This window comes from Neophocaena asiaeorientalis, unplaced genomic scaffold (assembly GCF_003031525.2).
Source record: "Neophocaena asiaeorientalis asiaeorientalis breed wild unplaced genomic scaffold, Neophocaena_asiaeorientalis_V1.1 scaffold148, whole genome shotgun sequence".
In the NCBI taxonomy this organism is placed as follows: domain Eukaryota; kingdom Metazoa; phylum Chordata; class Mammalia; order Artiodactyla; family Phocoenidae; genus Neophocaena; species Neophocaena asiaeorientalis.
Window position 1 is genome coordinate 7349349 of NW_020174050.1, and position 72089 is coordinate 7421437.

General features: G+C 36.1%; 1 non-coding gene across 1 annotated transcript; it reads right to left on the reverse strand.

Annotated features, from left to right (window-relative positions):
- Positions 1-26805: 26805 nt before the first annotated feature.
- Positions 26806-26912, reverse strand: LOC112405697 (U6 spliceosomal RNA). The gene has a single exon (XR_003004413.1). It is a non-coding gene; the product is annotated as a U6 spliceosomal RNA (small nuclear RNA).
- Between the last annotated feature and the right edge of the window lie 45177 nt (positions 26913-72089).

Genomic DNA, 72089 nt, shown 5'->3' on the forward strand with positions numbered 1-72089 from the left:
GCCTGGACTTTAAGCTTGCCATGTTTTCTGGGTCTTCATAAACTAAAGTTTTGTGAGAGCAAGAAGACTTTGTTGACTCCTTTCCTTCCATCAGGCCATTACATTCCCATAGGCGTTTGCAAAGTCTCATCTTCCAGCTTCTATTCATGGTATGACCATCTTCACAGATGCTTTTATCTGCCCCCAAAGCTCAATTCCCATTTCTATTTGAGAGACTTAATATAAATTTCTAGCCCTGACCCACATTTACTATGACCTGCTGGATATTTCTTCATCTAGATATTCTCTTCTCTCTCTCCTCTTCTCTCTCTCATATCAATCATAAAGCCAATAATTCAGTTAAGAATCTTGCAGTTATTATCATTTTGTTCTTCTCTCCCTTTTCCCCAGCCATCCTCCGCTCACACTTAAACCTAGTTCGCCATCACAGAGTTCTGTATCTCCATTCCGCAAACACATGCGCTCCACTTTCTGCGCCCACTGCTTCTTCTTTGGGGCTGGTAATTAGCCACTTTGGACTTTGGTCATATCTTTCTAATCACTTTCCCTAACATTGTATCTCCAAGCCTTTCTTACTACAGTGTATCAAATCTGCTTGTAACAGGGTTAGCTCTCTGAAATACAATCTGCTCAGGTAACCTCTCGTCACCACATTCTATGTCCTGCTGGAAACTTCATAGCTCTAAGTCGTCTGTAAAATAGAGTGTAGACTCCTGAATGTGTCTTTCAAAGCCCTCCCCAGTCTGACTTCTGACTACCCTTTAGCCTCATCTCTTGGTTCACTTTCTTACCCTAAGCTTCAATCATTTCAGAGCTACTTATTCTTCCCAGAGCATTGTCTCTGTGCCTGTGTTCAAGGTATTTCATCCACCTGGAATGACTCTCTTTTTCCTTGTAATCAAATTCATATATACTCTTTAAGATCCAGACACAAAAGTTTCCTTGATCTTGCTTTTAGATTCTAAAAATGACTGTCAGTCAATTGTTCATTCCTTGGAGTTCTCATTTAACTTTGGTTATTCTTCAGTTGAAGTATCTATATCATGCTTTGTATTATTATATGGAAATTTGTATGTGCTTCCCTCTCCCCTCACTGGAATGTAAGCTCTTAGAAAGTGGAGATTATGCATTATTAATCTATGACCTCTGCCCCACCCTTAAATATCTGACACATATATAATAATTACTCATTACATTTTTATTGAATTGAAGTTTTGTAGAAAAAGCACTTTGAAATGTTACTAACACTTAAAATTAATAATATTTGAGGGGGCTTCCCTGGTGGCGCAGTGGTTGAGGGTCCGCCTGCCGATGCAGGGGACACGGGTTCGTGCCCCGGTCTGGGAAGATCCCACATGTCGCGGAGCGGCTGGGCCCGTGAGCCATGGCCACTTAGCCCGCGCGTCTGGAGCCTGTGCTCCGCAACGGGAGAGGCCCGCGTACCGCAAAAAAAAAAAAAAAAAAAAAAAAAAAAAATTTGAGGAAAGTGAGCCTTGATTTGTTTGCTGTGGAGTCAAAATAAATTAGTGGAGAAAAACTATTGGGGCAATGTATAAAGATCTATTAAATTTTGCCTTTCATCTCTATTTCATGTACATCTATATATGTGTAAGAAAATTTATTAACTGTACACATGTTTTAATGCTTTCAGGCTAGTTGATACAGACCAAGTGAAGAAGATAAAATTAGCTAATTCTGAGCAATAGCTAGTTGAGAGAGGAAAGATATTGTTAAATGACAATGATGACTATGCTTAATACCAAACAAGATTTTTGTAAGATTAGTTGTTTTGGATGAAATTCTTATAGACCAATTTCTGTTTTTTTAGGTAATAAAACTATTCATTGTAAGGTCTGAACAATACTTTCAAATTTAAGGTAAAGATAAAAAATAACTTTCTCAAAATTAATTATTATTAAGGAAATTCAATATAAAGAGCAGCAAGTGAATTACATGGTTTTTGCTAAATTGACCTCAGAATTATATAACATTTTACTTATGAAAGTATTTCCCAAATTACTGAGAATCAATGATTGAGAATACTTCTCAGACTCAGTTAAAAATGCGGGTGGCTCCAAGTATAGAAATAGAAAGCTCTCATCCAACAGACATATATGCTTATGTATATAACTATCTGAATGCAATATTAGACATAAAAAATAGAAATTAGTCCAATTATTTAAAGATCAGCAAAGTAACAAAAGGAAACAACCATTTAAAGGAATAGTGAAATACACTTGATCTATAAGTTTATCACATCTTAATCAAAATTGAGAATTGCAAAATTAAGAATTGCAGCTATTTATAAAATTTTACTAATTTTATTTAATATTTATATGTTCTTTAACCCAATAAAGTCTAGAGATACTTTTTATTAACGTTTAAAAAATATTTCTTGATACAACATAAGGATCAGAAACCAATTTTCCAGAAAAGCAATTAAAATAAAATGGAGTGGCTATAATTAGTATAAAAGAGCTAAGAAAATAACTTTGCTATTTAGACATGAAGGTAGAATAAGGTTATTCAAAAATTATATTGTGTTTAGTAAAAATCTATTCTGTAAGGGTGACACTTAGTGGGACACGTTCCCTGTCCCTCTGGCTATAGCTTCCTAAATATTCTAATAACTCAAGTAAACTGCCGGGACAAACAACGCAGCTATGAATATGTCTGGAGAGTCTGCATCTGCCTTCCTTAATCAACTTCCTTTCCTGAATATGAATTGCAATAATGAGTCAATTAACGTCCTCAAATGCCAATGAGATGCAAAAGAGATTGGTAGCGGTGGTCGTGGCAATACATTTCGGGAGCTGTTCCAATGTCTGGAGTTTAACGAGAATCACACACTGAGCTCACAACTGATTATTTATCTCATGCAAACGTGACTGGCTGGCACTTTGCGCTGCAGCCTTCCCTGTGGCTTCCCCAAGAAAGTAGGCAAGACAAATCTAACCTTATTAGCAAGAAAATCTCTTTGGTTTGGAGCCATTACTCCTAAGGCTTAACTTCCAACCTCCTTACTCAGATGAGAAGACAGGCTTTTGATAATGTTTTGCATTGATACTTTACACATATTCAGAAATTATGACCCTTTTTGGTATATGCTAATAAGTGATTAGCAATCTATTTTCAAGTCACAGCCTCTAACTGCTATTCCTTCAAGGTACATTTAAATAGTTTACTGTAATTTATTGTCTTCTGTCTGCCAAGAGCTTTAAATTTATTACTGTTTATCAAAGTACATTTTTTTTGTTTTCTTTCAGTCTTTTTTATTGAGAGATAATTGACATATAACATTGTATTAGTTTTAGGTGCTTAATAATGATTTTGATACATGTATATATTGCAAAATGATTGCCACAATGAATTTAATTAATGTTCATTACTACAGATGGTTACAAGTTTTTTTTGAGTTATGTATTATTGTTTTCTTCCCATTTTACAGGCAGTAGAACTGAGGCTCAGAGAGAAGTTTATACAACTACTGACTAGCAGTGGCAAACTGATATCAGGCTTATCAGCCTTCATGCCCATGTTCTTTGTACCATGAAACAATGATCACAGCTATGTGAGATTTGATTTCCTACTTAACTGTTTACATAAAATTTAAGAGAATGTTTATTAAGACTCCATATTTCAAAACAGCAATTCTCTCTCTTTAATTTTATTAAAAATCCTTCAGATTTAATAAATATTATATGTTTCAGTGCAATTTACCTCTCAGATTTTTCAGTTTCCTCATTTTAAAAGGCTGGACAGCTGGCTGACCACTTGGCAAACACAAGACCCCCAAAGTAAAATGATAACTCTGGCCGCATGGCCACTTTTCCCTGACAGATTGGAACCCCTCACTGGCCATATTTTAATGTAAAAACTGAACTACTGAAATTCAGTCATATGCTTTCTTCCCAGGGAGTCGAGAAGTGTCTTTCTGAAGAGTACATAGGCATCCATAATAAAATCTGCCATGCCAGAGTGACCAATTTAAAGCTGGTTCTTCTGAAAATTCATCTTCTCTAATTGTAGCTCTAGCCAGAATAGTCAGAAAGACATAGTTTAGTGAATTTCCATGAAAGTCAAGTTATCCTCAAGTTAAGTAGATTAAAAAAATATCTAACCAAAGATAGTGGCTTTGTTTGCACAGATTATTAACGCTATTTTAGCCATGCCTTGTGTGGTCTTGTGACTTCAGACATGGTTAATTCCTGTTAATTGTTTATATCTAAGTTATGAAAAAATGCTTACGTTTTGAAATGAGGCTCCTTTTATCCTAAGAACCCTTTTTGAAAATCCTGACACTTTTCTATTTAGCAGAAATTCTAGAATGATTCTCCCTCATTAAGATGCATCCTATAAAATAAAACATACTGCATTTGAAATGCAATAAAATGCTGTGTGTGTCATTATCTATGCTCCCTTTACATGTTTGATTAAGAAAAAGGGTAAAATATAATGACCTTTCATTCATTAAATGTCTTCTCTGCCCAATAAGGACTGATGTGACAGTAAGTTATGGTCTAGCCACCTTTCGTAACCAAACAGAGGGCTGTGTTAATAAATGTGCAGTGATCCTTCCCCCCCTCAGTGTTACAGCTTAGGGGCTGAAGACGTCACTTTATTTTTTAATGTTGGAACCATGTGATGTTGGCTCCTTCAAAAACAAAATACCTAATGGGACTTCAGTTTAAATGTTTTAAGAATTAAAGCCAAAGTTTAACTATGGAAACCCCTGCAGCAGAATTCCCCCCAAAAAATTATATATGAGTAGTTCTTAAGAAAAAAAAGTACTATGCAGAATTCCCCCCCAAAAATTATATATGAGTAGTTCTTAAGAAAAAAAAGTACTATGCAGAATTCCCCCCAAAAAATTATATATGAGCAGTTCTTAAGAAAAAAAAGTACTATGCCTTTGGAATCCAATATAAAACAAAACAGTTTAGCTATTTCTGAGTCTTGTGAAATGATGCACAGAAAAGTAAATCCACAAAGGAATTTCACAGTAAGTCATTGCTGCAAACAAATCACACTTTGACTTGCTTCAGTTATGTTCAAGATTATATTTTAAATTACAGAGAACAAGCAAAGTGAACTGAAAAAAGATCCTCTTGTATTTCAATGACGTGGCCTGGAGGTGGTAGCTAAATAGCCCTTTACACACATTACTGAGTAATCTATACACTCAAATAATTAAAAGCAACAATCCCAGTTTACTCATAAAAAGTTCTTCCAGAGTCCCCTTCAGAGTAGTTACAGATGTTCCTCTGCTTCCAATCTAAATGAGCTTCAATAAAATGATTTTACAGCCCTCCTTGGTACATTTAGATTCCTAATGAATGTCAAAAAAAAATTCCCCTTTCCTTCAACCCCATTTAAACAAATTGGAAACTAAGTTCTTTACCTTTTCCAGAAATAATATAATAGTTGATCTAAGAAAAACTTTCTATAAAAACTCTTATGTTCAGTCGAGTTCCCTACAGCTCTTAACATTTGGCTCTGTAGAATATGGTTTTAAGCAAGGTTCTTATTTTATGAGATCACATAAAAATTGGCACTGAGGGAACCTGAAGGGTAGGGTTGGAGTTGACTGGTATCGTGGATTTAAAGTACTTTGTGATTTTAACCTAACACCTGTGGGAAACTCTTCCTAATCAAATTCTGAATTTCTGATGTCTGAATTTCTTTGGAATTTCTGAATAAGCTCAAATAAACTCTCACTAAACTAAGAAAGAGGTTTACACCATCTCATTGAAATAATGACCAGTGGTTAAACTTGAACCAAACTGCAGCAGTTAATTACCGTAGCCATCTCCGCTATGTGCTCAAAAAATTCAATATGGGACCTTTTGATAATATATTCAGTAGAATCTCACATTCTGCAAACTGGCTTTTTCCCAAATTCTGCCATCTGATCTGTTTTCTGCTGGTGCCTTTCATTCTCTCATAAGGCAGGTGGTCAGAATTGAACAGACAAGTAGTCACCTCATGGTCAAAAAGACGCTTATATTATGATAAAGTGACCCCATGACTGTCAAATGCTTTTTACTGTTCCTGGAGCACAGTGAACATTTTTTTAATGTGTAGTAATTTGGCAATTAAAACAATTTATTTATTAATAAAATGTATGCATATTGATTCTGATAATAAGGAAACCATCTTAAAAAAGTCAGATATTCAACAAATAATTTTGCAAAGTTCCATTCTTTCCAGAATCTTCATTTTTTTTTTTCTCAGTAAGAAAAGGTCCTGGACTTCCCTGGTGGTGCAGTGGTTAAGAATCTGCCTGCCAATGCAGGGGACACAGGTTCAATCCCTGGTCCGGGAAGATCCCACATGCCGCGGAGCTGCTAAGCCCGTGTGCCACAACTACTGAGCCTGTGTGCCACAGCTACCAAAGCCCACACGCCTAGAGCCTGTGCTCCACAACAAGAGAAGCCTGCGCACCACAACAAAGAGTTGCCCCTGCTCACCGCAACTAGAGAAAGCCTGTGCATGGCAACAAAGACCCAACGCAGCCAAAAATAAATAAATAAATTTATGAAAAAAAAAGAAAAGGTCCAATACATAATGTTTTTCAAAGGACTCTGATGCTTGATTTATCAAGAATTGAGACCATGAAAGCAAGAAATATTATCATATCAGTGAGTGTGTAATTTATGAACTTCTTCATTTACAAAAACAAAAACGTCTCCTGTGAATTAGGAAGAAGATAGGGCAGTAATGGGTGGTCATTTGAAGCAATGTTTTACTCAATATTTTACAAGTCATAGGAGGAATTGGCCGTTGGCTGAAATAATCAGTGGAGAGTTGGAGTACATCTCTAAGACTCTACGAATAGACTATGAACTATCTCAAAGATCAGTTTGAGTATACTGTTTAAAGCTTCTCAGTATAAACTTTTTTTCTCGATGACATCGTTTTTCTGCCACATACAATTGAAGCATAAGTTCTCGTTCACAAAATGCATAATCATTCAGGATTATTGTCTAAAATTGTAAAAATATTTAAATTGCAGCCATGTAACTAAAATGAAGCTATAATTACTTGCCAATTAAGTGCCAGATAATGACTTGGGCTGGCCAGCCTTTCATCACTACTTCTGACTCCCTCATGACAGACCCAGCAGTGATGGAGGCGAGGCTTCACAGGAGCAAAGATCACCTGAAATTTTTGGATTTGTTATCTCATTTCATAAGGAGACCAATAGATAATTACATAGTTTAAAGCTGGGTGTCTTAAAAAAGCATACTTTCTAATCCTTCATCTTATACTTTGTTTCAATCACTTTGGCCTTCTTGCTGTGGTTTGGACACACCAAGCACACTACCGTCTCAGGGCCTTTGCACTTGCTTTCCCCTCCATTTTCCATGCTCTTCTCCCTGATTTCAGTATGGTTGCCTCCCTCACTTCTTTTATGTTTCTGTTCAAATGCCTCTTCACCAGAGAGGACTTTCATGTCCACACACTGTAAAATATTAACTACTCCTCTTCCAAAATTAATCACTCTCTAGCCCTTTATACAGCTTTATTTTCCATCTTGGCCCTTAGTACCATGTTGTATGTTATACCTTTATTGAGTTATTGGTTTACTGTTTCTCCCACTGAAATGTAAGTTCCACAAGAGCAGGAACTTTGCCCATTTTGTTTATTAGTGTAAACCAGCACCTATAACTATGCCTGGCATATATTGGTGCTCAATAAACGTTTGTTTGTTAAATGAATGAATAAAGTCAACCTCAGATATTTGGAGAAGGTATTATGACTCTCCTATACGAATCTCACAACAGAGGGAGGTATCCTTAAAAATTTTCAGTGATATATTTTTAAAGTGTTGTATGTATTTGAATATTTTAATTTTTAATTCCAGTTGTTTACTTTGAGGACTTATGTTTTATTTGTAAGGTGAGCTGCTCTTGGTATGGCTGAATAGAGAGATCTGTTCTTCTAAACTGTAACCTCACAATTCCCATAAGACTATTCCTATGACCCTGGATGATTGGGATGATAATCCCATTATCAATGCTCCATCTGTTATCTTTGGGTAATTGGGACCCCATTATCAAAAAATCAAAAGATTTGATATTTTTCTCATTTTTACTTTCTCGATACAGGTCCTAAACCTACAAGAGCTACAAAGGAAAAGCCATGACAGAAGCTTGCCGAAATTTTCAGAGTTGTCTTATACATGTTAGATGACTCTCTATTCAATTTGAGGGAATTAGGCAGTTTCTAAAGACTTTCAATTTGTAGGAGTTTGGAAGAGAGCTGGAATGTTGGAAGAATCTGTATTAGTATTCTGTTGATGGTTTGATCAGAGCATATCTTCCTGGGGTTGCTTCCCCTTACTTGCTCTTTTTTGCTTCACATTCACAAAAGTTCATGGGAAAATACTTAAGATTATTGCCTCTACTCTTTAAGTAATTCAAATTGTACACTCATCAGCAATATTAGGTTCTTTGGTCACATAATAAATATCAGATTATATATTTAGTGTAGAGCTGGATGTATCATAGTTTGGTACAGATTTGTGTTTGGATAACTGTGAGTTACCAGCTGTATGACTTTAAGGAAATTCCATAATTTTTCTATAAAATAAATATAACAGCTGCCTCAGAAGTTGATTGTGAGAATTTAATGAGATAATATTTTTTAAATTTGGCATGATATGCAAGTTACACACAAGCAGTCTTTGAACATATCAATATTTAATTTATTTTACTTTCCTTTGAAGGAAAGTTATTTGAAGAACCTTCAAAAACCCACTCTCTTTTGATAATAATGCCAATATTAAGATTAACATCTTTGATTATTAATTATAATATTGGCTAATATTTACTGGTTACTTATTTTGTACAAAGTGCTCTGCTAAGTAAAAGATATAATTTATCTCCTTTAAACCTCACAACCACAGCACAGTGTAAGTATTATTATTTTCCTCATTTGAAGTTGAGACAACTGAAATTTGTAAAAGTCAAAGAACTTATCCAAGGTCACACAGGTCCAAAATGACAAAGTAGGGATCTGAGTTTAGGTCTTTCTGATAATAAATCACACCCATTTAACCAGAGTGCTAAGCTATCTATTTTATGAGTATCTTTGACAGTATAGTGTTTGAAGGCACAAAGATATATAAGGATTGTATATACGTATACAATATATATTGCATATATGTGTACTATAAGTATTTCATTTCATTCAATTGCAGAGAAAATTTATCGATTACTTAGTATGTATATGACAGTTTTGTTAGATTCTGTCATATATGTAACTATGAATATAACCTTTGACTTCAAGGAGCTCTGTGTGTGTGTGTGTGTGTGTGTGTGTGAATATATTCTTTATGTGCCTATAAATATCAGAATGAATCATTGAACTGAGGTTTAAAAGGTTTTAACAAATATATTCATCATACAAAATTTGTTATTATTCTAGTTACTCCTACAAGTCAAACTGGATGCCATCAAAAAATGGTACTCTTTATGAAGCAGAGGACAGTGTGAAGTAAGCACATCAGATAGACTGTGAGGGAATAAACTTTGAAGGAAGATTAGGAGCAAAATAATACTTTTGACTATAATGATCTCCATATATAGGCACAGATTCCTAGAATGATAGAGTTGAAACAGATCTATGCTGGCTTGTTGTACTTTGATATGGTAGGTCTTTGATAAACAAATCAACGAAATATCTATTCCAATTTTTCAATTAATAGATAAAGAAAAAGAGCACTAAAGTCATGAAGGAATTTGGCCCCATTTCACACATTAAGTTAAATCCCAGCCCACCAGGATTTGTGACAGTGACATATATAAACGTTAATTGTTAAATAAGAAGCACTAAAACATGTGTGCATATAATTCAGTCTACCTTCCATGAGTTTAAAGTTACTCACCTGAGAAAGGGGGGTACATGAGCACCTTCTTCTTCTGTAAGTCCATACACAAAAATTACCACTAATGGAACTGTCATTTTATCAGAATACGCCATGAGTGAAAGGAACATTTAAACTCAACCGCATCAACTAAAGTCTTATTTTTGTAAGAGAAACAAATTGTAGTGGAGGAAAGGCAAGTGGTGACTTGGAATGAATTACTCCATCCTTTTGTTCTTATGGGCAATTAAGTGACACAGCATCATCACTTTGGGTTTTCAATAAAGAACCCTTAGAACTACGTGGGATTGGCCACTTTGAAATTTGGTAATTTATTGTTTATGTTGCAAATCACATACTTTCCTTTACTAGTCTGTTCAATACCTTCCCTTCAGATCATCATTATTATCCTCACTGCTCATGTTCGTGGCAGATATTACTAATTTATTATGGCATCCTTTGCTGTTGAACCTAAAAATGGTCTCAAAATTCTCAATAACATGGCACTCCAAGTAGCCAATACCAGTTGATCAGCAGTTTTACATGCGACAAAAGCTATTTGCCCTTGACGGTTCAACAGGAAAAACTGAGGGTATTGAATTAGAGGGTTCAGTTCCAGTAATTACTCTAATTACTGCATAATTCTGGACAGGACGTTTAACCTCCCAATGTCTCAGTTTCATTGCCTATGTAATGGAGACAATAATTACTTTTATAATAATTACTTTTTCAAAGTTATAGGATGGTTGTAAGGATAAATGAGATTGTGTATGTGAACATCCTTGGAGAAAAATTAAAACCTCAAGAATACCTATACCAATGTAAATTATTGTAATTACCTAAGTATGAAGAAGTCCCTAACTATATCCAAATGCAAAACTTTTTCCCGTTTTTGCTTCTTTTACCTCTAAGGCCTCCATTCCATTACCTATAAAATTTCAATAGTATTATATAGAGAGTTATTATGAGGATTAAATAAAACCATATGCAAAAGGCCTTAATACAGCTTTAGCAGAATTCAAACTCAGTAGTGTCATTATTCTCCTCCTCACTAGCCAGCTGTCTGGCCAGTGCTAGCAAAGTTATGGTTGAGTTGGCCCTGATCCCTCAGCATAAATGAGCATGTTCAGGCCACATCAATATAGAAACCAGGAAGATCCAATGCATGATGACTCTAGTTAACAACACTGTATTATATACTTACAGTTGCTAAGAGAGTAGGTAGATCTTAAATGTTCTCACCACAAAAAAGAAATGGTAATTATGTGACGTGATGGAGGTGTTAACTAACCCTTCTGTGGTAGTCATTTCACAGTGTATAAGTTTATCAGGTCATCATGCTGTATACCTTAAAATTACATAATGTTATATGTCAATTATATACCAATAAAGCTAGGGGGGAAAAAACATAAAAACCAGGAAATAAAATCTGGTGAAAGTTTGGGGTTCTGATAGTGATGTATGGGACTGGTTATATTAGTTTGATGATTCACTCCAGAAAGAGTAGATGGGGTGAGAAAGGGGGTGCATGTCTGCCAAGAAATGAGAGTGAGATGAATTCAGTGGTAATCCAGAGGGCTACAGCTCCATGATAGTGAAAACGTGATGATGACATCATCATCACCAGAGCTAGTGTGTACTGAGGGCTTACTAACTGGCAGACACTACATATGCAATATGTTATATATAATACGAAATTTTACATATATTATCTTATTTAACCTGTTAGCAATCAATTCTACAAAAGCCTATTTTACAGACATGAAAACTGAGACCTGGAAAAGTTAAATAATTTTCCCAATGCCAAAACTTGGAAGGGTTAGAACTGAAATTGAAATCAGATATAACTAACTCTTAATCACATAATTAATATAAAAACCAAGCTGTGGTCCATTAATCCAGTAGATTTCTTAGTAAGAAGAAAAAGTAAGTGGAAGAATGAGGAAAGAATACCTTTAGGAGTAGAGTTGCAAAATAAAATACAGAATGCCTAGTTAGGTTTGAAATTCAGTTAAAATAAATGATATTTTAGAATAAATGTGTGCCAAATATCATTTTTTAGATTTAATACATGTATATATTGTGAAACAATACAGTAAGGTTAGTTAACATATCCTTTAATTCACATGATTACCATTTTGTTCTTGTTAAGGTGACAACTTTAAAGCTCTCTCATAGCAACTTTTAAGAACACATTGTGTTATTGTTAGCTATAGTCACCATGATGTACATTAGATCCCTGGAACTTATTCATCTCATAACTGAAAGTTTGTTCCCTTTGACTAACATCTCCCTATTTCTGCCACCCCTCAGCCCCTGACAACAACCATTCTTCTGCTTCTATGGGTTCAATGTTTTTAGATTCTATATATTAATTGAGATCATGCAGTATTTGTCTTTCCCTACCTGACTTATTATCTGTATCATAATGCCCCCAAGGTCCTTCCATATTGTTGCAAATGGCAGGATTTCCTTCCTCTTAGTGACTGAATAATATTTCATTGTATGTGTGTATGTGTGTGTTTGTGTGTGTGTGTGTGTATATATATAAATATATATATAATCACATTTTCATTATCCACTCACCCATCCACAAACGCTTAAGTTGTTTCCATATCTTGGCTCCTATAAATAATACAGCAACAAATATGGGAGTGCAGATAGCTCTTTGAGATAGTGATTTTATCTCATTCAGATATATACCCAGGTGTGGGGTTGCTGAATTATATGGTAGTACTGTTTTTAGTTTCTTGAAGAACCTTCATATACTGTTTTCTATAGTTGCCACACCAACTTGCATTTCCATCAACAGTGCACCAGAGTTCTCTCTTCTCCACATCCTCACCAGCATTTGTTATTTCTTGTCTTTAGGATAATAGTCATTCTAACAGATGTGAGGTCATATCTCATTGTGGTTTTGATTTGCATTTCCCTGATTTTTAGTGATGCTGAGCACATTTTCACACACCTGTTGGCCATGTGAAAGTCTTTGGGAAAATATCTATTCCAGTCCCCTGCCCATTTTTTAATCAGATTGCTTTTTGTTGTTGTTGCTATTGAGTTGTGTGAGTTCCTTATATATTTTGGATATTAATTCCTTGTCAGATATCTGATTTGTGAATATTTCCTTCCATTCTGTAGGTTACCTTTTCATTTTGTTGATTGGTTTCCTTGCTGTGCAAAAGTTTTTTAGTTTGATATAGTCCCAATTGTTGATTTTTGCTTATGGTGCTTATACTTTTAGCATCATATACAAAAAAAAATCATTGCCAAGAATAATGTTAAGGTATTTTCCCCCTATGTTTTCTCCTACGAGTATTATGGTTGCAGATCTTATGGTTAAGTCCTTAATCCATTTGAGGTTTTTTTTGTTTGTTTTGGGGTTTTTTTTTTTGTGAGTGGTGTAAGATAGGGGTCCCATTTCATTCATTTGCATGTGGATGTTCAGTTTCCCCAGCACAATTTATTGAAGAGTGATGCCTCCAACTCTTTTCTTTCTCAAAATTTCTTTGGCTGCTTGGGGTCTTTTAAGTCCCTAGTAAATTTATAATTATTTTTTCTATCTCCATGTAAAATAATATTGGAATTTTGATAGGGATTATGTAAAATCTATCTTTGGTTAGTACAGTCATTTTAATAGTGTTACTTCTTCTGATTTATGAATACTGAGTATCTTTTCATTTATTTGTGTCTTCTCAATTTCTTTCATCAATATATTACAGCCTTTGGTGTATAGATCTTTCATTTCCTTGGTTAAATTTATTCTTAAGTATTTTACTCTTTTTAGTGCTATAGGAGTCTTTTTTGCTAAATGTAGGGACTTTTTAAAGAGGAAACAGCAAAGAAAGAGTAAAGAAAGTTTTTACAGGGTAAAATATGTACCTAAGGGGCATTAGTATGGGCAAAATTATTAATCATGTCTAATGCAGGCTACTTGATTTTTTTCATTCCAGAGGAAAAGAATATTTGTAGAAGATACAGAATTTTTTCTACAGAAATGGCTTTTTATCAGTTTTTAAAAATTTATTTCAGGCTGTGAAGTTTTGGGGATCTAATAAAAGCTATGGACTACCTCTCCAGAAAAGGCTTATACATAAGCCCATACTTCTCTCCCCAAAAGCCAGTAGACACCATATTAAAAATCTATGCTTTGAGGGTTCAAAATGGCCATGTAGGAAAATCCTGAACTCACCTCCTCCCATGAATACAACAAATCTACAATTATATATGGAATAATCCCCTTGGAAAGGGACCTGAAAACTGGATGAACAAAGTCTCCACCACAAAGGATTAAAGGACAGCATCAAAGCAAGGAGGAGAAACAGAGATACAGTCATGCCAAGGAAAAAAACACAACCCCAGCCATGGTGATACACAATCAGGAAGGATCACAAAGTTATGGTTATTTCTCCTGAGGACTGAAGGTCTGAACTTCACATCAAGCACTCCAGCCCTTAAAGTTTGCACAGGAGAGGTTAGCCGCCAAAACTCCTGGCTTTGCAAACCGATAGGAATATATCCAAGAAAACTATAGAAAAACAGGGAATGGAAAACATTATTGTAAAGCACTCACGAGGGAACTTGACCTGAAAACCAACACAAAAACACCAGACTGTAAAGCACATGGACCACAGGTGAAGGGGACCCACTTACTAATTTTGGAGCTTCTACCAAAGAGTCAGGAGCCAGTGGGGATGCTCCCTGGTGATTGAGACACTGGCAGGATCCATTTTTGTGATCTTGGGCTACCTTGCCAAAAAAGAAAAAAATGGGAAAAAACCCACAAAAATGTGAAGATTAAACAACATGCTACTGAATAATCAATGAGTTATAGAAGAAATCAAAGAAGAAATAAAAAATACCTAGAGACAAATGAGAGAACAGAAATACAACATACCAAATTATAACATTCAGTAAAAGCAGTTCTGAGAGAAAATTTCATAGCAATGCAGGCCTACCTTGAGAAACAAGAAAATAATCCCAAATAAACAATCTAACTTTAGACCTAAAGGAACTAGAAAAAGAATGAATAAGGCTCCAAATTATTAGAAGGAAAGAAATAATAAAGATCAGAACATAAATAAATGAAATAGAGACTAAAAATTATATAAAAGATCAATGAAACTAAGAACTAGTTCTTTGAAAAGGTAAACAAAATCATCAAGCCATTAGTTAGACTAACCAAGAAGACAGAGGGCTCAAATGAATAAAATCAGAAATGAAAGAGGAGAAATTACAACTGATATTACAGAAACACAAAGGATCATAATGGGCTATTATAAACAATTATATGCCAACAAATTGGACGACCTAGAAAAAATGGATAAATTTCTAGAAACATACTAGTCTCCAAGACTGAACCAGGAAGAAACAGAAAATCTGAATAGACTGATTACTAATAAAGAGATTAAAATAGTAATCAAAATGTTCCCAACGAAGAAAAGCCCAGGACCAGGCTGCTTCTCTGGCAAATTTTACAAAACATTCAAAAAAGATTTAATACCTATTCTTCTCAAACTCTTCCACGATAGTGAAGAGGAGGGAAAACCTTCAAACACTTTTTACAAAGCCAGTATTACCCTACTACCAAAACCAAAGAAAGACACAAAGAGAAAAAAAAAAGAAAGAAAAGAAAAATTACAGGTCAATATCCTTGATGAACATAGATGTAAAAATTTTCAACAAAATATTAGCAAACCAAATCCAACAATACACTAAAAGGATCATGCACCACATTCAAGTCAGATTTATTCCAGGGATGGAAAAATGGCTTCACATCTGCAAATTGATCAATGTAATACCTCACATTAACAAAATGAAGACTAAAAATAATATCATCTCAATAGATGCAAAAAAGCAGTTGACAAAATTCAACATCCATTTATGATAAAAACTCTCAACAAAGGGAGCATAGAGGGTACCTCCACATAATAAAGGTCATATATGATAAACCCACAGCTAACATCATACTCAGGAACAGAAGGCTGAAAGTATTTCCTCTAAGATCAAGAACAAGGCAAGGATGCCTATTCTCCCCACTTTTATTCAACATAATACTGGAAGTCCTAGCCACAGCAATTAGGAAAGAAAAAGAAATAAAAAGTAACCAAATTAGAAAGGAAGAAGTAAAGCTGTTACTATTTGCAGATGACATAATATCATATAGAGAAAACCATAAAGACTTCACTAAAAAACTGTTAGAACTAATAAATGATTTCAGTAAAAAACACAAACTCAATATACAGAAATCTGTGGTGTTTCTATACACTAATAAACTATTAAGAAAAGAAATTAAGGAAACAATCCCACTTACAATTGCAATAAAAAGAATAACATATCTAGGAATAAACTTCACCAAGGAGGTAAAAGACCTATACTATGAAAACTGTAAGACATTGATGAAAGAAGTTGAATAAGAAACAAAAAAATTGAAAGATGTACCATGTTCATGGATTAGAACAATTAACATTATTAAAATGTCTGTACTACCAAAGCAATGTATAGATTCATGTAATCCCTATCAAATTTCCAATGGCGTATTGCACAGGACTAGGACAAATAATTCTAAAATTTGTATGGAACCACAAAAGACAGTGACTAGCCAAAACAATCTTGAGAAAGAAAGCTGGAGCTATCATGCTCCCTGATTTCATACTACAAAGCAATAGTAATCAAAACAGTATGGCCCTGGCAAAACAGACACATAAATCAATGGAAGAGAATTGAGAGCTCAGAAATAAACCCACACATATGTAGCAATTAATCTACAACAAAGGAGCAAAGAACATACAATGGAGAAAGGATAATCTCTTCAATAAATGTGTTGAGAAAACTGGACAGCCACTTGAAAAAGAATGAAACTAGACCACTGTCTTATACCACACAGAGACATTAACTCAAAATGGATTAAAGACTTGAATGTAAGACCTGAAACAATAAAATTCCTAGTGAAAACATAGGCAGTAACCTCATTGGCATGGGTCTTAGCAATGCTTTTGTGGCTCTGACTCCAAAGGCAAGGAAAACAAAAAGGATGACTTCAAGCAAAAAAGTTCTGCACATCAAAGGAAACCGTCAACAAAATTAAAAGGGAACCTACTAAATGGGAGAAGACATTTGCAAATTATATATCCAATAAGGGGTTACTATTTAAAATATACAAAGAACCCATATGACTTAACAACAAAAAAGCAAGCAACCTGATTTTAAAATGGGCAGAGGATCTGAATAGACATTTTCCCAAAGAAGACATACAGATGGCCAACTGACGCGTGAAAAGATGTTTAACATCACTAATTATCAGAGAAATGCAAATCAAAACTTCAATGAGATACTGTCTCACACCTGTTAGAATGGCTATTATCAAAAGACAAGGAATAACAAATGTTGGAAAGGATGTGGAGAAAAAGGAACCTTCATACACTGTTAGAGGGACTCTAAATTGTTGGAGCCACTATGGAAAATAGTATAGAGATTGAGATTCCTCAAAAATTAAAAATAGAACTACCACCTGACCCAACTATTTCACTTCTGGGTATTTATCTGAAGAACACAACGTTAATTCAAAAAGATATATGCACAACTATGTTCACTGCAGCATTTCTACAATGGCCAAGATGTGGAAACAACCTAAGTGTCCATTGATGGATGAAATGGATAAAAACGATGTGATATATATATACCTGAGCCATAAAAAAAGAATGTAATCATGCCATTTGCAACAACATGGATGAACCTTGAGGGCATTATGCTAAGTGAAATAAGCAGACAGAGAAAGACAAATGCTATATTATTTCACTCATATGTGGAATCTATTTTTTAAAATGAACAAACAAAAGAAAACAAAAACAAACATAGATACAGAGAACAGATTAGTGGTTACCAGAGGGGAAGGGCATTGGGATGGGTAGATGGGTAAAGGGGGTCAGCTGTATGGTGTTGGATGGTAACTAAACTTGTGATGATGATCACTCAGTTGTGTATACATATGTTGAACTGTAATGCTATACACCTAAAACATATGTATAAAAAATGCTTCAAGCCATTCGAACAATGTACCTTGAAGTCAGAAAGACATGTCTCACATAGTAGTGGACTAGTATTGTTTAACAACAGACTCAGGGTGGGAGAGCCCTGATGTACAGCATTTGCCAATTTCCATGGTATGAATATTCCCACTGTGGCTGACTTCAAGCTACCTATATAGCATAGCATCAATGAACACAGAGTCAGGAAAAAATGCACAGTAGCACAAGTATTCCATACATATGCATGCATGAAGAATACATGTAAAAAACCTCAAGAACAGAGATAATAGTGAAATGCAGTAAAATAATTAAAATGGGATGAGTTTTGAGTTCTTATTACCTTTGTATTTAATATAATTTATGTCATTGTAAGTTTATATAATTTAATTTTTAACAATGGCCATGTTTAACTGTAGCTTGCAAATTCCCTGAAAATTTATTTTATTTCTTTGTTCTCTGTGCTATGCAGTAGAACCTTGTTGTTTATCTATTTCATATATAGTAGTTTGTATCTGCTAATCCCAAACTCCAAATTTATCCCTCCCCCACTTTCCCCTTGGTAACCATAAGTTTGTTTTCTATGTCTGTGAGTCTATTTCTGTTTTGTAAATAAGTCCATTTGTATCATGTTTTAGATTCAACATATAAGTGATATCATATTATATTTGTATTTCTCTTTCTGACTTGCTCCACTTAGTATAATCTCTAGGTCCATCCATGTTGCTGAAAATGGCATTATTTCATCCTTTTTATAGCTGAGTAGTATTCCATTGTCTCTCTGTGTGTGTGTGTGTGTGTGTGTGTGTGTGTGTGTGTGTATATATATATATATATATATATATATATATATATATATCTTTTTATGTGTGTGTGTGTGTGTGTGTGTGTGTATATATATATATATATATATATATATATATCACATTTTCTTTATCCATTCATTTGTTCATGGAAATCAGTCTACTGTAAATAGTCCTACTGTGAACATAGAGATGCATGTACCTTTTTGAATTAGAGTTTTCTCTGGATATATGCCCAGGAGTGGGATTGCTGGATCATATGACAACTCTATTTTAAGGTTTTTAAGGAACCTCCATACTGTTTTCCATAGTGGCTGTACCAATTTACATTCCCATGAACAGTGTAGGAGGGTTCCTTTTTCTCCACACCCTCTCCAGCACTTATTGTTTGTGGACTTTTTAATGATGGCTATTCTGACTGGTGTGAGGTGATACCTCACACTAGGTTTGATTTTCACTTCTCTGATTATTAACAATGTTGAGCATCCTTTCATGTGCCTATTGACCATCTGTATGTCTTCTTTGAAGAAATATCTGTTTAGGTCTTCTGCCCATTTTTTGATTGGGTTGTTTTTTTTTTGTTGTTATTGAGTTGTATGAGTTGTTTGTCTATTTTGGAAATTAAGCCCTTGAGGGTCACATCATTTGAAAATATTTTCTTCCAGTCCATAGCTTGTCTTTTTGTTTTGTTTATCCCTTCCTTTGCTGTGCAAAAGCTTTTAAGTTGGATTAGGTCCCATTTGTTTGTTTTTGCTTTTATTTCTATTGCCTTGGGAGACTGACCTAAGAAAACATTGCCATGATTTATGTCAGAGAATGTTTTGCCTGTGTTCCCTTCTAGGAGTTTTATGGTGTCCTGTCTTATATTTAATTCTTTAAGTCATTCTGAGTTTATTTTTGTGTATGGTGTGAGGGAGTGTTCTAAGTTCACTGACTTACCTGTAGCTGTCCAGCTTTTCCAACACCACTTGCTGAAGAAACTGTCTTTTCTCCATTCTATATTCTTGCCTCCTTTGTCAAAGATTAACTAACCATAGGTGTGTGCTTATTTCTGAGCTCTCTGTTCTGTTCCATTGATCCATATGTCTTTTTTTTGCCAATACCACACTGTTTTGATTACTGTAGCTTTGTAGTGTTGTCTGAAGCCTGGGAGGGTTATGCCTCCAGCTTTGTTCTTTTTCCTCAGGACTGCTTTAGCAATTCTGGGTCTTTTGTGATTCCATATAAATTTTAGGATTATTTGTTCTAGTTCTGTGAAATACCCTGAAAACTTAACAAACATCTCTCGCTGGTTCAGTACATCAGTGACCTGGCTCCTCATGAAATCTCTAAATAAGTCTCATGGTTGTCAAAAAAAATTGAAGATAGGTAATATATGTAAAATACTTAGAATTTTTTGAATAGGACAAGTAATTATAAATGATTATTATTGTTATTAATATTAATGAGCAGCTTTATGCTTTTTATTTTCATCAGTGACATGAGAGGATTAATATTTTTGTGGAATTTTTGTATGTTACTGTTCAATAAATACAGAGTGAGAGATGTGCTTTGTTCCTTTCAGTGCCTAAGGCATGATCTGACAGTAAATTCAATTTTGAAAGGTATACTCACTCACTATTGATAAATTAATCCCAAAATATCACACTATAAATGGAACTTGGCAATTTCAATACAATATACTTTAAAAGTGGTATGTTATGTTAAATTTCCCATAGAATAGTATATAATTTCCTTCAAAGTATTCCAAGGGTTCACCTGGACACTGAAGTTTACTTATTCATTTTCTTTTATCTGTGCTATCTGCCAATTTTAGGTGCTTAGAGAGTAACTGGACCTCAATATTTATATGCTCCCATTAGAACAATAATCCTTGCTGGACTTTTAAAATTCATTAAATAATATATTTTCTTGTCTTGTTCCCTTTACTTTTTTCTTCCTAAATATGACATGGATATTAAAAGTAGTATTGTGCTTTTTCTGTAGACTATCTAACCATTTAGACACAAAGAGGGAACAGCAACATCAGTGAATGTATTATTTTTTGGTTACATAAATTGCTCCTTTGTTTCTCTAATATGTCGATAGACTGCAGACACTGTATGTTTCTCTATATCACTTTCCTACAGCAGGATGAAACTGCCAGGATCCCTTCTAAAAGGTCATCATTTATAGAATAACCACAAATGTGATCAATCAAGTCATTCCAATGGAGCAATAACCAGTGTGACCTCAACAGACTTTGGCTTTTGGAGCCAGATCGTTTTAGTGACAGACATAACCCTGGTGGGTCGGCAGCATCCTTCACTGCTCACTCTGCCATCTGCCACTCTGGAAACTTCATCATTAAAGGCAGAGTTGTTGCTGGACAAATTTGCAAATGGTTTCAAGAGCATTATTATTGCACAGAATGTTACCATCTGTAAGTAGGCAAATCTGAATTACAATGTATGTCTACCCTACCTAACTTTCTTTCTCTATGTATATCTTAATAGAAAATGTGCATGCATAAATCTCAAAACTAGAAACATTTCTTTTTATATTATGGAATTATAGCTTGCAAAGGGCCTCCAGAGCTTAACTTCCTACTTTTAAGTACATCTGCATTTAAACTATCACAGAACAAAGAATATCTATTTTATTTTGCATTTAGTTGTCTCTCTTTATTCACAAAGTATTTTTAATTTTTTGTTTGATTTTACTCACATATTACATTATTATATTATTAGCAAATATTCACATTAACATATATATACATATATATCTTTTAAAAATATTTCAGTTATATCTTTGAGATAGTACTACCTGTCTTCTTGCAACTAGCGTGGAATAAATTATAAAGATTATAAAACAATATAATGAAAACATTAAACCAGAATTTCCAATTCATAAGTCAGGTGCTGTTTTATATATATAATATGTATGAGATATATATGTATGTAATATTTATATATATTCATATTATTTAAGTCCTACTGCATAGGATTAGGATTATTATAATTTTAGCTATATAATTATAATAATATGGTATTTATTATATTGTTATGTTATTCATATTATAGTATTAATATTGCCATTGGACAACAAGGTAACTAAGGCATAGAAAGGTAAACTGATGCTCAGGATCACACAGTTTAGTAAGTGGAGATCAGGGATTCTGAACTCAGCCAATCTAGGTCCAGAATCTGTGTTATTCATTGATTTGAGTCTGTGGATCTGTAGAGTCTGAAAATAGGTTAATGGATGTTCTATGGTGATGATGGGAGTAAAGGAAGATGTTCCATGGACACAAAAAGGGTAAGGAATGGCATTATAGAGTTTTCATTGTCAAGTACTAGTACTCAAATATGCTGCCTAAATATACCTGCTTCTCTTTGCTGAGTTTTAAAGACAGAAGGCAAATGTCAAATGGTGTACAAAATACTGATTCATTATTAATATAAGGTTAAGCTCTTGACACCTGTCCAAGATGTCTGCTTTGGAGAAGGACCTCAGTAAGTCTTCTACCCACCATATAATTCTCCTGGCACTACTACCTGGCCATCTACTCTAACAAACCAGATGCTATATTGACCTAATCTCAGACAGAGAGCAAAGAGGTTCACCTGGCCTGTATGGAGGCCAGAGGGTAGTAAATCAGATGTGAAGGCAGGATCCTATCTTTAAGTCACAGTAAGCCTTCTCATTTGAACACTTGACCCAATGATTGTCTCACTGTCTGACAAATCATATGATCCCCTCTCTCTTCTGTGGAAAGGAGCTAGTAAAGGGACATGGAGAGAGGGCAGAAGCTTAGATTGTTGTTTCCTCATGTAAGGGATAATGGAAAACCAGGAGCAGACACTCAAAACACTACCTCTTCAGTTCTCACTATAGACTCTCTTTGATATTAAGAAAACATCTTAGCGAATTTAGTGTTTGGAGATGTTCTATAGTAAAGTTAGGTTAATAGGGCTAGTGTATGAATAATGGTAAAATTATATGAAAAATGGTAAAATAAGGTCACCTCCAAATTATTTGTATCATTAAAGCCTTTTGTTCATCAATTCCATGCCAAAATATAGCAGCATTTTGACAATGAGAAAAAATAGATGAGTAACACTAATACTTCTTTCATTCAGCTTATAATGGAACCATATAGCTTTGCTTAAAAATTTATGTTCAGTAAATGATGTGATAACATTGACAAAGAACTAGAGTTAAGAGACAATGGAGAAGCCATTTTCTTCCCTAGTTAAAACATAGCAAATCATAGTACTTAGTACTGTCTAATATGTCAATGCCCTATGCCCTAATTTTTTTCTTTATTCTGCACTGAACGAAAAGGCTGAAGTCTAGGAGAGCCACAGCTGTGTGGGAAGGCTAAACAACCCCATGGCAAAAACACTGAGGACAGAGATCATGTCAGTCATCTGACATGCCTGCCCTTGGATGGTTCCAAAGAAGATAGCTCCTTCTCACCTGTTATGAGGTATAAGAGGTACAAGAAAGCTGTTGGAGCTTTGGCTGAAAAAACATACTCATGTAACATAAATACACGTAATTTCTAAGGCCATAGATGGTCTTGTTATTTCTTTTATTTAAATACGTCCATAAATGACTAATGTTGAAGGTTTATCTTAGCTTGAGATGTTATAACAAAATAACATAGACTGGGTGGCTTAAACAACAGATATTTATTTCTCATGGTTCTGGAGGCTAAGAAGTCTAAGATCAAGGTGATTCAGTTCTGGGTGAGATCCCTCACCTGGCTTGTAGATGGCCGCCTTCTTGCTGTGTCCTTATATGGTTGCGAGAGAGAGCACTGGTTTCTTTGCCTCTTCTTATGATGATACTAATCCCATCATGAGGACCCCACCCTTATGATCTTATCTGAACCTAATTATCTCCCAATGCTTTCACCTCCTGATACCATCACATTGGGGGTTAGGACTTCAATATATGAATTTGGGGGGAACACAAACATTCAGTCCATAACAAGGTTGTTAGAGGGATTAGGTGTTCTAGTAAGATGACCTGGGAAGAGGAGGAAGTGTTTGCAAACATTTATACAATTTACAGTAAAATATTCTTATCAACCACCTGTCTATAGTATTTCTTTATTTATACTATGAATCATATCAAGGTGCCCAAAATTGTACTGACACTTGAGAATGAAAAATTAGAACTACAATACGTCTGATTTAGTCTTCTTTAAAATTAAGGTGAGAATATTATGCAGGTGTCAAAAGAAATGAGGAAGTTTTGCATAGACTGATAAGGCATGACTGGATATATTAAATGAAAAAAAATCAAGATGCAAAATTGTTTTTAGTAGTAAGCTACCTGTGTGTTATGTGGCAATGAAAAATAAATATAGATGTATTGTTGCAAAAAAAATTTTTGGAAGGACCTATCAATGTTATAAAAATGGTTGCTTAAAATGGGAAAGAGGTATAAGATAAAGAGAGCAGTTAACTTATGTAACAAGACTTCTCTAAGTATGTATTTTTACATAATTTTCACCTGGGAACATATATTATTTTCATACTCAAAAAATTAAATTAACCTAAAGTGAAAAAAATAAATAGCTAATTCTAATAAACTCAACAGAACTGAAATGAATAAACCAGCTCTATATCAAGTTGGTGACATAAACACACAGAGTTAATACTTATTGTAATTGACTTTTATACTCAGTATTATGACTATATATCCTTTTATACTCAGTATTTTGACTATATGGAATATATTCTTAAGAAAAATTGAGCTGCAAAAAAGTCTTTTTTTTTTTTACTTTTTCTATACTGTTTTTTTTCTCAAAGCTATTATTTATTCTGTACAAGTTTCCACTGTACATCACATTTTTCTACTCTTGCTTACACAGTAAACAAGTGTACACCAGCCCTTTGGCTCAGGTTCACAGGTCTTCCCTGGAGAAGGGTGTCAGGCCAGTTAGAAAAAAGTCTTACATTTTATTCAATAATCTAATTGTTAGAAATATTATTGATATTATTCATTTTAAAGTATGTGTGTCATATCCGTGTGGGTGTGTGTGCATGAGAATAATGCAAATAAGAAATTATACATAAGACCTAATTTGTGGACTTCTGCAGATAATGCTTAAAAGTAAGATGAGTATTAGATTAGTTTTCTTCCATTCATTTTCTACTGAAGCTATATAGTTTGGCTTAAAGATTTGGATTCAGTTTTAATGTGAAAACATTTAGAGTTCTACCAGAGAGGACACTTTGGCCCCTGACTGCTTGTTCAAGAGAGAGCCCCAGCTGCTGCTGCCACTGCCTCATCTCCAAGTGCTGCCTGGCTGTCTTGGACTCCTCTGGGTGAGGGCGTGGTCTTCCCCATGTCTGCCATAGGAGCATCAGCTCCAATGCCCGATCTGACCTGACAAGACCCCAAAACACTCTAGCTCCTCTCATTTCTTGTGCACTCAGATGATACGTGGCCTAATAGAGTGTGGGATTTGGTGTCCTTAGTGACTTCCTAGAAAGGTCTAGGCAACACACGTGAAAGTGCAGGGCCACTAACAACTCTTGGGGTGAACTTTGACCGATGATCCAGGAGGAAGCCTGAAAATTAATTCCCCTCACTTTTTTCACTGCAAGGGCTGTTCTGAGGCACAGTGGTTTCTGAAAGCCTGATTGAAATGTTTCCTACATAACTGAGCTTCTTCCCTTTCCTCAATTCTCTTTTACCTTCACTCTACCTGCCTAGGTTTGCACCTTCCAATGAAGCCTTAACAAGTAATCTGCCTCAGGCTCTGTTTTGTAAATAACCAGGGTTAAGAAAGCAATTATGTTAATGCAGTTAGGAAAAAGAAGTTTTTAGAGTAAGAGGAAAAAAAAAAAATATATATATATATATATGTGTATGAAAGTAAAGGTAACTAAAATCTTGTAATTCAATTCAAATTGGAAATATCTGTATGAATTGACAAAGAAAAAAACCAACCTCCTATTTTCCTTCTTTGGTCCACTGAAAAGCAATCATAACTTAATAGCCATAAGCATATCTATTAACTGGATTATGGTCTGTATTTATTACATTTTCACAAATGCACCTGTAGAATGACAGGTTGTTTTGTTTTTTTTGCGGTACGCGGGCCTCTCACTGTTGTGGCCTCTCCCGTTACGGTGCACAGGCTCCGGACGCACAGGCTCAGCGGCCATGGCTCACGGGCCTAGCCGCTCTGCGGCATGTGGGATCTTCCCGGACCGGGGCACAAACCCGTGTCCCCTGCATCGGCAGGTGGACTCTCAACCACTGCGCCACCAGGGAAGCCCCTAGAATGACGGTTTTTAAGTCTAGGGCAGCCTTTATAAGATTAACCTGAGATTTTGGGGAGGCCACAATGCAAGCTATCAAAGAATATGAGTTATGTTAAAAGGCCACAGATAGACACTAAAATGAAGAAGATCTGAATAGCCAAAGACAGTAAAATTTGAGCATCAAAAAGAATAATGAATACAATTTATTGCAACACATACATTACGTAAAATTCCATAAGTTCATAATACATGGGAGAGAACCAACAAAACAAAACTCAATTCATTAATCACTTTATTTAAAAGCAAAAATCTAAGAATAAATATTTATCTTGTTCTTCCTTTAGGAACTAAATTTGAAAATAACCAAATAGCCCTGGCTAATGAGGGAAAGTTCTTTATGAAGAATTCTCACTGAAAGATGTTAATAGAATGATAAATTAGAAAAGCATGATTTTGTAACCTCTAGTAAAATAATTGATATTTATTTTGGATCTTATCAGAAAGTGAATTTCCAAGTTGCTTCTCTAAGAAAAGAGCTTTCTATAATAATGAAGAGATTGTGTAAATAGATTAAAGGTATATTGGCTTATCACCTGGAGGCTAGGAACTTTTTAATAGCAAACTATATTTGTGAGGATATTTGTTATATATTGTTCATGTAAACCTTTAAAATGTTTTTCATAGAAGGTTGATTTTATTCACCAGACCTGTGATAATTTAGCCACTGATTATGACCTCATTGATTAAGCTCCTAAAAATTAGAGTAGTATTAAAGGAAAATGCAGACTCTTTTAGCATGTGGAGCATTGCTAAAATACTTTCTTCTCACGAAATGTTATTACTATTCTTTCAATGTTTCACAAATTTACATCATCCTTGCACAGGGGCCATGCTAATCTTCTCTGTATCATTCCAATTTTAGCATATGTGCTCTCGAAATGAACACACAAAATGTTATTTTAAAAGTAGATTAAATCTGGTTCTGGCAGATTAAATTTAAAGTTTAGAGTAGAAGCTTAATGGATCAGATCAATGTTCAATGTTTCAAAAGTAACTGGCCACAGTGTGAAGGGGATGTTGTGAGTAGGAGATCAAGTAGACAATATTTTAATGACCTGAATTTAGTTAGTGGCAGAAAGAATGGAGATGATGATCTGAATTTGAGAGGTGTTCCAGAAGTAGAATTAATAGCATTGGTCATTGATTGGATGGGGGCAGAGGGTGGAGAAGAGGAAATGTTAAAGGGAAAGTCAAAATATGTCCCAATGTAATAGTTTAGGTGAATGCTTACAGACTGCAGGGGGTTAAGCAATGACTAAGAGATGAGGAAAAGCTTTTTGAAAGCCTTGTATCACCGTATAACAGCATGACATTTAAGGCATTTAAAAGTCTGTCCTTGTACTGTCCTAAGGATCTAAGAAGTCAGTGGTACAAATCCATTGCAGTTTTCCACCTTATGTTTTTATTTATACCATTTTTTCCTGTATGGAATAATCCCGCCCTCACATGTGCTATGTTAAATCACCCTGGTTCTTCAAAGCTCAACTCTAGTATACATCATCCCCCAGAAGAGGTCAATTATTTCTTTTTCTATGTCTCCATAAAACTTAATTCAAAACTTTACTACAGCCCTCATCACATCATGTTATTTTAAATCACGTGCTTCGGTCTAGTCCACAAGAATATGCTTAAAGTCTCAACTTGCCTGTTGCATGAATGAAAGTCTCCGTACGTAAATTGCTTTGTCTAATTTAACATTAAGTAATTAGGACGCATTTACCTACTCTTGTCGTTCATAGTGCTAAGCTGCTGCTCATGCAACAAGTCAGACTGTTATGGTCCCAGCCCCCTCAAAGCCAACACTTAGTAGAGGACACAGAGAATCAAAGAGACTAATAAGAAACAGGGTGTCATAAGTTCAATAATCATTATGATGGTGGTGATGACAATGTTAGCTATTGAGTACTTTTATGTACCAAGCATGGTTCCAAGCACTTATACATCTTACATACTCTAACCCTCACAGAAACTCAGTGACGGAGGAAGTACATATAGTACTTTTATAGATGTTGGTAAGTGGACACATAACCAAGACTTTGGGAGACAGTGAAAGCTTCCCAAACACAGTGATTTCCAAGTTAAGACCGGAAAAAATGACTAGGGATTAGCCAGGTAGGAAAGAGACAGAGAAAGGCGGTGGGGGGAATGGAGATAAAGAAGAGAAAGGAGGAGTAGGGGTGTGTGTGTGTGTGTGTGTGTGTGTGTGTGTGTGTGTGTGTGTGTGTGTGTGTTTAGGTGAGAGTTACAGAAAGGAAAAGTGTTTCTAACAGGAAACAAAGGCCAAGGGCCAATCAATATGTGTATTTAACAGACATTGGGCTTTCTACTTCTGAAGTCAGACCATCAGTATCACGGAGCTTAATTCCTTTGGAAACTGTCACAAAAGCTAAAAGCTGAACCGGATCCATTATCCTCATTTTACAGATATGAGCACTGAATCCCAGTTAAAGGAAATGAGTTCCCAGTGCAATGCAGAGTCACTGGCAAGAGCTCCGTTCCCAGGGCCAGGCTCTTTCCAGGACACCACGCTGCTGCCTCTGTGGATCGTTAAATGGTTTCTACTTCAGCCAGCCAACAGTAAATGTATGCAGTGTTTTATGATTCCCAACCACCACATTCCAGCTCACGTTCTTCTCTTGATTATTATTTAATAAGAAAAACATAAATTATGAAATATAATAGTACATATCTGTACTTAATCTCTAAATAGATGTGATCTAGAAATGATTCTGCTCAGTCTTGCCCTCAGCACATCAGTTCCACCATGAAAATGTGTCATGACTTTTTATCTTACAGGCTATAATTGCATCTTAATCACATCCCTGATAGACAGTCTTAGTTTCCTCTTATTTTGAGGTGGTTTTTATATCAGCTGTAAGAGCATGATGGCCTTTGGAGACAGTTCCAGTTCTGGGTCTGCCACTAACCAGCTGTGTGACCTTGGGCCAGTTCCATAATATCTCTACTGTAGTAGCTAGCTAGACTCATTGAATTCCTGTGGAAATTAAGGAGTAACATGCATGCAAAGTACAAAGCACAGTGCTTGGTACCTTGTATGTTTTGAAAATATTTGAGTTGTGAGATATATTTTTAACACCAAATCATAAAGTCACAACTAAAAAAATCAGCTACCTTAACCGTTCCACTTTACTGATAGCATCTGTAGACTGGTAAAGTTCTTACTTGCCAAAACGAAGTATCTGTTTAGTTCCTACCACTAGATTATGGACTTTGTAAGAGCAAAGACTGTGAATTTCCTCTATATTCTTGCAATTACCACTGTGACAAGCATATAGTGAACGTTCATAAATATAAAAATTGGTCGAATTATCTAATTATTTGGTGTCTGAGCCAAGGCTAAAACTCAGGCTTCCTGACACCCAATTCTATTATTATTAGTTTTTCACTATACCAAAAATTAAGGTAAAATAAACATCACTGATTCTTTATTTCGTAAAGCATATTCTGGGGAAAGTTGGGGCTTAGAAATTTCAAGGTATTCTGTGATGTTCCAATATGTTGCTTTTCATTCTGCCTGAACCCTTTGGTACAAATTCACATGAATATTAATAGTTGGGAAGGGAATGAGGCCCTCAGTTGAGCAGTTAGGAAGTGAGGCAGTGCTTCGTGTGAATGCCCTGCTGGGTGGTGGATCTATGGCATGGCTCAGGCACTGTGTTTATGCATTTTAAATTGCTTTCTTTATAACTCCAGTCCAGGGGAAATATCATCTCTGAGCTAAACTGGGGCAGGGCACTCCAACCCAGTGAAGTGGAATTTGAGATATCTCAAACAGGCATCATACCCCTTGAACTTGGCTACTGCTAAATATGTAGAAACATATCCCACAGTGAGCTCCTTCCACATACTTTACTTACCAAAACCATTATGGTATAAAGAGAACATGAACAAATGTTATTTCCAAACCCGCTTAAGTTGCTTAAGTTGTGGAGTTCCTGGTCCTAATTTTAGTAGCAGCATCAATAGCTGATGGAAATACTGCTGTGTCTCGCAGATGTGAAATACCATAGAAACCTGACCAGTTTCTCTTGCGATGACATCAGATTCTCCTAATAATCGAGTGCAAGCTTTATTGGATTCATTTACTTAAAAAAAGAAAAGAAAAGAAAACAGCCACTCTTGATACCGCAAAAAAGTGAGCAGTGGTCCCCACTCCTCCCTCTTGGGTCAATGATAAAACATACACGGAACACATGATTCCTGTCTGCCAAATATGGCAGGAAGTATAACATTTATCCTTTAAGTTAACATTGATAAAGCAATTTGCTTTAAGAATGGGGCTGGGGCTTCCCTGGTGGTGCAGTGGTTGAGAGTCCGCCTGCAGATGCAGGGGACACGGGTTCGTGCCCCGGTCCAGGAGGATCCCACGTGCCGCGGAGCGGCTGGGCCTGTGAGCCATGGCCGCTGAGCCTGCGCGTCCGGAGCTTGTGCTCCGCGGCGGGAGAGGCCACAGCAGTGAGAAGCCCGCGTACCGCAAAAAAAGAAAAAAAAAAAAAAGAATGGGGGTGATGTGATGGTTTCCAGACAGTAAACTGTGCTAACTGCTTGAAAATGCACACGATTTAGGAGCTGATAGGTTCAGTTCTCAAGTGGAGGAGGTGCAATGTGATGTTTTGGCACTGGTTAAATAGTCAGTCCTTCCACTGCCCTGTCTGTGGGAAATATGCTAATAGCTTATTGCTATAGCCTTTGAACTCCCAGGGCAAGTGAAGCCCAAAATTCCATAGCCCTGATGCCAGTGGGTCTCATCACATTTGATGGATGCAAATTACTTCGGCTTTAATATTTCCATTGATCTGGAAGGTATTAACAAGGGATTTTTAAAAATCACAAACAGAATCCTACAGAATAAAATCTTGCTCCAAGATTCCATTCAGCTTACTCTTACCAACAGTTAGTCTCTTTGATATGGAAATGCCTCCTGACTTTTCATACTCCATATTGACAGCACATATTTTAGCTCCATCATCACCCAACAAATTAAAGTGAGCCTTTAAAAACAGTGTGTTTCTTTATATTTCATTTTTCATCAAACAAAACAAAAGCTGAGAAAAAATAATAAACCTCTTTTTGTGGAATAATTTTCAAAGTCCTTAATACTAGGAAAGCTTATATTTTTAAGGGAAGGACAGCCAAAGCTCTGGTTTGGCATAGGGAATAAAACTGCAAGTTAAGCAATGGAAACAGACTAATTTTTCCCAGTTACGAAAGAAAGAAAGAAAGAAATCTATGGCGTGTGGTAAGGTGTCCCTCTTATGAGGTTCATGACTGGAAAGCTCACTGAGGGATAAGAAATCATTTTTACTGGATGATTTTTTGGGATATGTTTGAATGTATACACTGAGCAAATATTTTAAAGTATTTAAACTTGGAATGCTTGACACAATTGAGATTTGAAGTTTACTATGTGGATTCCTGTAACAGTGAGGGTTTTTCTTTTCTATTCTGGTTTGTGTCCATGTTGCACTTTTATTTCTCTTTCTGGATGGATGGGCTACCAGAGGAAGGGTGGGTAAAAAACAGATTGAGAAAGTGAACAAAATTTTCCTAAGCAAATACAAGGTGTGGACTTTGTTGTTGTTTCTGTCAGATGATGAACTTCTTGGCCACATAATAATCATGTTCATATTCTCATTATATTACAACTTTTTGGTATCATTGCATGCCAGGGGTTTGCCCTTTATGGATATAGATACCCCTTCTCAATCAGACAACCTAGGTGAATAAATTATGTACAAGTTGCTGTAATGCAGGAGATCTACTCTGGCAGCCCATCTCGTGTTTGGACTGCTTTTAGTTGGTCTTCATTTGGGGAAAGTATACTGAGCCAGGTCACAGACATAAACATTAACCCTGGCACTGCAACCTTGTTGACTTGTACCATGCTAGAATTTGAGGTCTCTTTCTAGAATTAAGACTCCAGTAGCGGTTTAAACCAAATTAATCACACTGGCCATATTGGTTTAGTTCAACTGCAGGATGTCTTAATTTGGTCAGAGGTGCATTCACCAGAAATTAAAATAAACAGAAGAATATTTGTTATTCTCTTATAGAAATGCAAAACTAGTAAATATAATATAATTTATAATATAATATAATCACTGAATTATTCAGAGTTTTCATCAACTCTTCATTATTTAAAATATGTCTTGTAGTAAGGATGATTGAGCCTATTTAAAAAATATATATGTAATATATATTTGTATTTATAAAATCATTGATATTTAAAAATTATTAACCATCTTTTGATTAAATACAATACTTTAAATATTGTATTTAAATAAAGTTTACCCACACATACTAAAAATTCTGTAAGCTAAATAATTCTTTTTTGTATTCCTCATAACATCCAGCATAGAGATTAGCCAAAATTTGTATAAGGAAAAAAGACTATAGGGATGTTGGATTAAAACTAATGTAAATTTTAGGTCCTATATCTGTCAACTAGTGTCACAATAATGCTGTGTAACAAAGCACCCCAAAACCCAGTGGCTTAAAACAACAATCATTTATTCCTGCTCACCAGTGAGTTCTTGTCTGAGCTCATCTCAATATTGTAGGACCTTATCAAATGCATCTGGTTACAATCAGAATATTTTCAACTTTTAGGCTGGAAATCTTCTCCAATGCTGGCAGTTCAATAGATACCTCTTTTCTTTCTCTGGAGTTGTCAGAGGTGACAGTTTTATCAAATGTTTTGACACCAGATAACATTTTTCCAGACTCTTGTCAAAGTTTCTTTGCTCTCTGCCACTTTATCCCCAAAAGGATGTCACATATTTCAAGTATTTTTTATGGCAGCACCCCACTTCCGGGTACAAATTTCTGCAGTAGTCAATATTGCCACAATAATACCACTTAGCAAATCAGCCCACAAAATTCAGTAGCTTAAAATATCCTTTATTCTCTTTTGTGTGTTTGTAGGTCAGCTAGGGCTTGGCTGACCAAGCTGGGCTCAGCTGGTCTTGGCTCCAAGCTGGGGATTGGGTCCAAGCCTTCTCTAGTCACTGCTGTGGGTTAGACTCAGGTCTCCTCCATGTGTGATGATTCTGGGGTCCAGGCTGCTACTTCTTTAGCTATCCAAGGCTAGTTCTTCTCATGGTAACTGCAGAAGCACACAAGCCATGGCCAGACACAAGCACATCTCCCTACTCTGCTTATGTCACATCTGCTCACATCTTTTTGACCAAAGCCAGTCACGTGGCTGAGGGTTAGGGAAATACACGTTATCTACCCCAAGGCCTTGGCAAAGTATAGATGTATGTTATTGCTAGAGGAAACTAAACAATTTTGATCAATAATCTAATTTACTATAGGCCCCTCTGTTGAAATTTCACTGAAATAATCCAAGTTATCATTATTCTGCCAAAGATGATGGGAAGTGATAACCTATTTTTCAATTCCACATTTGGCATTCTTATTATATTTTCTAAAATATCATGCCAATAGTAGGTAATATTAAGCCAGTTTAATAATCTTATAATCAGCCAGATCATAAAGTTGAAAAGATTGCTAAAACAAACGAAGCAATCATTTGTGCATTTTATAAAGCTTAATAATTTTCTTAGGAATTAATGAAGTAACAGCCAGAGAAAATCATCAGATCTGACTCTACTTTTAAACTTATTTTGAAAGATTCTTTACAATATAACACCATTAGGGAATAATTTCTGTTAATTCCTTCTCTCAAAAACACCTGGCAAGCTTATATTAATGATAAGCTTTCTGTCTGAAATCTAATTCTTTATTCTGTCATAACCTGCAGACATTCTGTTGGGTCCTAAATGGTGAACTGGCAGTGAGAGTAGAAAGTAACCACAGCCCAAAATTGTATTGTTCAAAGGGGATCAAGATACTCAGTCTAAACTCATGTGGCAGTCATTGCCCAAGGGATCTACCTGGATGGGCAAAGGCAAGACAAACAGAAGCTTTGAGCAGAGTTTAATTATAGGGGTTAAAGGCAGTTTTGTTCCTAGATGCAGATGGAATGTGTCCATGTTCAAACTGGCAGTCACAGAAGTGCAGAGGCTTTTTCTAATAACCCTGAGAGAGGAGGCCAGTTTGGCTCTGTTGCAGGAATACTTCAGATCTCGTTTATTGACATGAAAGAAGATTCTAAGAGTCTGCCATTTTGTTAAGAATTGGCTAAAAAACTGGCCCTGTATAATAAACAATTGGCTGGCCTTTCTCCCTGGTTCCTGAGAGGTATCCTATAAATTTCTGGAATTTCTGGAGTAATAAGAGTATTTTTACTATTCATGGTGGGCCCCTAAATAGTTTGTGATCATGAAGCTGACCATACCAGGAACACCAACCATGTCATTAGAGAGTTGGGGTTTTGAGCCATGCTCTATCAACTGGACTTCCAGGGAGGGAAGAGAGGCTGGAGTTCAGTCACGTAGCCACTGAATCAATCAATCATGCTTACGTAATGAAATCCCGGTAAAACTCTGGACATCAAAGCTCTAAGGAGGGCTTCCCTGGTGGCGCAGTGGTTGAGAGTCCGCCTGCCGAGGCAGGGGACACGGGTTCGTGCCCCGGTTCGGGAAGATCCCACATGCCGCGGAGCAGCTGGGCCCGTGAGCCATGGCCGCTGAGCCTGCGCGTCCGGAGCCTGTGCTCCGCAAGGGGAGAGGCCACAACAGTGAGAGGCCCGCGTACCAAAAAAAAAAAAAAAAAAGCTGGAAGGAACCGTCTTGTTGGCAATATTCCATGCATGTTGTTAGGCACTGGTGTGCTGGAAGAGTGATGCATTCTGACTTCACTTGGAGATGACACTGGAAGCTTCATGTCTGGAACCCTCTCAGACTTCCCCCTATGCACATGTTCTTTTGTTTGGTTCTGATTTACATCTTTCTTTTTTTTTTTTTTCCTCTAATAAAACTGTTCTCATAATGCTTTCCTGAGTTCTGTGAGTTGTTCTGGACAGTTATTAAAACTGAGGGGTATTAGGAACCCCAAGTTTGTAGTCAGTTGTTCAGAAGTGAGGGTAGCCCTGGAAACCCCAGATTGGTGGTCTAAGTCAGCATCGGTATTGCACGTGTTCAGAGCAGAGAGCCTGCAACTGTAGTAGCTGCCCCTGGAACGAGAATGGGCTGAGATAGACAACACATACTGGTATCTGATCTCCCTTAGGTAATAGGAATTAAATAAGCACAAGAATTAAATAATTATGTAAGTGATAAATAAATAATATTGCAAGTATAATTATTATTTTAAATTTTATCCCTTTAAAGTGCTTGAAGAAGAAAAAAATATTTACCAGTTATACAATATATAGGGTTGTGACATCATTTATCTGTTTTCTTTCTTTATCCATTCCCATTGTTCTGTGCTCTGTTCTGTGTCATGGGGGGCTAGAAGCCTGGAAACTACATTTCCCATCCACCCCCACCGTCTTGCTAGCTGGCTTCCTGTTCCTACAGTGGGAGGTGGTGGAAAGATATAAACTAAAAGGACACAAGATATATTTCTTGTGCTTTTGTCTTGTAGGCTGTGCCTTGGGCAGTCGTGGAAAAACAGCAGAGGTACCAGCTCCTCCACAGGAGTATGGACTCCACATTTCTATTCAGATTTCTTTGTAGAGGTGATAGAAACAGGAGGTGCTTCAGATGCTCCTAGAACACAGCAGATATAGCTACAGGCTTTGGGATCTTGCAATGTCAGTCGCGATATGAGCTCCTGGTTTCCTTCAACTGGTTCCAGTGGCAGCAGTTACAGCAGCCTCAGCTACACAGTGACCATGGATCTGGGTGATTTTCCTTCCTCCATTCTAGGAGTGGTAGCAGCTTTGTATACTTACTAATATCTGGGTTACTTCACTTCTTTCCTTTGGGTCCTCCAGCCATTCTGTCACTTTTGTATCCAGTTACTTGTATCTCTCTGTTTGAAATATCAATATTTTCCTGAACAGACACAGACTAATACAGAAGGCAAGTAATATATTCCTGAAAAATTCTGTCAAATGGAATTTTTACAAATCAAAAAATATTTTGTGTAAATAGGAAAATTTTATTTTATAAGTAAAAAAAGTGAGGCCTTCTGAAAGTGATACACCCATTTCTGATTCAAGTGCTCATTACATAATTTATCTGCTATACAGTATTTTATTTTATACACTGCTTTTTATTCTTTTAAAAGCTTGTGATATTGTGATTTATAAGAAATATATATTTGGTCATTCAGATGACCAAAATATATTTCTCATATATATTTGGTCTTCTTCCATGGTTCCTGACCCTAAGCTCCTCAAACCTTTGGAATTTCCTAAGGGTTGAGAGTAATAAATATGTCTTTTGTTATGTTAATTAGGCGACGTCAGACTCCACCTAGGGATGGGGGTTGGTTGCCATACAAACCTACCCCATGATTAGAGGGTTGAAACTTTCAGTCTCACCCCACACCTCTGGAAAGAGGAGAGGAACAGGAGGTTGAATCAGTTGCCAATGACCATTTATTTAATGCCTATGTAATAATGCCTCCATAAAAACTCAAAAGGACTGGATTCAGAGAGCTGAGTTGGTGAACACGTGGGGATTTGGGGAGAGTGACTTGCCTTAGAGGGCATAGAAGTTCTGCACTGCCCCTTCCCACATACCTTGCCATATGCATGTCATTCATCTGGCTGTTCTCGAATTCTAGCCTTTTATAATTAACTGGTAATCTACTAAGTAAAATGTTTCTCTGAGTTCTATGAGCTGCTCTAGGAAATTAATCAAACTGGAGAAAGGATGGAGGGAACCTCTGATTTACTGCCAGTCAGTTAGAAGTCCAGGTATCAACCTGGACTTTTGATTGGCATCTGAAGTTCAAGGAGAGGGTCGTTGGAACCTCCAACCTGTAGCTGGTTGATCAGAAACACAGGTAGCAGTCCGGGCTTGAAACTGAAGTATGTAGGCGGCAGGGGAGAGTCTTGTAGGACTGAACCCTTAACCTGATGCCATCAGGATATCTGATGCTATCTCTGGGTAGATAGTGTCAGAACTGAGTTGAATTCTTGGACACCGTGTATAGAACCCCTAAGATGACCACTGAAGGAAAAGTCAAGAGAGATGCTGACTTACCAGGATTGTAGTTTACATCCATCTAAAAATGGAGACGAAAGGATAAAAAGAAGAAATCCTCAGAACTTGAAGCTGTTACCTAGGTCTCTTTCACCCACTGTGAAGCAGTGACCAACAGCTATCACCCAAATACAGGTTACTCTTTCCTCCTGTGACACCTCAGTCACAGGAGACAATCAGATGAAAAGCAAGTATTCTACAAATATTTATGTTATTATAAAGCTAAGAATGAACTCATGAAGGAAAAGAATGCCAAAATGAATTTTTCTCTGAAGCTTTATTTTACACAATATTTTCAGTAAAAAAAAAAATATTTTAAAAATATTTGGGTTTGCGCAGGGTTGGGACTAGAATGAGGTGAGTAAGGCATTTGCCTTTGAAGCTAAATTTAAGGGGCTGCCAAAAACCTCTGGTTATTCTTATGCAACATTTTTAAAAGTCACAATTAGTGCAAAAAATCCATGAGAAATAAAATATCGAAGTGTTAAGGAAAGACAGGAGCAGTATGACTGTTTTTTCCTTTTTCCTCAGCCTTCAATATAGCTTGGCATGTCACTGATTTGTTGACTAAAATTAGTATATTTTAAAAGAGTATTTTTCAAGCTCTTTTTTTTTTATGTAAGGAATTCAAATTCTAGAGTTAAGATCTGAGAAGTCAAAACAAGTATTTTTAAAGACTCTCAGGGTCCAAGATTGCTTACAAAAATTCTACTTGGTTAGTCATTTTCTTTAGCAACAGTTGAAAGCCAAAGGCAATACTCTTATAAATCCAAGATGAAGAAATATTTTAGGTTCAGAAATTTAGAACAAAGTATTTTTTGCAGGGCCAAATTCTTCTCAACCTCCTGTAGAAGATTTTTGTTATTGAGTACGAAGTGCTGCTAGGTGCTGGGGACAATGATGCATACAAAGTGTTTTTTCTTAATTTTCAAAAATGCACTTTGAGTCCAGTGCTATTGTTTCACAAACAGAACCCTGGAGGATAAAATTAAAAAGTAGTTTTCTTATCAGCTTCTCTAGCAAATAGGGGCTCATCTTGACAGTCTCTTTCCTACTTTGTAAGATGGGAACAATTTACCAACTCTCTTTTACGTGACATAGAAGCTCTAGGGGTCTTAAAGTCTAGGAAGTGCTTTGAGCTATGGAAGTTTTTGGACTCTAGGCTCCCTAGATATAGCGTCTTCCCCTCTGCTGTGTCCCACAACCAGATTTAGCACAAGGAATGCTGTTGAATAAACAAAGACCTTGGACTACCACCCGTGGTCAGAAGACCAGCATTTTCTACTGATTCTGTCTCTTGGTGATTGTGTGATTTTCATTAAAATACTTAATGGGATACTTAACCTGTTTGGACCTCAGTTTCTTCACTGATAAACCACAATAAGGTGTAGCGATTAAATCCAGCTTTAGACAGATAAAGTTGTTGTCTATAAGTTGTTGTGTCACCTAGTACAAGGGTCAGCAAGTTTTTTCTGTAAAGGACCAGATAGTAAATATTTTAGGTTTTGCAAGCCATATGGCCTCTATCACAACTACTCAGTTCTGCTGCTACAGTGCAAAAGCTGCCACAGACAATATGTAAATGAATGGGCATCGCTCGGTTCCAGTAAAATTTTACAAAAACAGGTGGCTGGCCAGATTTGGCCTTTAGGCCATGGTTATGCCAATTCCTGACCTAGTGTAACGTAGTATGGATGTAAGCACGTAGAATATCTTTTCATGCTAAAGATTACTAGACTCTAAACACCATGAGAACAGGAGCTTCTTCTGTTTGTGTTTATCATTGATTGACTCTCTAAGAGCTTCATCAAAGTCTTCCACTTTTTCAGGAGCTATTAGCTTCTAAACTCAGAGAGTGGTGCCTGGAACTTAATAGCTGAATGAAAAATGAGATAGGTATCTTTTCATTCTAAAACTTCTATAAGGCATAACGTTATGATAAGACTTTATACCTTCTTTCCACCCTTGTGTTTACACAACTGACAACTTTTTTTTTTTCCCTCAGCATAAGATCAGTGATAGAAAAAGAGGTAGTGCTACAATGATTAAAAAAGGAAATGCACATAATCTGGGTATTATGTCATTTATGCCCAAGCTCATAAAAACAGTGTTCGGTCCCTAGGAGTAAACATCATATATCACTGTGATGTATTAGAAACAAAGGGATTATGAACCAGCTCTGAGATAGTCTCCCAACAAAGCAGCATTACAGGTATGGTACCATCTGGATCTTGTGAAATTTGTATGTAAGCATGGTGCTTAATATATAATTTTAATGGAAATATGACATAAATCATTAAGCATTTCTTCTTTTCCTGGACATCCTCTGTCTTTTCATTCTTTGCAATCTCTCTCACGAATGCTTTATTCTAGAGGTGTGGTGTTTCTGAAATTATTAAACATATGCAGGAGAGATTGTATCTGAAAACTGGACTGAGTCAAAAGTCTAATGTTGTCACCGAACAGAGATATCATTCACTGACAATTCTGCCTTTGGTGGGTCTGTTAATCTGTAAGGAAAGACATGAGGCTTCCTACACTATTATCTATGAAAGGCTTTTACAAGAATAAGAATGTGTAGAAAACAATGGAAAAGTAGAGGTTAATGTGGAGTTATTTTACTCTTCAAAGAATTTTTTTTAATTACACATAATCCTACACAAATATTTTTAAATTTCAGAACTTTTAGAAAATTCATACTTAGAAGTTTGTGGTCTTAGGAAAATGATAAAATTTTAACGTGAAAATTAAGGTAAATGTTAAGCAAGCCAAATTTAATATTCTACATTAGCCTTACCCAAGAACAGTATGATAGAGATGATTTTTCAGTTGTATTTATTTACATATCAAAAAGTTAGTACATGCTTTATTACATCAAAGATTTGTGTTTGGACCTGGGAAGACCACAGAGATTCATTGGAAGGGACCCTAACACTGAAAGAACTTGCCATGTAGTTCAGGAAATAGATTGCTTACAAATGACCCAGGGAAGAATGTAAGCAAGAGTGGATGAGGTAAGAAAGAAGCAGCTATGCTGAAAGTGGTTGGAGGGGGACCAAGTGTAAAAAGGCCCAGATTTAAGTTTCAGGTTGGGATGTTGTTATCATAGGGAGAAAGATCCCATTTCAAATTCCATCCTAACACATGGTCAATGGCAAAGAGCCCCACTGGGGCATTGGCCAGAAGAGTAATGTAATTGGAAAAACTACTGTTAGGTGTTAACTTTTGAAGGAGAATATCAATGAAAATACTAATACCCAGATTGGAAAAAGAATTCAAGAGGGGTCAACTTGTGTTTTCCTGGTGTTTTCTTAATCTGCATTATAATAAAAATCAAATGCAAAATGTTATTATCTAAGGTGGCACCATATAAAATGTTGATTGTCTGGCATACATCTGGATTACACTTGGAAACAAATCCACCACCATCCTGTTGATGACTGCAGAATGTAGAAATCAAAGAAAGGGCAAAAGCTGGATTTCTGACTAAAGTTATCAAAGAAAATATGAACAAAGTTAACACCTAGAGTTAACCTCTATCTTAAGATTGACCCCAGCATTTAGTGACCAGAGTTAGAAGTTCTATTTAAACTTGTAAAGGCTTGGGCATTTCCTGAGATGCTAGTTCAAAGCTTGGGAGTCCCCAGTCTTAAAGATGCTGTGGGAAACAGTCTACATGTTCTAATATTTACTATCCAGAAAATGGCAAAATTTGTCACTTTTGCTGTTTTCAAATTTTACATAATTAAAACACTCAAAAACTGCTAGAATCATAAGGTTCCATGTTGCCCCTTTAGTTCAAGGTCATTACAAAACCATATCCTGTGTGGATCAGTGACCAAGTAGTTGCAGAGGAAGGAGATTTTTACAACGGACTGGAAAATGGCTATTCACCTGAGACCAGAAAGGGGATTTTATTAGCACAATAAAAGTCAAATATACATAGGAGCTGCACATTGGAGGAACTTAGAACAAGTTGTGTGCTGCTTTGCAGTACCCTGAATGATAAGTGTGCATTTCTATATGTTTTTTGAAAATACTGCAATATGATACTGATTGCAAGGTCACATTGAAGGAACTGATTTTTTTTTTTTTTTCTGGCTATAGTTAATTTACCTATCCTTTTCCTGAAATGCCAGTTTTGGGCATTTCATGCAAGTACAAAGCTAGAAAGATAATAAAAGCAAAATGAGTGCTTGGCGTATTTCTCAGACTGTAATGAAACTGGATTAATTGAGAGAGTCAGCAAATCACAGTTATCAATCAAATGGTGAAGGTGGTGGGTACAGATGCCAGGTCTGATTTGTTCTTCTGGTCCAGAGAACTTGTTTTTTGTTATTGATTATTTCTGTTTGGTGTTCTCATTATTCTTAAAAACAGAACAACATACACTGTCGTACTAGGTCATACTTACACTTCAACATGAAAGTGTAGGTCAAAGGTATATAGTAGGTTCAATTTTTAAAAGGAATCTGCCTAACAAATACCTGGTCCTAAAAGTGAAAAGGAACATATATACACTACCAAATGTAAAATAGATAGCTAGTGGGAAGCAGCTGCATCACACGGGGAGATCAGCTCGGTGCTTTGTGGTCGCTTAGAGGGATGGGATGGGGAGGGTGGGAGGGAGACGCAAGAGGGAGGGGATATGGGGATATATGTATACGTATAGCTGATTCACTTTGTTATACAGCAGAAAGTAACACAACATTGTAAAGCAGTTATACTCCAATAAAGATGTTAAAAAAAACTAAAAAATAAAAAAATGAAATAAAAAATAAAAGTATAAAGGAAGCAGATGATCTAATTGCAAATATAAATAAAAAGAAAAGAGCCACTTTAATTAGTGCATCAGTGAATCTGGATAGATTGAAAACTCACTTCCCACTCAACTCTAAAATTATTCCTCTTTGATAATGGAAAAGATGTCATTGCAGTGATTTCAGAAATAATGAATTTACCAAGAAATTTAAGAAACGAAAAGGATAAATCCCAGGACTTTGGATTTAAAGAAAATATTGTTCCTCTTGAATTTTCATTCACCTCCTTTTCTTCCTCCATTTGATCTTGCTTTTATCTAGAAAACAAAAATAGTCTTTTTTTCCCCTCTTTTCTAAATAAAAGACTGTTTCTTCTATTCATACTGGATTCAGAACAAAAGTAATTTTCACCCTAGTTCTAAATTTTTAAAATGTGAAGTTCAAAAGATTCGAGATTTTTGGTTCCAAACACTTTACTAAATGTAAATATCGACAAACAAGTCATCCAAGTCTCAATTTTTATCATTTAGCTTCTGATGAAGAAAGGAACTGGCTTTAACCACAATTTAAGGGAAAGAACAGTTGCTTCTCTCCTACTGGTAAAAATTTCAGCACTATAGGCAAGTTCCCTTGATGCTAATATAGATATGGTGGGCCCAACAGACAGGTGGAGTTGGCAAATAAATGTACATTTCTCTCTTTTATGACTCAATGTTATCATGAGGGAAATGGAGAACATTTCCACAACACAGCTGTGTGGGATTCTCCAGCTCGTCTATCAGGATAACGCAGAGCCTTTTACTCCCCTGCAGTTTGGCAACCAGTACAGATCTGAGTAGGAGATAGAAGATTACTCTCAAGTTCTTGGCTGTACTAGAAGTGCAAGTTGTGTTTTGGAGTTGCAACTGTTATCTATCAGTTTAAGAGTCTCTGGTGAAAGGAAACTCACTACTTTCCAGGGAGACTTTTCTATTTTTGACAACCTCTCATTTTTAGAAGGGTCTTCATTGTAGTTATTCTTAAACCAGCCAAAGTAGAATTTTTACTTATTATTTCTAATTTTATACTTCAAGGTCACCCATAGGAAATGAATTCTTTTTTCATACAAATACACCCTTAAGTTCTTGAAAGCAGTCGTCATGTCCATCAAGCTGATGTTCTAATTATTCTAATACTTTCTCCTGTGAGGAGGTCTTGAGTCTTTTCTCCTTTGGACAGAGTGACTTGGCTCAACGCCCAAAATGTGATCAGATTGTGGAAGAATAAAGTGGGCCTGTTACCCTGGCTGACCTGATGGCTTGACTTTGTCAACCATAGTTCAGTTCTTCCTCTGGTCTCAGCTCAACATCCGAAAGAGAAATCAAAGATGCTGCTGGCCATTCTTAAGAATCATATTTGCCTCAGGAAGCAACATAGTTAATGCAAACAAATAGTAGTAATTTATACTCTTAAATTCCTCCAGAAATAAAAGTATTTGGGGGGAAAAAATCATCCATAGATAAAAAGCCAGATTGGTCATCCACCAACCTTTTACTCTTCCACTTAACCAGACTCAAATGTTCTATCTTTTAGTCTCCTTCATCTATGCCATATCCAGTGAGTTGCCTAGTTTCACTCCTACCACCATTCTTGTCCTTGGACCTCATGGCTAAATGAATGCCTTAGATTCTTATGGTTTGGTGTGACCTTAGTGGCATCTAGCTCAACCATGCACCTAGCTCGAATCCTCCCTAAATCTTCTTAGTCTCAAATGTAGTTAAATTAAGTGAGTGGGAGCAGCAGGGTTTAGGAGATTGCATAGCTGAATGGACTGAAAAGCTCATTCCAAGTAGAAAGGGGATTTTACTCTATTTCCAAAGATTCTTGCACAGGAAAATGCAGATGCAATATTGCCAGGTACAGGTTTTCAAGAAAAGCAGAAATCCATATTTTTGAATAAATTTCTTTGATTTTTTAAAAAGTTTTCTTTTCTGTTTTTTTAAAGTTGGTCCTCCCAAGTGTGTCCTCGAGATGGTCTACCCCATTGGCATCAGCTTGGATCTTTGTTCCATAGTCACATTTTCTCAGTTGTCTCAATAATTCTTATAATAACCGGAAAAGTATTAAAGAGATTATTTAGACACTACAAATGATACAATAGAGTATGCAACAGCTATGATACAATGTTAAATAAAAAGATGAGAATTACATGTATCATATGAGCAACAATTATAATTTTTAAATACTGATTTAGGGAAAAAAGACAATGAGAAAACATGAAAATAGAGTGAAATACTATGGGTAATTTAAATTTTTTCTTCTTTCTCCTATAGAACATTTTTTGAGCCTACACAGCTTCAAAAAAGCAAAAGGTTATAAATATCTCTCAACTATTATATGTAAGTAAAAGGAAAATCGGAGCGCAAGATTTCACTAGGACTAGAGCAATTTCTTGATGTGTTAACCTTCCCTTGTAGAATGTCTGTACTTTTCAGTCTTCTTGTGTTCTTTTTTAATGCTAATACATGTTCAAATTACCCTTTCTTCAGAATCAATTTTGGTAGAAAAATTAGAAATGTAACATCAAGATGAAGGGGATGGAAATGGAAAACGAAAATACTATATTTGTTAATAAGGGTTTGATATAAGAGGGAGAATCATATACTGGATGCAAGATTGATCAAATCATATTCTGGCTCTTTCTAACGGGATTTGACTTACTTAAAGCTAACATTTTTTTTGAGCACTTACTCAAGTTATTATTATTATCTCCATATATTATCTCCATATTAGTGATAAAGGAACTTAAACCTAGCAAAGTCAACCTAATTATCACAGAAATCCGAAGTGCCAGAGCCAGGGTCCCAATCCAGGTCATGATCCCTCCAAAGCTGTCACAACTGACCATTGCTTACAATCCACATAATCTCAAGTCAAAATAAAAGCTCCCTGCTCCCTGCCACACAATAAAGCAAAACAAAACAAAATTAGAATTTGGGGCTTTTCTAATATGTCTCTTCCCTCATCAGATTTGTGGCGTATCAAATGGGTCAGCCACCATGAACTACTGAACATAGTTATGCTTGTGATGCGGTTTCTTTTCTTTCCTTCTCTTCATATTTCCCCCCTCTCTGCACATACCCATGTAGTCACTGTGGCTGACAATATTGTGTCACAGGTTACTGTACCCTTCCTTGCTGTACCACACGAGGTTAGAAAATTTGAAGGACTATTTGATTTGAGATTTCTTCAGTGAAGACAATATAAAGAGCAAATAAGCTACATCTCTGCTGTAGTAAATCCACTGCAACATGATATTGTGCATGCTGGTTAACTCCATGTGTTAGGCATCTCTTTTTATTATGTACTCTTTTTTTTTTTTTTGCGGTACGCGGGCCTCTCACTGCCATGGCCTCTCCCATCGTGGAGCACGGGCTCCGGACGCGCAGGCTCAGCGGCCATGGCTCACGGGCCCAGCCGCTCCGCGGCATGTGGGATCTTCCCGGACCGGGACACGAACCCGTGTCCCCTGCATGTGCAGGCGGACTCTCAACCACTGCGCCACCAGGGAAGCCCTATTATGTACTCTTGATGCTTCCACATCCAGGGCCTTACTGCCTGCCCAGGGCTAGCTAATTCCTAGAGATAGCAAACAACTTACTTGGGAGCATGTTTTTCATGTCAGACTAACCTATCCACAGCCCATAATGCAACCGCTTCCTCTGTTGGGCTCTTACACTCAAGAGGCCACTGTGCCTCTGCCCTAATCATCCCTGGTCAAGGTACCTCACAACCAGGGACAGCCCCACTGCCCCAGAACCTACTGAAATTCTTCAAACTTGCCGATCCTAAACCTGCTCACCCTGCCTGGCCTGTTCCTTCCTATGGAAACCGCAATCGAGGATTTTGCCCGTGCTTTCCTTGTGCTCCCTCTGCTTCTCGGCCGACCCTGGTGTTTTCCCGTGTGGCACCCATGGCATGGCATGCCTCCTCCTCTTGGTGTGTATGATTATACCAACATATCTCTTTTCAATGGCAATTGTCTCCTGAGCTGTTAGCCTCACCATATCTGTATAAAAACAAAATCTATATTTTAAAACACTCCAGAAAGCCTCAGTCTCGCAGCAGGATTCACACTCCCTGGAATGCTAGGTTTATTATTATGAGTCTGTTTGTGCTGGGCATTAACAGTGCAGAGTCAGCTGTGACTCCACCTGGGGCTTTTGCAGCCTGGTTTGGACAACAGCTCATAAATAACTCCACCCATATTAAGGGAGATTTGTTAAGTGTATTGACAATGCATATAAACGCTTTTTGTTACGCAGATGGTTAAACACAGACACAAGTTATGTCAGTGTTTAAAGCACTAGACACGGTGAACACCCTGTTGTTTCATTATGGACCTGCCACCAGAAACCATTGTGATCCCAGACAGACTTAGACCCGTCCTGTACTAAATGAGAACATTTCAGTTCTAGGTAAGAACTTAAAAGTAAACCCGATGGGGCTTCCCTGGTGGCGCAGTGGTTGAGAGTCCGCCTGCTGATGCAGGGGACGCGGGTTCGTGCCCCGGTCCGGAAAGATCCCACATGCCGCGGAACGGCTGGACCCGTGAGCCAGGGCCGCTGAGCCTGCACGTCCGGAGCCTGTGCTCCGCAATGGGAGAGGCCACAACAGTGAGGAGGCCTGCGGACCGCCAAAAAAAAAAAAAAAAAAAAAAAAACCCAATGGAGTGAATAGTTGCAAGATTAAAATATAAATGTTTAAATGCAACTCTGAGAAAAGTTTTGAATGCCTAAAATGAATTCAGGCTAGATAGAAAATGCTCACAACTACCTCATAAAGCATTGTTTATTTTCTCTATGAAGGCTTGCTCCTTCGGTACCCTTTCCTTGCCAATATGTGACGTTCTCAGGGGCAGTTTCCAATCACCGCTGCTGCCAGCCAGCTGGTCACCACAGCAGTCAATACACTGACCCTGGAGAGTACCAAGACGCCCCACTGTCAGCCAGTTTGCATGATGCAGCCTCAGCAATGTGTAAGCTCCAACCGTCCCTGCGCTCTCTGGCTCTAACTTGGCAGTTTCGGGAGGCTGCCAGGACAGCACCAGGAGGAGAGCCAGGGGAGTCGTGTGCCAGAGCCAGCAGGTGGCAATGGCCAATAGCAGCTCAGAAGGCAGATTAGTCTTTCCAGCAGTTAAGACAGCCAACAGAGGTGGGAGCCAACACTGCCCTTGTTATCCAATGTATAGGCATTGTTATAAATGACATCGGAGCCCCCTGTACATTTCTCATTGGGCTTGTTAGCCAGGTGGCAGTTTTACCAGAGTCATCAATGCTCCAAGCAAAGCGTATGCTATATCATTTAACTTGCATTTGAGGACAGGGAATTACATTTCTTGGAATAGTGTCTTGGAGACACAATAACAATGATCTCTGGTTTTTATGCACCTGACAGACGGCCTCTAAATCAGACTTAGAACACTGCTCAAAATTAGAGGAGGAAATGCTATCCAACCATTTTAGAAATTAGAAACCTTAAAATATAGATATGATGTTTTGGAATTAGGGTCATGCAAAATTTGAGGTAGAGTCATAATGGAAATCCAGGAGTTCCGAATGGCATTTTCACACACAAGCCAGCATGTCAGTTGGTGGAGTGTATAAAACTCTGAGTGGTGCCAATGTATGTGTGTCCATGGTCTATTCACCTCAAATGACAGGACTGAAAGACAGTAGAATACAGACCTCTCTTCACTTTGGTCTAGAATAGGAGTATATATGTACTAGAGAAGGGAAAAATGTTTATTATAGAATTCTAAATCCCTTCAAGAGCAGAGATAATATAGGAAGCAGATGTTATAAGAGTTGTTTTCCAAGTTGGAAGAAGTTTCAATAAGTTGTAATGTTTCTGAAATGAGAAAGGCCTAGCAATCAACAAATATTTATTGCTCGCCTGTAATGAGTTCAGCACTGTTCTGGTACTTACATATTCGAGAAATACACTTAAAAAAACTAAGACCAGCTCTGTGCTTTTAAGGGCATTACAGTGTGTTGAATTAGCAGCCAGCCTTAAAGGAGACTGTGTCTAGACTCCTCCTGCAGCTAGGCTAGGAGGAAATGAGAGATTTGTGAGTCCTGGCATGGTACAAGGAGGCTGCATGAAGGAGAAGGGATACACTTGGCTAGGCCTTAGCATGGTTAAGATTGGGCACAAAAGACCTCATCATACAGAGCCCTAGACTAGGAGTCAGAGTTTCGTCTCCCACAACATAATGATGATTATTATAACGAGCTTCAGTCACTGAGAATCAGTCATATGCCAGGAACTATATGAGAATACTGGTGAACAAGACAGGTTGTGATAGTTTTTAGAAACAGAGAAAGGAGTCTTGTAAAAAGCCTATTAATGCTGCTACGTCCACTCAAATTCCATTTCGATTGCAATCCGTGCTTTGAAACCATCACAGAGGTCCAAGAAATCAAACTTACCCAAAAGAAGGAGACCATATTGCCTCAGTTAAAACTTCCTTCCACCTCCTGTCTTTACAAAGCCAATGTTTCTTTTTATGCTTCTTTAAAAAGCGGAACCAACTAGAAATGGGGTGGGGAGCTAAAAGCTCTTTTTCACCTTCTTAACCCCCTCAATCCCCAGGGGATAAACACCTTAGCTAAAGCTCTAGGACTCAGGAAAATACATCTTGAAAATCACTGGATGTGCTAATTCATCAAGATCTTTTTGATTCTATGATCCTAAAAATAAAGCCAAGAATACCAGGTGGCAATTTTAAGTTCAAGCAAAGGCTACAGATGCATTGTCTCTAAAATATTGTGCTGATATGCAAGTTTCTGGACCTGGGTATAGGGTCCCTCCCTTGCCACACCTCAGTTCATCTTTTTTCCAGGTCAGTGTGAGGTTTTATTATTAGGCTAACATATCCCGCCTTTCTTTTGCTGTTATCAATGTCAACTTGCTAACCCGGGGCTTGCTCATGTTTTTATTCCAGAGTTGCAAGAAAGGTAGGCTTCAGTCATTTCTGTCTCACAAGAACAGTGAAGATTTTACATGACAGAGTCATTTCACACTTCTCCTTGTCTCTTGGCTGTTTCTAAGCAGCATCTAGCACAATTTGTTTAGAGCTGCTGCTTCCTGGCTTTGGATTTGTTTCAAGTTAGGTTTAAAAAAAAAAAAAAAGGAGAACATTTTGAGCTGACTTCCTCTGTGGTATCATTCTCAGCTCATTTCGTTCCGTTCAGTTCTGAGACACCTGGGTAAACTCGAAGGCATTATTCGGCTCGCTTCTGACATTTGCTAGACCCATGATAAAGTTCCACTTTGTCCTTCATATTTGAGAATATGAACACTGCTGTCAGAAGGACAGATAGCAGACTGTGGCTGAACAGAGACAGTCACAGTTACCTGCCTGTTTCCTTTCTGGGTGTCATGTCCCTGAGAGAGCAGCCTAGGGGGTTTGGAGGGTGATCTTGACTACAGAACAGAGCCATGTATACTACAACTGTTCAGGGGTCCTCAGAGGACACACTAGCTGCACAGGGTCAAAGTTACAGGGCTAAGTTCCTTCTGTATCCCTTCTTCCCCCAACTCCCACCTTGAGATAATTCAAAAGGGTGAATTTACATCATAATGGAGAGGCTTTAAGCACAGCCAAATACAATGCCTTCTTTCCAGTCCTCCAGCAGACCAAGCTTGTTTCTGCCACAGGACCCTTGCCCTAACTGTGTCACCACCTGGGACTCTTGTACCTCCCATCTTCACCCTTTAGATCTCAGCACTTGAATAGCTCCTCCTCAGACAAGTCCTCCCTGACCGTTCAGTCTATAGGAGCGTGTTGTCGCGTGGGACTCTCTAATACATTTTCCTGTTTTATTGTCTATAGCACTTATCAAAATCTGAAATGATCTGGTTAATTTATTGGTTTAAGTTACTGCCTTACTGTTTTTTTCATCAGTTGCTCTGTGTTGAAATCAAAACTTCATGCGACCATTGACCTAATGAATATATCCCTAACTGTAACCTTGCAATAGTGCTTGGCACATGGTACGTGCCCCACCTCAAGGAGAGTGAATAGATGGAATGCTGGTTGCTTTCCTCTGTCATTTTCCAGTTATAGCTCCACTTACCCTCTCTTTCACCCACTCCTTCTCTTTCTTCCTCCCTCCTACTGACATTGGAGTAGAGAACATAATATGCTGAAGTACAGTTATGGCTAGGAAACATTGTTCTTTGAGAAGCCTTAAAAATATAATCCCATACAGCACCTCTTCCACTTCCACTCAATTTGAAGGAATTACCCACTTGCTGGAGATCAGTATGTTGGCTTGTTAAGGGTTAATTACCCAAGCAACTCTCATATGCATGGGGGAGTGGGATGGCAACAGAGTACAAATCAGCCTGAGAGACAACAAGCTAGAATTATTGCCTGTTCTTTTTCTCTTTAAACTTGCAAATACCACCATGTAGCTTCTGCACTGCAGATGAGCAGGTGATTTGATTTTTATTATGAACAAATTATAGTTATGACCCATAATGTTGGATAATTTTGCTTTGTAGTTCTAAATTTCAATTTGTCCCGGCGAACAGAGGAAAAACTCAGAAGCCCAAACAGGTTTCAAATTGGCCGTTGTAGATATGGAAGCATCATGTCTGAGCCCACTGAATCAGGTAAGCAGAGATGCAAGTTTGAAGTACAAGATCTTGACTTATTGTATGTGCAGAAACAGCCTTTTACATATCATGTGTGAACACACACAATCACAAGGTAAGAAAAGAGAAATAACGTTGTAGCATGGGTACACTATCAAAATCAAAATAGAATAGAATAAAATGGAATACTGTAAAATAAAATGAACCCATACTGAAGTACACATCTGCAAAATATCTTGACAGAGCATAATCTGACCTTAGATGCATCCTTCTTATGGGTAGATGATTTTGTATTAGAATCTTTACATAAGATGGAGGGTTTGCTTCAATAGGGGAGCCATCCTTTGGCCCATCTGCTAAAGAACTGTGGGGAATAACGTCTGCCCTACTGGCCTCAGCAATCCACTGCATTAATAGAACATAAGTGCTTATGCAATGGCACTGGATCTGTGGCAGCTGTTTGTTCAATGTTTCATGCTTTTAGCCTCATCTGCTGTAAATGAGTGTTAATATTGTAGTGGCATCCACTAAGGATGGGCTCTGTCAGCTTTGCTGAGGATCAGTCTGACCCCAGCAACAATGGAAAAGCACTTTGTCCCAAAGAACTATCTTTTAAAATATCCTTATCCTCTTAACCTGCAGGTTACATCATCATACTCTCTCCACCTTCAGCTTTCTCCTTTTCCATGCCCCTCCCCAAATAAAAACCCAAGTCAGTGAATCTCAAGGAGAAAAATTGCATTTATTTCTAGCACCCTGTCCAGCAATGTCAGATAACAGTTTATTCATCCCCCGGCCGCTGGATGACATTGAAGCATATCAACAGTGACAAAAGTATATTGAATAATTATCTTGAAATTAATACATTATCCCAAACTTAAATAAATGTCATCTGATCAATATATCTTGGAATGAAAAGGGAAGAGAATGTGAAGGGCATCGCTTCATTATTCATTAATTTTAGAGTAATGTAGGCAGATGAAATGGTTATTTCAGAGCACTGCTATTATACTCACTGGCATTTTAAATAACTCCCAATATTTAACAGTATATATTCCCTTGTTGAACAGCTTATAGGTGTTAACACTTTAGCTTCCAGATTCTGCTGTTCTGGAAGGTCGAGTGACAATATTCAAAGGCCATTACTTTTATTTCGCTCTTTAAAAAATGCATTTTCGTTTTCATTGGTAACTGGTAGCTGTAGCGTATACTCATCTTTAGTCCTTATGAAATAGTCTATTAATGTTGCAGTCTTGAGGCTCCTACTTGTTCCATTCATCATATTCCCCAGGACAAAATAAATAACTCAATTATATTTCTGTTCTCTAGTATGCAAATGAGGTATATAGGCTAATACCTCTGAACTTATATAAACCTGTGTAGGGAATATTTTAAAGGAAAGAGAATATATACCATGAGGAAGTCAGTATCTGGCCTCATTAGCTAAATTATGACCAGAAACAATGATGAATGCAAATATCCATTCTTAAATATAAATATTCTATTTTTTGCTGTTCTATTTCTAAGTTAGAAATCAGTATATTTCCATATATGGTGATTGTAATATATTATAAAGACAGCATCGCAGTCATATTTGAACAGGTTGACTCCTTCTTTCCCCCCAAAAAAAGCCCCTAAAGAAATCGCCAAAAATCTCAGAAATATGACAAAGATAGTGTTTACTAAAAACTAAAAGATTGAACTCTTAGTATTAGTTAATCATAAAATTATTTAATTATAGAATTCTTCATCTGTGATTAGTAAGAAAGGACATCAGTAGCCACAAAATCTAATGAAATAAAATGATCATCTGGGTAAGTTAAAGAACTCACTTCTTTCTAGTGAGTTCTCACTAATAACTAGTGAGTTATTAATAGGTAATAAAATCTGTAGAAATCTGTAGAAAACAAACAAGTCATTCAAACCACATTTCTACTTATTGGTGCCCCAGCTCCCAAATAAATGTGCAAGTTCCATGGGAAAGGATTTTGTTAATTAGGCTGCTTTGTGTTTTCTGCCTCGTATGAAGTCTTTGACTTATGCCAGTTCTCAGGCAGATGCCGTGAGGGAGGCGCTCATTTTGTCAGCGATCACCACAGATCCATGACATACCTTCTTGTTTTACAGGCTTGGACATTTCACGCAGGCAGTGGCCACCTGTGCTGAGACTCAGGGCAGTTTTATGACCTCAATACAGAGAAAGTAACACAATTTTTAAAACCTTAGTTGTTCTCCGACCTGATGGAAATGAATTCAGGGCGCTGGGCTGATATTCTCGTATAGTAGCTAGTAACGTAACTGTAATGTATTCTGGAATGCAAATGAACATTTACCCCATAGCTTGAGAATAATTGACAATACGTGAGTATTCTTGAAATCTTAAAACTTAAATTAAAAAAATTATTTGAATAGTCAATAATTCTTATTTATCTAGAAACCATTATATTATGAAAATCTTTACTCCTATGCTTTCTATTTTGAATGATATTGCTTTTTCTTCATACTTCCCCATGTCAAATCAAACACCTCTATGAAGCCCAGATTATAACCATTCTCTATCATGAAGCATTTCCTAACTCCCTTCATTCCAGGTGGTCTTCCTCCTTTGAACTCCTAAAGTGATATTTCTCAAAGTGTTGTCCATAGATGGTCTACATCAGAATCACCAATATTAAAATTAAAATTAATTTAAATTAACTAATTAAAAATTAAAAAACCCAGACCACCCCCCAGAATTACTGAGTCAAAATTCAATAACATTGCACTTTATTAACTTGGCCTAAGCTTTAATTTTATATTCTCTGGAGAATTTTCTTACATTGTTGTTATTTCTTACATTGTTTTTATGTAGCTGTTCTCTATTCCTAGGATTTATTTTTTGTGTTATTTCTTCTACTAGGTTATTATTTATTTGTGTTATTATTTATCTACTTATATATACAAGTATACATATTATTTGTCTTATTTCTTCTACTAGTGAAGGTCTCTCTGAGGTAGTGATTGGTTGAGTTGGGTTTACTCAAGCAACTAAAGGAAGGCCACTAATTCTGGGATGCAGTAAAAAGAGGTCAAATAACACAGGACTTTTTAAACCCAGGTAAGAAATCTGAATTTTATTCCTAGCATATGGGAAGCCATTGGCAAAGAAGTGGTTTGATTTAATTTATAATTTCAATTGATCAGTACAGCGCTATGGAGTACAGACTGGGGTTTAACAAGAATGGGGCAGGGGGCTTCCCTGGTGGCACAGTGGTTAAGAATCCACCTGCCAGTGCAGGGGACACGGGTTCGAGCCCTGGTCCGGGAAGATCCCACATGCTGCAGAGAAACTAAGCCCGTGTGCTACAACTACTGAGCCTGCGCTCTAGAGCCCACGTGCCACAACTACTGAAGCCCACGCACCTAGAGCCCGTGCTCCACAACAAGAGAAGCCACCGCAATGGGAAGCCCACACACCGCAACGAAGAGTAGCCCCCGCTCGCCGCAACTAGAGAAAGCCCGTGCACAGCAATGAAGACCCAACGCAGCCAAAAATAAAAAAAAAAAAGAATGGGGCAGGGACAACAGGAGACCATACCATCCCAGGTGAGCAGTAATAGTGGCTTAGACTAAAGAAGTAAAGGTGAGGATGAAATCAAATGGATTCAAAGTGTGCTTCATAGATAAAGTGACAAATTGACAGGAATTTTCAACTGAGAGATTTGTTGTGGATTGGAAAAAATGGAAAAGAATAGCAGATAGGATTTTGGCCACTAAACATGTAAACACACTATTTCGATGCAGTGCTATAAATGCTGCAAAGCTGTTGTGTACATAGTTTAATGAACATATAGGGAAAGATGTGTCTAAGATTTCCTGAAAGAATCAAAGAATATTATACAAGGGGCTTGAAGGATGAACATACTTGCACATTGAGTAGAGATGAAGAGTTCAGTTTTGGACTTGTATGTTATCATTCGCTAGTTGAAATTCTGCCCTCTACTCCTACTCACATTTGCTCATTTCCCTATATTTCTGATGTTAATAAATAATATCACCACAATTTAATCTCCAAAGTTATGCCCTATATTCCATTGTCTACATACAATATAAATCTAAAGTAAATGTTATTCAATATTGAGAAAGTATTAGAAGCACTACCTTCAGAATAAGGAAATGATAAGAATGACCACTGTCACCAGTTGTATTCAATATCTCTTGAGGTTCTATTTAATACAGTAAGACAAAGAATAAATTTAAGATATAAGGATTGGATAGAAAGACATTTATGTTTTATTCTCAGATGATATTGTTATATAGAAAAATCCAAAGAATCTAAACACAAATTTTTAGACAAATTTTTAGAAATAAGAGGAGTTATTAATGTGACTGGTATATACACCAGCAACAAACAGAAAATGTAGAGAGAAAGAAGGCATTTACAATAGAATAAAATGTTTAAGGTGCTTGGAGGAGAAAATCTAACAAAAATGCATGAGACCTGTATGCAGAAAATTATAAAACTTTTCTGGATGATATTAAAAGATACAAAAAAATAAGTGAGTAGATACCCCAAATTTCATGTTAGGAAAACTTCAGATCACAAAGATGTCAATTTTCCCCAAATTAATGTACAGATTCAATGTAATTACAGTGAAGCTCTCAAAGAGTTTTTCATGAAATTTGACAAGCTAAAGCAACGACTGGGCAGGAAGAGCCATAATATTTCTGAAAAGGAAAATCACGGTGAGAGATTACCCTACAAGATGTCAAGATTTAGATAAAGATCTAGAAATTAAGACAGTTTGACCAATGGAAATAAGACAAAATAACCAATGAAAAAAAAAATGGAAAGCCTGCAAGGAAGCCATAAAGACATAGACCTGTGATTGATAAGGATTAGAAGAAGCATTGCAGATCAGCGTAGCTAGCAGGGACTATTGAATAACTGGTGCTGGAGCAATCAATAACCATATGAAAAAAATCTGATTGAATGCCTGCCTCATACTGTATGTAATAATTAGTTACAGATAAACACTTAAGTGTGAAAAGTAAAACTTTAAAACTTTAGAAGACAATGTTGAAGCATATATTTGGATTAGAGAGGAATTTCTTAAATCAAAAAAGTACTAACCATAATAAAAAAGATTGCTAAATTGATTACAGGCATACCTCAGAGATAGTGTGGGCTCAGTTTCAGACAACTGCAATAAAATGAATATTGCAATAAAGCAAGTCACACAGATTTTTTGGTTTTCCAGTGCACATAAATGTAGCATGTTTACACTATACTATAGTCTGTTAAATGTGCAATAGCATTATATCTAAAAAAAGCAAAGTACATACCTTAAATAAAAATACTTTATCGCTGAAAACTGCTAACTATCTTCTGAGCCTTCAGTGAGTCATAATGTCTTTGCTGGTGGATGCTTTTGACTCTGTGTTGACGGCTGCTGACTTCAGGGTTGCTGAAGGTTGGGATGGCTGTGGCAGTTTCTTAAAATAAGGCAACAGTGAAGTTTGCATTCCAGCAGTGTTTATTCAGCTCTTACTCTCAGGAGTTACTATGACAAGTGATGAGGACACAATATTTGCTAAGAGTCAGTGCCTCCCAACAAGGTACTGATGATCTGGTGCATTTGGGGACAAAGTGTAAGGTGCAGATGTTTCAGGCTTAGTCCAACTCAGTCATGAAATGGCTAATAGAAAAAATAATTGTTCCAGGGGGTTAGTTATAGTTTAAATGTTTACCTCCCTGAGGTTTAATAAAGAAGGGACCTTTGTGAGACTTGACCACACATGAATGAAGCTAGAGATAGCACCTGTGCTATTGCTTGCTGCATAATAATGAAAGGAAGAAGCAGGAGCCCCACTACAGTTGAACTTTCGATAGTGTCATTGGCGCTCACATGGTGGCACACGGCTCCACAGCAGTTCTTAGATCTAAGACAGGAGGAAGTGGCCACACACTCCCAGACAACTTGGTTCTGCAACGTAAAGCTTCTGAGCAAATCCTCAGAGGGCTTAAAAGTTTCCAGTTATGAATACTCACAACTGTAGTAGGAAAGACCTTCTTTATCAGTGCTTCTCATACCTACAACAAATTACTTTGGAATTGTGTCTCAACTAAAAAGAACTAGATCATTAAATGCTACTCAGTAAGGCCTGAAGACTCCAAATTACTTGCGTTGAATCTTTTGCACAGAGATTTGAGAGTAATTAATTATTTCTGATTTAAACTGTCTGATACTTACTCCAATGACTATTTTCTACTTTCTGAGGAAAAATCAGTTGATTAGAAGATCAGGGGGAAAAGTACTTTGTGTCTTGAACCATACACAATTAATGAACTATGGCTAATTATGGGCACAGCTAGGGTTTATGATATTGGTCAGTTCTGACTGCTCTGTTACCAGCTGACTATGCGTACTAGGCACTGTAATAAGAAAATCATACACTTTAGAAAGAATACACGGTTTTGTTTGTTTGCTTACTCTGCTTGTTTTCCAAATTTGTATTTTATAATTAAGCATTGTAAGAAATAATCGTTTCCCCCAATGGTAACATCTTGCAACACTATAGTACAGTATCATAACCAGGTTACTGACACTGCATCTTCTGCTAAGATACAGACTATTTCTATCACCAAAAGGATACCTCAATCACAATCACAAAAAGGATACCTCATTTTGCACTTTTATGGCCACAACCTCTTCCCAATTTGCTTTCTCTGTAATCCCTGGCAACCACTAATCTCTTACCCATCTCTATGCTTGTATCATTTCAAGAATATTATATAAATGGAATCAAACAGCATGTAACTTTTTAGGACTGGCATTTTTTACTCAGCACAATTCTCTGGAGATTTATCCAGGTTGTTGCATGTATCAATAATTTATTTCTTTTTATTGCTAAATAGTATTCCAGGGCATGGATGTACCACAGTTTGTTTAACCATTCACCCATTGAATAACATCTGAGTTATTTCCACTATTTGTCCATTACAAATAAAGATGCTACAAACATTTGTGCACAGGTTTTTGTGTAAATATGTCTTCATTTAGCTGAGGTGAATGCCCAGGAATACAACTGCTGTATCATATGATATTTGCTTGTATACTTATTTCAGATAAACAACTCCTATAATTCTAATCGTTTTTACCATAATGGTAAGGTGACGTTTCTCTCTCACTGCCTTCAAGATTTTTTCTGTCTCTTTATTTCAGAATCTTAATTATGATGTGTTTAGGTGTGTATTTCTTTGAGTTTATCCCGTTTGAGTTTCACTCAGCCTTTTCAATCTGTAGACTTACATGTCTTGGCAATTTGAGAAGTCTTCAGTCATTACTTCTTCATATACTTTTCCCACCCTGCTCTCTTTTTCCTTTCCTTCCAGGACTCTGATGACGTGCATGTTAGATCCTTTGTTATAGTCCCACAAGGCCCTGAGGTTCTGTTAATTTTTTTCCAGTTTATATTCTTTCTGTTGTTCACGTTGAATAACTTCTATTGTTCTGTCTTCCAGCAGTTCCTGGGTATAATTTGAAAGTAAAACAACAAGATTTCCTGTCAAAGTGGACAAGGACGCTAGAGAAAGGCAGGAGTTGAGGGCAGTGCCAACAGTTTTTATCTGAACAACTGGAAGGATGGAAATGGGGAAGATGGCAAATGGAGTAGGGCAAGAGTGTGTGTGTCTGTGAATAGTGCTTGGGAGATTGGGTGGTAGTTAAAGCCATGAGGCTGGATGAAGTTGTGAAGACAAGTGGATCAAGGACATTTTAACAGGAAGAGGTTTAGGGAGATCATAAGGAACTTATTAAAGAAACCTGAGAAAGAATGACCAGTGAAGTAACAGGAAAGCGGGGAAAGTTTGAGGTTTTGGGAACTCATGAGAAGAAAAACGTTTCAAGGAAAAAGATGTAATTCTGTGTCAAATCTTGCCAAAAGGCCAGAAAAGATGCAGACTGAGAACTGAACATTAGATTTAGCAACACAAAGGTGTGGTAATGTTGACTAGAGGAATTTCAGTGATGTGGTGGGGCAAGAGCTTGGTTGGAGTAGGATTAGAAGAGAATAAGAAAAGTATTCTAGAATACAAGTATGGGCAACTTTTACTCTTAGTGTGATCTCTTCACCAGCCACATTATGTGGCAGAAATTATGATAATCTAATAAAATCTGATCCCCAAAGCTGTAAGGAAATGAAAATTTCTAAATTATCTCTACATCTATAATTTTGTCTCTTTTCTAATTCATAGCTTTTTCTTCTGTTTTTCTTTCACTTTTCCCCTTGAGGTAATTCTATCATAATCTTTTTCAAAGAAATATGTTTTGGATTTATTTTTTCCTTCTATTTCTTGATTTTCAAGTTTCTATTTAAATTTCAACTTTTATCTTTAATAAGTCCATCTTTCTAGTTTCTTGGTATGCGTTTTACAGTTCTATTTCTAATGTCTTCTAATATCTTCAGATTTTTCTCTTTTGGCCATTCACCTTTAATAACAAAGGTATAAATATTCCTATAACTTTTCCATTACCATATGTTCTAATATTAATATTTTCTTTAATCTGGATTTAAATTTTCTTTTTACTTGCTCTTTAAGTATACTTCTTAATTTCTATGTAGGTAAGGCGCTTTTTCAATTTATTTTTTAATTTTATTATCAGAGTAACCTTTATAATTTCTACTTTTTAAAATATGTTGATATTTTCTTTGTAGATAACAACATGATTCATACAAATATCAACAGTGACCATTTTCTCCTTCATGTTATCTACTGAATTTTCAGTTTAAGACTTTTTAAGCTTCAGGAAACTTGGTGTGTGTGTGTGTGTTGTGTGTGTGTGTGTGTGTGTATGGCACTAAAATCTCCTGACTTGTTGTTTTTTATTTTATTTTATTTTAAAAAATTATGTATTTCTCTGTGTCCCCAAGCTGTTCTGTTTCACTGGACCTGCCACTGATTATTTGGACTTTTCCTCTCTCTTTTTTTTTTTTTCTTGGATTAATGGGATTTATTTCTATTTTCTGAAGTGTCCTAAATGCATGAATATCAGAAAAAATCTCTACCTCCAGGAACCAGTGTTGTAGAATCTGGTAGGCTGTCAGCCCCTGCTGAAGCCCCTGAAAGGGACCCATGGATGGGGCACAGCAAGAAAGATAGGGAAAGCTCATTGTCAGCTCTTCTATTCTTTCTGAAAGGACCTCAACAGAGCCTTAGGACTCATTCCCAGCTGCCCCTCGGTCCCAGGACCAAAGACAAAAGAGCTGGAAGTCAGAAATAGAGGGAAAGGGAGTTTCATTCAGGTTACCTTTTCCAACAATCATCTGCCCATAGGTGTTGTCTCAGCTTATGCTGTTTTCCAGATTCTACTTCAATACTGAAATACACAAATAACTATTGTTATATGAGTCACTTAAGAAAAGCTATATCAGAGGAGATATATTTTAACAGTAATGACTTTTTAAATAAAAATAATATGTTTCTAAGCACAATATTTGATATAAGTCCAACTTTGGAAGTCCAAACTCTGAGCTGTTGCTCTAAATAGAATTTAAAAAGGAATTCTGGGATTCCATTAATCAGTAGCAATGTTTATGAATTTTATTCATTATATCATTTTTAGAAAACTATTGTAGAAAAAAAGTTGAAATAAGAAATAGAAAAACACTAGAGTATTTCATAATATAGTTATTGTATAAGGATAAGATATTTCGAATATAATAGAATACACATATCATCTTGTAATAAAACAGGGAGAAATCATGAACGTTTTGGGCTCACAGAGATTCACTGATTATATTGTGGTTAAAGTATGAACAGTTGTTTGAATTAAAATATGAGTTACTCTTTTTTTAATTAAAAGTAAAGTATTGCAAATTTACTGAGCTTTTCCACGATGACAAGTGGCTGACAGGGGTATGCTACCAAATAGATAATGGGGGAAAATATTAACATGTTCCTTCATGTTAATAAGTAAGAAAGTAACTTGGCTATGGAGAGGGCATCGTGAAAACTAATATTTGGGAATGTTCCCATTATTAATGGGAATTAATATTTTTGCCCCCAAATAAATAAATCTATATAAGATTTTCAAATCTGTGCATGCTGAATACTCAAAAATAAAATTTTCAGTGGATTGAAGCAATTTGCTAAAATTAGTCTAACAACCACTTATTAGTTTGCAAAGAAACCTGATTGACATCAGGGAAGATGGCAATGTATGAGTCAAATTTTAAGAAAAATGGTTTTTCTTAATTGGGTGATTGGGATTTTTTTAAATGAGTATCATGATTTATTAATGACAGCCAAAAATGTCCCATTTGGTTCATTACATTTGCACAAAGTATCTTTTCACTATGGCAGTTATTATAACCATGTATCAAAGTAAACTGCACTTAGAACCAGATCCTTAAGTTGCTGTATTGTGAGGGTTAAGCTAGATTTGTAAAACATAGTCACATTGATTACATGGTTCTGGGTTCTATGATCTAAAATAAAATTACAATATTAGAGGGTTTTTAAACTAATAATAAGAAATATAATTAAAATTCCCTTTAAAATTTTATCTTTGCTGCTTCTGTTTTTGATTTTTATTTTTGAGTATGCTTTACAATGTATATAATATATTATTCTTATAAGTCATTAAAACAATAAATAAATATATATATGGCGTCTGTATTCAAAATATTGATAAGGTACATGGTTAGAAAAGTGTAAAGGACATTGCAATAAGGAGAGCAGAAGAGAACAGAAATACTTGCAGCATGAAAGGCAAATGGAACACAGTCTGAAATTTTCTGCCTGTCACACCTAAGGCGTGATACTTAAAATATAAGATGATGGAAGATGATGGGCAAGACTCCTGGTCTTCACAAGAGGTTACTTGTTTCCTAAAATGCTTTTTATATATTTTTCTACTAACTAGAATATGACTAGTAGGATTGATTTCCCATTATAATCAAGACAACATTGCTGGCAGAACAGAGGGAGATTTTATTGGCCATCTAACACTCCCCTCCTCCATGAGATTCATGTCTATTTCAGATTAAAACTATTTCAAGATTGAGGTGTTCACAAAAATTGTATAGTTCCAAAATCTCAATAACCCCAAATCTTATCCTTCTCTTTCCAATCATACCCTATCCTTTCCTCCTCAATTGCATGACAATATGGGGAAAGAGGGAAAACTCTATGTTGAGCAGGTATTTTAAATAGGCCATAACTGAATGTCAATGCAATTGTAGGCCACATATCAGAAATCCCAAACATGCGTTCTTCATCTTTTACAACTCTATTTTTGTTCCTGGGGGAAATACATTTGAGTCCCAGAAATGTTTATTTAGCAGAGATATTTTATTGCAATTAGCTGAGAATGAAAGGAACAAAGGAAGTCAATTATAGCTGTCTGGTCATTTGGAACCACCCAGCATTAACTGTCAGTTAATGGGAGAGGCTAGAAACTTTTCCTTCCTCAAACCTTCTTAAAATTAATATGGTTATTAATATTATACCTTACAGACAGAAATCAATAAATCACTGACCAGAAAGGCACTGCTTAAGATGCATGTGAAATTTAGTTCTCCTTTAGCTCCAAAACAGCCAAACCTACAACCTTAGACAGTGTGCTTATGCTTCCGCATGCATGCAGAGAGAACTAGTTCAGTGTGTTAACAGCTATAGTCGGGAAAGACTTGTTTTTTTTTTTTAATGGAAGAATCAGTCCTTTAAAACGGCATTTGCAGCCTCCACAGAAGATTGCTGTAGGGTGTGTAAGAAGGCATTCTCTTTTACAGAGCTATGCATCCCCTTATGTACCATCTACTCTTAGCCAGTTGCCTGAGTGTGGAACATCTGTGTTTATTTTGCATGACAAAGTTGTTCCTTGGCTTTGCCAAAATGAGTTTTGTTGTGGGACTCTGGGTTTGTGGATTTTCCGTAGGGCAGTGATAAAGCTCAAGTGGCAGGACATTGTTTTTGTATATAATGCATATTACATGAAGTCATCCATATTTAATGACAAATGTGCTATATTTTTAATCTTTATAGCTTTAATATGTGTAAGAGGTTTTAATAATTGGTCCTGGAATGATGGTAACTTCCCAGAAATGCTCAGCACAACTGCTGTGGTTCTCAGCCCACAGTTTGCACAGGTTGTAAATTATAAAACTTGACTAGCAATAGACTTGGCAATATCTCTTGTCTTTTGAAGATGCCAATCTGTAACATTATGGGTACAAAATATTTCCATTCACACTTTTAATATTCACCTAAATAGCCCATATGAAAAACCTCAGAAGAAAAATGATGAGCTATTCGGGGAAATGAAATTGTTCTCCTAAAGAATTTCTTAAATTTCTGATCTTGTTGGCAGAGATATTTAGAATTCTACATGCAAAAACTAAACGGGTTCACTTCAGTGATTATCCATTTAGGATTCTAATATTTCTGCTTATGTCAGCAGAGTTTTAAATATTATAGAAATAAATTCTATATTGTTTCTTTAAAAAATGACTTTGGAGACTTCCCTGGTGGTGCGGTGGTTAAGAATTCTCCTGCCAATGCAGGGGAAATGGGTTCAAGCCCTGGTCTGGGAAGATCCCACATGCCACGGAGCAGCTAAGCCCATACGCCACAACTACTGAGCCTGCGCTCTAGAGCCTGTGAGCCACAACTACTGAGCCCATGTGCCACAACTACTGAGCCTGCACTCTAGAGCCTGCAAGCCACAACTACTGAGCCTGTGCATCATGGCTACCAAAGCCCACACACCCTAGAGCCCGTACTCTGCAATAAGAGAAGCCACTGCAATGAGAAGCTCGCACACTGCAACAAAGAGTAGCCCCTGCTCACCACAACTAGAGAAAGCCCACAAGCAGCAACAAAAAGACTTAACACAGCCAAACAAACAAACAAACAAACAAAAAAATGACTTTGTGAGGAAATCATATATTCACAATCACTAATGGGTCACAATTAGAAATTCAGGAATCTAACAATTTTAATAACTTTTATTTTCAACAGTATCAATATTTTTCTTTCTTGAACTTGTACTTCTTTTGACTAAATTATCTGCTCCTCAGGCCAGCAATCAGTCCACTAATGCTGAAAGACAAGATCAACCAACCAGTGAGCATTTACTCAGTCTTTATTTCAAGGCAATAAAGAATATTACTGAAGACCCCAGACCCTGTCCATCCACCAACAGCAAAGTAACTATCACCCATTCCCATTCTTATATTCATTATAAATATTTTATCTTATATCCAGAATTTACTCTCTACTGAACCAAAAGGACCCTGGCCATAATATCATCCAGCTAAGCTGGATAAGTAGAAAGGCTATAATGAAAACATAGTTATGTGAAAGTCTACATATGAAAAGTGAGACCCCCCCTACTCCTATAGCCCAATGTCTCAATTGATGTTGAGTTGTTCAATTGATGTAAAGTGTCAGCACTGCAAGATGAACGGCTTCTAGAGATCTGTTGCACAACAGTGTGCCTATAGCTTACAGTACTGTACTATACGGTTAAAAGTGGTTAAGATGATACATTTTTTGTTGTGTTCTTTACTACAGTAAAAAAATTCAAGAAAAAAAAGAATATGAAAATAAATCTGAGCAAACATCCGGAAATTAAAATAAAAGTACCAAGATATAAAATATAGCATAGTAAAGATGAGAAAAATGTGAAAACCTGGCCAAGCAATCCAATACCTGAATAACAGGTTTTCCAAAAGAAAAAAAAAAGAGAAAATGAAACCAGGTAATTGTAGTTTAAATTCCACAAAATATGCCCAAACTGAAGAGCATGAGTGTCTAAACTGAAAGTGCCAAAAGTACCTAGTGCACTAAACAAAATAGACCAGCAGTAAGGTATATTAGCATGAAATTTCAGATAAATGAGGATGAAAAGAATTTAAAAACATCCAAACATACACTCACACTCATAAAAGGATCTAGACTCAAAACTATAACAGAAGACCTCTCAGCAGAAACATAGCAAACTAAAAAAAAAAAAAAAAAAAAAAAAAAAAACCAAAAAAATTTTAAAAAATTCTAAGGGAAAAAATGAATTCTAACCTACAATTTTACATCCATTCACAATGTCAGTTGGGTAAAAACAAGGACTATTCAAACACAATTTCTCAAAAAATTTAGCTGCTGCCCACCATTTCTTACTTAGCCACTGAAGGATGTGTTCCATACTAAGTAAAAGAAGATATAGGATGCAGGAAACTGAAATTCCTAATATAACACAGGAGATAAATGAAAAGGATTCCCAGAGTAATGGAGATAAATTCTGGGATGAGAACTTTATATCAGGTTTAGAGAGAAAATATTATTACTAGAACAGGAAGATGATGGAGTACTAATAATATATTTGAACATTTTGCAGAGATTTGAATTCCTGATATAGAGTTAGGGGAGAATTAAAGATAGCTATATCTATGGTTAAACAAATGGAAATGTAAGGCAAGGCAAAGGGAAACAAAAATTATGCAAGAAACTTTTCTTTACAAGAAGGAGAATGTAAATTGTTATACATCACATGAATCATCTATATCAGCTAAATAATAAATTGAATATTAATTTAACCAAAATTTTTGATTAATTTACATTGGGGAAAGGAGGATAATTAAACTCCCTTCTTGAGAATTAAGTAATCAATACATAATGTCTAAAATTGAAATATAAAATAATAGTGGAATAAGAAAACTAGAATAGCTAAAATAACTTTTCAAAAGATTTTTAAAGAAGACTGGAGAACCTATGCTATTTGATTTTAAGACATACTATAAAGTTATAATTATGAGAATGTGCTATAGACTAAAAATTGTAAAGTTGATTAATGGATCAAAAAAGAGACTCCAGAAAGAGACCCACACAGTACAGTCAATTTATTTTAAACAAAAGTGCCAAAATAATTTAATGGAAAGGATAACTTTTTAAACAAATGACACTAGATCAAAATATAATCCTTGGCCCTATCTCATACTCTACACAAAAATTAATTTGAAATTAGTCACAGTCCTAAATGAGAACTCTAAAACCATAAAAATTCTAAAAGAAAGCAGAGTAGAGAATCTTTGTGACATTAGGGTAGGTAAAGATTTCTTAGACAGAAAACAAAAAGTACTTATACTATAACAAATTTATAAATTAGAATTTTTTGAATTTCATTTAAATTAATAATGTTTGCTCTTCAAAAGACATAAACAAGAAAATAATGAGGCAAACCACACTTTGGGAGAAAATATTTGTAATAAATATACCTGACAAAATACATATAAAATATATTTTATATATATGACTATATATATATGACTCTTACAACTCAAAAATAAGAATAAAAAAACAGTAAAATATGGGCAAAAGACTTCAACAGATATTTCACAAAGAAAATATATGAAAGACCAATAAACACATGAATGATGCTCAAAATCATTATTCTTCTGGAAAATGTAAATTAAAATCTACAAATCCAAGAGAATGGCTAAAATTAAAAATATTGACAAAAGTAGCCAACTTAAAAACATCATGGTAAATAGAATGCACAAACAATCTTCCACTGTATTCTCATGACAGTTTTGAATGACTTAATCATCAAATCACACTCTAGGGTTATTGAGATAAGACAACAAATTGGTTTTGGTTACACCTCATACTCACTGAGTGTGTTCATAAAGCAGGAAAATTGAGAGAACAAAAGTGAATTAAGGGGACAGAATTATTCAGATTAAATTATTAGTTGCTACATAGCCAATACACGTTGCATGAGAAGATAGAAATATAGTTCACAGGAAAATTAAAAATATTTAAGCACAAATAATTTCTAACAAAGAAATGAGATTATTTTACATAAAACTGGCAAAGATAAAAAATATTATAATAATGCTGGCAAGAGTACAATGAGATACATCTACCACACAATACCATTGAATAACAATTGGTACATTCTTTTTGGAAAATCACTTTATAAATGTGCATTTAGGAGTGACTTTATGTAACACAGCTAGAAAAGGTAGTAGACCAAATTTTCAAGTCAGGAAAATTTATCTTTGTAGTAGTCTCTCTACCTCTACGTTGAGGAAATTTCTTTTCAAGTGCCAACAAAGTTGTCCATTTCCCTCATGATCTCACTAATTCTGTGTTCCATTCTAGCTCTGAATTTAAGGAATCCTTTTGGACGTAAGGTATTTCTTAATAATGTTTCAGAGTGAACATACATCCAATAATATTAGCTTAAATACGATTTCATTTTTATGCATTAAAATGATATAGAAAATTGTTAGCATTTGGGAATGATAAGAGTTAAGTTAGTATTTTGGGAACAAAGAGCCACATATTCATCCTATTTCTAGAATTGGACCTAAGTATAGAGACAGAATTTTTCAACGTAGCATTCTTTCTATGCGGACGTAAGTATACTTGCGTGTTCCAGTTAGTCAAGAGTCAAGTGCAAAATAAAATGCGTCTCTGTCATCCTTAAGTTAATGTAAATCATTAACTTAAATCTCAAAGCCATAGGCTTTGTGAGAAGCATGTCTGTAAGGCAAGGTTCCCCAAACTATGTTTCCTAGGACAACAAAAACACACTGGTATTCAATGTTTCATGGAGGAATGAACTGAATTAAATTGGGAAAAAGATGAGCTGATCAATAAATAAATTAATTAATTAATTAAATTAAATATGTTTATTATATTTCACAAGACATAATAGAACATTTTATGTACTAATACACATTGTGAAGCTTTCAGAAATATAAATATAAAATGAAGTTTTTATGAAAAAAGTATTATTATGGATTTTTTTTTTTTAAGAAAAATGTATTCTGTTGAAAGGCAGCTTAGGTGGCACTTCTTTCCAAATCTCTTTGCAAGTGGGCTTACCCAGGCCATGCTACCTCTTAAGTTTTCAAGACAATGATTTAAGGGCAACTGCTTTCCTTCTCCTCCCTTCATTTCACAAAGGGATAAATTAGTAAAATAATTTCATAGACCACCACTGACAGCTAAAGGACTTCTGATGTGGAATTAAAACAAAGTTTCCTACCTTTTAGAATTTCCTTCCATTTGACAATTTAGATGCTCTGTTTGTGTGTGTGTGTGTGTGTGTGTGTGTGTATGTGATTCTTTAAGTCTCTCAGGGATTCCCTTCTCACAAGAAACTTGGTAAGGAAGTGGTAATGATTTGTGAATGAAAAGAGATTTGTAAGGAAATGAGTTAAGACAATGCTTTAAAAATTCATTCCCAGGATACTTTTCAAGACACAGGAATTTCCTGATAACCATCTGAGATTTAGCATAGTGGCTTCTGACAAGTGGTAAAACAGTTGAAACATAATTAAGCTTTTAAACTTTGAGTACTTTACATTGTCAAATTATTTCCACCACCACCACCCCCACCCCGCCCTGGCAATTCAAACTCACACACCATTGAACAAGCACAAATCCAAATGTTCAAAACAAATATGTGAGAGTGGATGAAGCAGGCGAGACAGGGAAAATTCCCTACTCAGAGGTAAACTGAAGAGCTGCTTGTGAAGCTATGAGAATTAAACAGAATAGAAATTTAAAATTTCAAGTATGCATGCCTAGAAACACAAATGAAATGATGAGACAGGAGTGTCCATAGAGGTTCCTACTATCAAGTGAGACTCAATGAAAAGTAAAAGAATGAAATGAAAGATTTTTTTTTAATGAATATTATTAAAAGTATAAGAAAAGTGAAGCAATTTTCCGTTCCTCATTTGGAAGTTCTGTTTACTACACTGGAAGCTACTGTCAAGTAGGATAGTTTTAGAGGCTGCCCTAACCACTGTTGAATCACTAGTTCTGATGTGTTGCACAGAATAAACTATGTTCTCAATTTACCTTGGGGGTGTAAATTAACCAACCATGAGGTGTGGTATGAAAGGAGTGGAAGGAATCATTGAATCTCTTTAAACACGGACCTAAGGCTGTCATTGAGGCACTCATGTCCATGTAACAAATAATAATAATATGTCTCCTAAAATAGATTGGAGGAAAAAAATCAGAGCAAATTAACAGAACTTGAGAAACAGAAGAGAGAGGGAAGGGATAAAAGTGTCTGTAAGAGTGTTAATTTATTTCTATTTCACAGTGAGTATTCACTAGATATTACCTCATTTCCGAGGATGATAGATTAAGAAATATGTTTTAACATTATTATTTATTATAAAAGAGGATGATAGATTAAGAAATGTGTTTTAACATTATTATTTGTTATAAAAGGTGCCACTACTAGAATTAAAAACAGAATTATACCTTTTCCCAATTACTCAAAACAACTAAGCATATATAATAAATTAGAGAAATAAACTCTTAGGAGTATGATGCATAATGAAAATATCAAGAAATTGTATGCAATGAATTGCACATTATTTCAACTGCTTAAGATATAAGTAAAAAGTAAAGTCTTCTTTGCCTGTTTAACTTGTCTGATACAAGTTTTCTTTGACAGTTCTCTCCTTGATTTCATATCCTGGGGACCAATTCTGTATTGAAATATTTGGTATCTCTTTTTGTCAGTAATGAACTGACAACTTCTGCTGTCCATCAAATCAGTTTATACCTAGTGTATTAGTAACAACACAGATTCTAATAAAGTTGTACTTATATGATGCCCAAAGGAGGGATATGGAACAGATAACATTCACCCAGGTGCTAAAATGTGGTAGTAAAATGTTATGGATGAAAGAATTATAATAGAAGAAAATTTGGGCACCCTTAGGTCCAGGGAAGCTGTTTTTGCAGTATCGGTTTTTGGGGCTGGAAAGCATGTTTCCAATCTTGAGAGCATTAGCATCAGGCTGACTTGTTGAACTCAAGATTGAATTTAAGATCTAGTTCTAGGTAGACTGTGGAAAATTTTGCCGTTGGATGGTAGAATAGAAACAAATGTGGTGTTTCCATTCAGGAGGCTTCTAAAGGCTTCCATATGAAGTGGAATACAACTTAGTGATAGATAACATAGGGTTTTGGGTCAAACTAAATGGGATTTGTATGCCAGCATTGCTACTTACAACAGAATGATTCTGAGGCAATTATTTAATTTTCTGTGTCAGTTTCCTTATAAAAATGGGATAATAATAATTACCTCAGAAAGTTGTTTCAAGGACTAAGTGGGAAAATGCAAGTGCCTGGCTTATAAGTCCTCAATAAATGATCTATTTAAATATTTACTCAGTGAATTTGATGCTCTATGGATCGGTAGGATATAGGATGTAATTTCTTCTCTCAAAGGTCTTCCAGGATTCCTGGGAGATAAATTAAATATAAATATCAGGAATTCATTTATCAATTCAACAGATTTTTATTGAGTGCCTAATACTTGCCAGGTATTCTCCTAAGCTTTGGAGATATGGCAATGATCTCCACAGACAAGAACCCTGCCTGCATGAACCTTATAGTCTATTGGGCTGTGGGGAGACAGACAATATAAAAGTGTAAAGTAAATGTTTACTTTCTGGTAATTATAAATGTTATAAATAAAAATTTTTAGAAAAAGGAGACAGAGACTGGTAATTAGGGTTAAGGAAGGGAAAGACTATTTAAATGTGGTCAAAGAGTGACTCTCTAAAGGACATTTGAGACCTGAACAAAGTGAGAGACCAAACTATATATAGGTCTATGAAGGAAGATAATTCCATTCAGAAAGAATATTTAAGGCAAAGTTCCCCAAATAAGAACAAGCTGGGTATATTGACAGAACAGCAAGAAGCCATGGACAGCAAGTGCCTGCTTTCTAATTATTGAGAAAGAAACTCTAAATTGCGTGAAATAATATTTGTGAAATCATAATCTAAAACTTGCTGCACACAACATTTATTAGTTCAACATAAGCTTTTATGAATGATTTCTATGCTGGATCTTGAAATATATTAAAGATATCTGGCATTGCCTTTGTTTTCACGAAGCCTATAGCCTAGTTTTATGTTTTCCTCGTCATTAGTCTCTACAGTTCATTTGTACTCGATTTAGATCTAACCAAATCTATTAGCATAACATGGAATGGAGCTTCATAGTATCTCATAGAAGAGAAAGCAAGCTGCAGACCGGAGCACAATGCCCTTCTGAGGTCAAATCATTATACTGAGAGGTCCATCAGGAGGTCTAAGAAATAATCATTTTTTTCAAGTCTCAAGTTTTTAATACAAGTCTCCAAGTCAGTTTTGAATATTTTACAGTAAAGAAAAATATTATCAGGTAAATATGATTTAGTAGGCAATATAAAAATCATGGCTGAACGAGAACTTAAATAAATGATAGCCTTCTCTGGTTGCTATACCTTTATGTTTAGTTTTATAGAGTATTTAAAATATTTTTATGTTCTTTGTGTATAGTTGAGAACTGAATGAAAAAGATTTAGAGAAAAAGAGAAATCAAGATATTTGCAAAGGCATACCCCAAAAGAAAAATTTCGTATTATTGCTAGCATAATTTAATAATTATTATATGATACCCATTTTATATGATAATTTAATACCTTTTCTACTTAAGATAAAGCTGGTGCAACCAAAAATACAGGAGGGTAGTAAACACATACTTAAGGCCAGAAATCTTGGCAGTTATAAAGGCTTAAAGAAACAATCTTGTAGAGAGTGACAGATCTATAACGGAAGATCCAAGAATCCTTAATAGAGGTGATCATTCATTCAACAAACATTTATTGAGTAAACCAGACAGTAGATGAAAACCTAATATATGTATAGCCCTCTATATAACACATCTAAATATATCATTTTGTCTAATACTTCTTACAGTCCTGTGAAGTGTGTATTCTTAAGAGGAATACAGAATTCAAAGGGGTTAATGTAAATGAGCTAGCTCATAGTAGAAATGCTGGACTGGAAACCCAGGTTTTTTGACAGCATATTTCTTGATCTTTCCAGTATACCACGGTAACCTTCTTATTCATCTATACAAGGTTGATATAAGAGCATTCTTCTTCCTATAACTTTAATTTTCTTTAAGAGTTTTTTTTTATCACAAAGGAAATGAAAATGCTGAGTATCTTATAAAATGCCATTAGAACCAAGTGAGAAGTTGTATGCATGTGGGGAGGGAGAGAATGAGATTGAAGAGAAAAGAGGAGAGGGAGAACTATCTTGAATGAAGAAGTTGCACAGTAATAGTAAGTAAGAGTGAAAGAGAGGATGAGAAAACTGGTAACAAGGCAGCAAAAGATGAGGGCACACTCCAGGGAAACTTCCTTTGTTGCATACTTTTCAAGTAGCTTTGGTTCTTACTATATTAGTTTCTAAAGAAAAGCAGGATGATCACAAACATTTCTTAATGTATACGTAATATCCATTTCCCCTAAATTTTGTAACGTCATCTTCAATCCATTCTCATAGCTTCAGTTAATACATCTAAGTTGCTAACTCCCTAATTTTTATCTACAGACCCAACTGCTCTCAACAGAATACTATATTTCCAGATGACCACTGAAAAAAATCAACTTGGATGATGCCACAAGTACCTTTAATTCAACCTGTCTGGAACCAAATTTATAATCTCTGGGAAAACATCTTATTGCTTTTCTCTCTGCCTCCTTCTATATCCTTCAT